General features: G+C 40.8%; 1 protein-coding gene across 3 annotated transcripts; it reads right to left on the bottom strand.

Annotated features, from left to right (window-relative positions):
* Window positions 1–9,937: 9,937 nt before the first annotated feature.
* Window positions 9,938–33,154, bottom strand: si:dkey-175m17.7 (uncharacterized). 3 transcript variants are annotated; one of them, XM_063485865.1, is made up of 6 exons: window positions 33,072–33,154; window positions 32,828–32,979; window positions 22,317–22,416; window positions 16,918–19,040; window positions 16,260–16,562; window positions 9,938–13,360 (listed from the first exon to the last, which is right to left on the bottom strand). In XM_063485865.1, the coding sequence occupies exons 4-6, from the start codon at window positions 19,022–19,024 to the stop codon at window positions 13,095–13,097; spliced, it is 2,676 nt and encodes an 891-aa protein (XP_063341935.1). In that variant the 5' UTR covers window positions 19,025–19,040; window positions 22,317–22,416; window positions 32,828–32,979; window positions 33,072–33,154; the 3' UTR covers window positions 9,938–13,094. The 3 variants fall into 3 exon arrangements, with proteins under 3 accessions (XP_063341935.1, XP_063341936.1, XP_063341937.1); XM_063485866.1 differs by lacking the exon at window positions 22,317–22,416 and having other exon boundaries at window positions 32,828–33,148; XM_063485867.1 differs by lacking the exons at window positions 22,317–22,416; window positions 32,828–32,979; window positions 33,072–33,154 and having other exon boundaries at window positions 16,918–21,533.
* Window positions 33,155–52,272: the final 19,118 nt, after the last annotated feature.

The raw sequence follows: 52,272 nt of genomic DNA, 5'->3' as shown, positions 1-52,272 counted from the left end.
TGTTAGAGGCTGGGATTTGATGAATTCATCATATATACAACCTTTGATCATCATTTATATCCAGTTGAGAATGAATCTGTGCACTCACATATTAAATGAACTGAAATCAGTAGTGTGATCTCCAGTCTTGATATAAGGAATGAGAGAACTGACAGCTGTTATTTTAATCAGCCTGTCTCAGTTGCTTTAACTCTAAGTATCACAAAGTAATGTGGTAACATCTGGACTGACGAGTTTACTGTCAGCATTGTAATCGCTAGTTTAAAGGCTGTAGGTTGCAGCCATTGCTCTAACACTGTATAAATGTAACAGGCCTCAGTGCTGGTTCTAACAGTCTGAGCTGCTTCCAGCTTTATTTGTGAAGAGCACAGCAGCTTACAAAACACGTAGCTAGCTCGTACAGCTGCGACGTAAAATTTTCATAAGCTAAGATGATCTTAAAATAACGGGGCTACGTGCGGTGATGCTAGCGTTAGCCACGTTAGCACGTTACCTTCAACAGGTGGTCAGACTGCATAAACAGGCACTCAGTCAGAGGTTGGCTCTCCGTTTCGCTGCAGGGTCCCTTCATTCTTCACATATCTGTGTCGAGCCGAGTGTAAATCCCGAGGCTGAACGGCCTTTGTACAAGCACACACGCTTCTTAGCAGGGCGAAGCTATGAGCTAGAAAAATCCAGGCTGGCAGACAGCCTGTGTCTGACCAACCAATCAGAGAGCTCCTTACATCCCACGGTGTGGCTAATTTGAATAGCCTCCAGCAAGTTGTTAATCGAAGAGCTAATCCAGCAGCTAATCCAGCACCTAATCGCGGAGCGAACAGGAAAGGGAAATGGATTTTGAACTGCAGTTTATTAAATTGGAAGTGGAAAAAGGAATTTGAACTGCAGTTTATTAAATTGGAAGTGGAAAAAGGAATTTGAACTGCAGTTTATTAAATTGGAAGTGGAAAAAGGATTTTGAACTGCAGTTTATTAAAGTGCAATTGGAAAAAGGATTTTGAAATGCAGTTTATTAAATTGCAATTGGAAAAAGGAATTTGAACTGCAGTTTATTAAAGTGCAAGTGGAAAAAGGATTTTGAACTGCAGTTTATTAAAGTTCAATTGGAAAAAGGATTTTGAGATGCAGTTTATTAAAGTGCAACTCAAAAAAGGATTTTGAAATGCAGTTTATTAAATTGCAATTCAAAAATGTTTTTTGAAATGCAATTGGAAAACGGATTTTGAAATGCAGTTTATTAAATTGGAATTCAAAAATGAATTTACAATTGCAGAATTTATTCTACAATTCATTATTTAAGCACAGAAATTTTTATTTCGATGCGCGTGGCTCTTGTGGTCCTCCATACTGAGGGGCGTATCGCGTTCCAGCTAGTTTGTCCGTTTTGCTTGCCATAAGTTGCTATGTTGATATGAAATAATAATAATAATAATAATAATAATAATAATACAGTAGAACAGAATTTTAACTTTGTGTTTGGTGTAAAGTTGCCCAAATCAAAGTGAAATTCATTAAAAATAATTTGTTCTTTTTAAAAATGAGAAGGAAAAAGACATCTGTGCATGTCAGTGAACATTATTTGTGCCATGGTAAGGTGTGAGTGGTTCCCGCATAACCTATAACCACCAGCAATAAATGAGCTCCAGTTACAGGCCATAGCTTATTTGTTTGTTTTCTTCTTAAATAATAATTTTCATGCCTTTTCCCTTTATTAGACAATGTAATGGTGGAGCGTGGATGGGAAAGCATGGAGAGAGAGAGAGAGTGGAGGAAGACAATCACAAATTTAATTTCAACTAACTATTGTACTGTATATGGTGCAGACATGACTTATTCTACTGTTGATTACTCTGCTGCAGCGCAAACAATGGTGGAAGGTGAAAAGATAAGCTGCTACTGCGGTTCAAGTACTCCATCTGCTGGATGGTGCCGGCAGAATTGAATCAAATCTCAGCAGCAAGAAGCAACATCAAAACCTCAAAGGAAAGCCACTAAAAATGTGTCGTCATTAGTGGCTTTCTAATTATAAAATTATAGCATGATAATGATGATAACTATTTAATGCCAACTGATAAAACATTAACAAAGAACACAGGAAACAGGAATACGATACATATAATGTTGGATTGAACACATATGCTGTGCACTATATATGTAATAAACCATACATCACACCATATTGTTTTGATATAATTTTAATGATATGACTTAAAGGAATAGTTCATGTTCTTATTCTTAACATGTATGGTATAGAATACAGTATATACCAATATAAGCTGTAGAAGTTCACTGCTTTTCAGGTCATTTTTCTGTCATGTATTTTTCTGCTGAGCAGACCGATTTCAGGCAGCACATCTGAGAAATGAACCCAGCAGGTATCTGGCAACATTACTTGTATTGTGAGAACCAGTTTCAACCCTATGATAGTTTTTTTGTGCTGGCACAAACTCTGAAAAAACAGCGACAGCAGGTACAAACCACTACATGACTGCAGGAGCCGTGTCTAAAGCACTCACCAGATGGTCTACCAGAGCTCCTCTTTCATCTCTCCAGGTTATTCTCTGTTATAATTAGTGTGGGTGCACATCCAACAGATAAGTCAGCTAATTATCTGATGCCGTACTAATGAAAAGAAAAAAAAATGGTGTCAAGCGTAAGTGGGAAAACAATGCAGGAGAAAATAGAGGTGTGGCTCGGTGAAATGTGCATAAATCCAGTTTAGCAAAATTTCAGGTGTTAACTCGGTTCTATGTGTGTGTTTCATTTTGCATCCTTTAAATGATGCCTTTAATGACCTTTTATTACACTCCTTTTTACATAATTAACAAAGCTTAATTAAGTTGAACATAATTACTGCCATGCCACACTGGGACCTATGAATCTGGAGACTCAAAGCTGAGAGACAACCAATCTTATGTCTTTACTGCAGCTTCACTCCATGCACCTGATAGGAAAATGATTTTTAGCAAATGCAAACACAAATTTAGGACCATTTTCAATAACAAGGCAGAAAATGGCAGTGAGGATAAGATCTTGTCTTGTTATCTCCCTGCATAAGTAAAGAGGGATAATCACTTTCCTCCCAAACACACTGCAATTTCAAGAGAAACTCTTGTGACCCAGTCACTGCCTTGTTTTTGTCTGAAAGCATGTAGCACGCAAGGCACTTCTCTGCCTCGAGGTTGATGTCAATAAATATTGAAACAATGTTGGTAAAAGACTTTCATTTTAAGCCATTTGGGGCCATTGATTCCGCCGTGGTGCTGAAACGCTGGGTGTGTGTCAGCTCAACAGTCGGTGAAATGCTCGTATCAATGAGCAAAATGCTTAATGCATTATCTGTGGGACCATTTATGTCTGATGATTTCAAGCTTGTAAAAAAGAGCTGGCGCTTTTAAATAAAATTTGTGTGGACATTTTCACATTAAAGCATCCGTTGCAATAGCCTCTGAGTCATCACTGGTTGATGAGCTATCTTGCAAAATGCCCACACTTTGATAGGAGGCTGGTTTCAGGAGACTGATGCAATTGTAGTGAGTAGATCGTTGCCATCATACCGCCACACACTGTACTAAAGGTGGCAACAGATGTGCGAGCACCTGAGATAAAGATGTGTCCGACAAAAGCTTCACTATGTAAACATTCAGGAAATTCTCCATTGAGTAATATTTGAATGCGCTACAGCCAGTTTCCTGAATATCACATAGTGGTTTTCTCTGATATGTTTTGGAGTAAACTGCAACGATGCTAACATTCTGACGCCTCAAAGACAGCAGTCACCATCTTCACCATAGTGGTTTAGATTCATCGGAGAGAGAGAAGAAGAGAGTAAAGGCAGGGTGGAGTGAGTGGAGATAAGCGCCAGGGCAGCAAGACTGGGAGGAAAGGTTTCCGTGATGATAGTGAGACCTGCTATGATGTCTGGTTTGGAGACAGTAACACTGAAAAAGAGACAGCAAGCTGAGCTGGAGGTGACAGAGTTAAAAGATGTTAAGACTTTCAAAGTTAGAGAGGCAAGGCTGGGATGGTTTGGCATGTGCAGAGGAGGGATAGTGGAGAAGATTCATGGATGCAGTGAAGGAAAACATGGAGAGTTGGTGTGACGTTAAAGGATGCTAGACGTAGGGTGAGTTCAAGGCAGATGATACACTGTGGCAGGCCCTAAAGGGAGCACGTGAAAGTATAAGGAGGAGGAGGAGGAGGAAACTGCTCTTCTGACTGCAATAAGTTTTCTGGAAATCCATGGAAAAACAGCTCTCGGTTCCTTTGGTCCATGACCTCAGTAAAAGCTTTCCTGATGACTTAATGGGCTCACACACTGGTTTCAGGTTGTAGTGAATAAAACATGAAGATCACTGTGTGAATCATGGTCATTATTAGAGCCACAGTCAGATCCACCCCTCGCTCGTCATATCTGGTTCGAAAACACACAGATGGTAACACCAAAAATATTCAGCTTAATGCTTCACAATAGGACATCATGGGAGCTTCTTTTATACTGTCTGTGTTTGCTAGGCGGTACAGCATCAGACTGCTAACATGCTCACAATGACAATGCTGGCAGGTGGCAGCAAAGACATTAGATAAGGCACTCAAAGAATCCTGAATAGAAATTTATGGTAGAATTCTGAACATGAAAGAGTTATCACACCTATGCACCCATGTAGTCCAATCAACAGCTGAAATGGGAAGGTTTACAACTGTTTTAAAAGCTGTAATGTGAAACAGTGTATGTGCACGTGTAGTACAAGTATAACTTAATGGGGAAAAAAACTTAATTTGGGGCCAAGTTTTGCCAAACCTTTTTTTTCTTCCTTTACTGGATATAACTCTCAGTTCTATACATGCATTTTTTATGTCCCACTGAACCACTGAAGTAAAATTTATGGCTCTCCCCATTCACTTAGATACAGACTGCAAAGTAAATACATGGATTCAATCCAAGATGGCTGCTAAGTTGATTAGATGGAGAATGAAAGGCTCAATGATAAAGTTTATGTCTACAGAGAAATATGAATGTATGCACCAAATATCAACATAACCAAGTGTTAGTTATGTTGTTAGAAAAAGTGTTAGAAGTGTTAGAAAAAAAAGAGCCAGGGAATTACCCCAGTCATCTTCCAGGAAACAAAAATTATTATACCGAGGCTTTGCATACACATCACCCCTAACCATGCAATGTTAACTTGTCCACCATTTGTTTGACAATTATAGTGGCAATGTAGGATCAAGTGAATAATGTATCACTCATGCAGGCCTAGGGACTGGTCTGCAACCATCTGGCAAGCAAATATGTGTATTTCCTGACTGGTTGCAAGTGGTTGCTGGGAAACTGGCTGCTAAAGCACCAGTCATGCAGGTCTACATCTTGTCAGTGACCTCCTGACAACCACCTGTTGCTATGGAAACATGCTTAATCCCTAACCGGTTGGCAAAAACCTCCTCGTGGCTCCTTTGGTCACTAGCACGTTGTATGGTCATAGTTTGAACAGAACCCCTCTGCTCTCTCCTTTTGCCCTCTCCCCGAACCAGTCGCAGCAGATGCATGCCCCTCCAGCAGATGCACGCCTGATTCTGATGGAGATTTCTTTGTGTCAAAAGGGAGTTTTTCCTTCTCACTTTTGCCTTGGGATGCTTGAGATTTTCTCTGTATTATTGTAGGGTACTTACCTAAAAAGATAAAACACTTTGAGTTTAGTGTTTTGATTTGGCGCTGTATAAATCAAATTGGAGTGAAGTGACAGACTTGTCTATGAACACTGTCCAGGACTCTCCAATCTGTCGTGAAACCATGAAAATTGCAACACAAGGTTCACCTTCAAAGCAGAAGTTGTGACTTTTGAAACATGTTAGCTGCAATGCTGAGTTGCAACTTTTACTTTGAAGGTGAACAGTCTCCATTTATGTTTTTCTACTGCCCAAATAGTAGTTAGTATAGTTAGTAGCAAGTATTTGCAGATAAACATGAAAAGTTACAGGCAACCATAGCAACTGGCTAGCAACCAAAACGATCACTGGTCCAGTCCCAAACCCCTGCCAACCAGCTGGGGAAGACATATTTTTCCCTAGGAAATGGTGGTTGTGTCACATCCAATATGGCTGACAACATTCTAGCAATGTGTGCGGGAAGTCAGGTGACTTCATGCGATTAGCCTCAATAAATGAATTCATGGATATTTGTGACTACAAAATTCACAACTTGATCTAGACATGTTAGGTGCCTACATTTTGCAAGGTACTGTATTTCAGTATGGACTGATGCACAAGGAAAAGGTTCATTGTGATGTGGTCCCCACAGTTACATATAGTTGATGCAGTATTGCTTTTATTTGAAGCGGTTATTACCAGGCAGATGCTGAGTTGGTTTTAACCTCTCTGTCTCTGATCGATCTGCCCCGGGGTGCTCCATCGCAGTGCTGTGAATCCCAAACCAGTTTTATATAATGATGAGCAAAGCAGATCTGGGTGGGGTGATCATAAGAATCATCAATTGCAATTGGTCATTTGTATTGATGGAAACCTAAGCGTTCAATACTTTCCAAACAGACACTACTGACTCCATTCAGAGAGTGCTGGTGATCGGTCAAGAGGGCGTACATCAGCCTATCACAGTGCACTGGATGTCTGTGTTCTCCGAGCGTTTACAGTTTTTTTTCTTTTTTAAAAATCTACAACACACACTCCCAGACATAATCATTTCTCAGAATTTCTTTATTAAAAGAGCCAGTTCCAGTGTGGTTACTAGAAATAAACATGGAGAACAACTTCACAATCCAGCCATCAGGTTTTGCACCACACACTTTAGGGATGTTAATATGGTAACATTATCATATTCAGCTATAACCAACAAAAGAGAGACAAGACAGCAGTTTAATCACTTGATGGGAAATCTTCAGTCATGTCACCAACACAGGAACCCGTGTAATCAGAGCTGCTGCTAATCAAACATGTAAGAAATGGAAGAGAAAGTACATGAATGAACGAGTTTGTTAGCAGCCACTGTCCAGACAGCATTTCCACAAAGAACCTTATTTGCAGCTAGTGTGCTTTTGTGTTGCACAAGACTCCTGCCTGGATAAGAATTTGAACCCACATCACTTTTTTCATCATTTACATTTCAAAACTTTAAGCTTCCAAACTTGCAAACAAAGCTGCCATTCCTCTCTGGCAGGTCCTGGAAGCCTCAATGAAGGCCGGTGTACATCAGAGATATATATCAGAAGGCTGACACTGGCTGATTTGCTAGTTACAGATTCTCTGAAGAATATTTAAGAATAACACCACTAGTTTTTTTGCATATTATTTTGTGCTACACTATAGTTTTTTGATGTATTGTTTTGGACTATTTCTGAGGTCTACTCAATATTCTCAGAGTTTATAAGACTCAAAGCATGTTTATGCTAAGAATATATTCTGTTTTACACAGATAGAAATGAAACCGGGTCTAAATATATTCAGGCAAAATGCCTGAATGCGAAAGTCAGGTAAAGAGTTTTTCTTCAGTTGAAGGAACTTTTTCCTTAGGCATTATTATAGCTCAGGCTTCAACTTGTCGACCAATAAACAAAATAAAACAACAACAAAAAACCCCCAACAAAAATCACTTTGGGCAACTTGTTCTTAATCTCATGGAGATAGAAAAAATCAGCAGAAACTCTAGCAGCTAAAACCATGAAGATTGGTCGCTCCTTATGCACAATACACTTCAGTTTTGAGGCATACCATATTTCTGTAATGCACTTAAAAACAAAACAAACCCCCCCCCCCAAAAAAAAGTTTGTATTACGTCTAGAACAACACTGCACCATGAGAACAGTGTTGCTTTGGGCTATCATTTACCACTGACGCTGTACTGAAGCCAGTGCTGGTGCAGAGATATTTCGCCTTTTTGAGAACAAGCCCACATTTCGGGAATAAAATGTTCCAAAGTCTTAGATAGATGACTTTTACTGATTTCCATTTGAAGAAAATCATGGGAGACAGTATCTGTGGGCTGCATCTGCAAACCATTGGTACATGTATTGTGTTTACTTCTCTCATAATTACTAACATCGGTAGTCCATCAGTAGCTGTCCAGTAGCTTTGGAGCCAGCATGTCTGGTGCCAACTTCTTAGCATTGATAGCGCATCTGGACTCACATGTGTGTATAAAAAATAGTTAAAGATCACTGTGCTAACCACTGTTACTGTGAGCATGCATGATGAAGTTTAGCTGGTGATGAACATAAAGCACAGCTGAAGCTCACAGGCAGCAATGTTTTAATAATTCGTCATCTACTGATAAAGACTTTTAAAATATAATTTCATGGCAATTCATTCAGTAGTTATTTTGACTCTATTTAATAAAAATGTGCTTGTTACAACAATGGCAACACAAAACTGGAACCACTGAATTTAGTGGCTGTAGGTGCAACTGCTGCAAAATTCCCCAATGGTTGTTAGATGCTGTCCCCAGTTTTTGTCTGCCAGGATTTTCTTCCATACCTTCTGCTAGTAATGCTACGTAACAACTGCCTCTCAAACATGTCAAAATGTGGGCTTATTTGCAAAGAACACTGAAGCAGAACTGGTTCCACATCTGCACCATCACCTGCCGAAAAAAAACCTCACGATGGTTCAAAATCGTTTAGGAATAATCAGCTAATTAGAATTCACCCACAATTTTTTTTCTGTGTTTGGAATAGATTTAATCTGCAGAAAAAGACATCACAGACTTTTTAACCACTGTCAGGAATGAAATGAGCTTTTAGAAACTGCTACATTTGACTCTTTCTTTCCATCCAGTCATGCTTGTAAAGGAAGACCAACAGGACAGCTACAGATCCTACGGTTGTGCACAAAGTCGCTTTGAGATTAATACACCGCACCGAGGCAGCACAAAGAAGCCTGGATTGAATTCAAACAATGGAAGCAGGGCCTCTGTATTCGAGCCCACTTTGTATCTGTCACCTTTAGCTTTTGGCATCGGCTAAATGTGACGTGCAGAATAATAGTCTTTGTGATATAGCAGCATTGTATTTGTCACAGTGCACCTCAAAGAATTATGAAGAGTATAGTCGGTACATGAAGGTAAAAATGTTTTCTAAATACGAGGACCAGTTATTACAATATGAAAATATTACATTTGCTTAAGATTAACAATCCATTATGAAAAGGGTGGGAAGGGGGCACAGAAGAGCATCACAGGTTCGATAACATGAGTTTTTTTAGGTCTCTGGAGGAAGAAGGCCAGCGAATCAGCACAGCATTACTCTGATAGGCAAACCTGAAGAGTTCTTACCCCCTTTAGGAACGGGGTGGTCTACTTTTTCTCTTGAGTTACCTCATCATCATCATCATCATCACACCAATGAATCAATATCCTTAAACTCAGTATTTGGTACAGGGAGTAACACAATATCTAAAAAGAAGCAGTAAAATACAAACCAGGTTAATCCAGTTCCCACAAATAAGCAATGCACTGGTTTACACACAGTAACAACTTTCCTCTTTTCAAGTGCAAAAAAAAGAACAAAAAAAAAAGAAGAAAAAACTGTACGCACATACGGACACTCACAGAGACACTGGCCCTTCAGTTCATGACAATTAAAGAGAAACTTCCTTTCGATTTGTCTCTCGAGTACAAACATCTGAGGTCAGCAACGACTCGACTGCACAGCAAGTCCATACAGTGTAGAATTCAAAGAAATTGCTTCGGCAGCCACTTTGCATATAAAGTCTGTATAAAAGGAGCAATAGTAAGAGGCCCTCTTCAAACGTTACCCCTTCTCCTAACTGCGAGCTGAGCTGGAGAGACAGGAGGAGCGAACTGCAAGTTTGGTTGATGTTTCTCCAGCTGAAATAAAGGCGAGAGGTAAAAACAGGAATACGGCGAGTTGACCCCCCCCCCCCCCCCCCCCCCCCTCCAAACACCCACCCACCCACCCACCCACTCCCAAGTTTACAGAGGTCTGATAACAGTGGATGCATTGCAACTCAAAGAAGATCCGATCCACATTATCACAGCAGAGTAGGAAGATGTCATTCCGTACAGACGGTCTTTCGTATACAAAACAAAGAGTCATGTAAAAAACAGAAAAACAACAACAACGGGCGTACGTGGGTACACTCCAACATGATGAAGACGGTAGAAAAATATAGACCTTTTCTTAAAGTCACTTAAATCCAAAAAAGTTTCAGGATAATTTCTTAAAGTCTTATTCAAACTGCTTAACCTGAAGGCATTTTGGTTTTAGAAAATTGTATCAGGGGAATTTTTTTAAATTACTAGTTAAAAAATATGGAAGAAGCAACAACTAGGATTTGGTTAACATACTGCAAAATTAATTTAAAAGCTTTGAATTTTGTGAATTTGTCTGCAAATCTGGATTTATTTGGGTGATAGCTTCCACCTGTAACCTGACATATTGTCACATTGTGGTTAGCTATGAGATTATTAAGAAACATGTTCCAAATCCTTGAACTTTAGAGTCATTGGCAAGTCTGCACTACCACTTCTTTCTTCTGTCTTTAAAGGACTAAGAGGCGAGAGCACGGCCTACGACCCCTGCGACTCAGGATAAACAGAATGGTTGGATTAATGGAAAACAAGCACAAATGTCCCCTATTTGTAGACCTTTCTTTGAGGGACTGAGTCTTTATTTCTGTGCCTGTTAAACTGAGGCTGGGAAGAGTACTGCACATATGTCACATATGATATCAGACTAGAAAATGTATAAACTAATTTTCTACCTTAGCAGATTTCAAAACAGCAGCTCTAATCAGTTCACAGATGAGTTATGCCTCATTTAAAGCTTCACATTTATGCTACAGACAGACCACCACTGCACGACCCAAATTACTGCAACCATGTGCAATGAATTTGCGATCTTGTTGTCTTTGAAATTGTTGCTCTGGAAACGACGACCAGATATGCAACCACTCGCAGTCAGCCGTCTTTAAAATGACTTTGGCCCAACGCGAAGAAGCAGTGAGACAGAGGTAGTCTGCTATCGGTCTGGTATCGGCATGCAGTCTGTTTGTGATAATACATGAGTAACTGTAAAAAATCAGTAAGAAGTCAAAGCCTGCTGCAGTCTCGACATAACCATAGACGACTTCCATTCAGAGTTCAGTCAGAACCTCTGAAATAGATCTATTTATTCTGAAATAGTGGCATAGCTGCTGCAGGAACAGCGATTTTACTGCAAAATGATACAGGAATTCAGCACTGTTGCTTTTCTATAGGAAAACGGCCAGAATCCAACCAGCTGACAACAAGTTGAGTCGAGTCCTATTGCAAAGAGATGCATCACAGACAGGTTTCTCTCATCGACGCAGACTGACTATAATTGAATGCAACATGATGGCAATCAATGTGACTGAGAGTGATTGCAGTCAGTTCAAATTGGACTGCAACTGTTTAGAGACAGGTTGCCTGGCGGGAGGCAACCTGTCTCTAAACAGTTGCAGTCAGTTGGGTGCAATCTCCTTGTGATTCAAAGTGGTTGCCTAGAGGTTATTTATTAGCAACTAGTTCGTAAGCAACTTAAGGGGAAGTCAGGTAACTATACTTTGCAATGAGAACGTTTTTAAACGCAAGTCTCATTGTTTTAGTATGTTACACCTTAAACCTGAATAGGATTTACATTTGGACTAATTCACAGTGAAACAAATGCCCTTTTCTAATCAAACCAAAGCCTTCATAATGAAAGAGAATGCATAGTCATGACGCGCACGAGGAAGAAATTCAGTATGGAAAGCAAGGCGAAAGAACAGGGGCTAACAACATTAGCATTAGCTAAAAACCTCCAACTTGTTCACAAAGGTATGAAAATATTAAAGTATATTTGTCTCGAGGACTTGTAAAGTAGTGAAATTCATGAAAAAAATAACTTCAGCCCCGTTCTGGCGATCCCATTTGAGAAACGACACCTAGGTCGCAATTAAAAAACGGTACAAAATAAAAGCATCTATGTTTCGCATTGCTGTTTAGAAAAACAAAAACAACACAAATTCCCCACAAACACAGAAATGAAACAATTTAGCTCACAGTTTCCAACCAGATAGGCTACGCTAACATTAAACAAATGTTAATGTTATATCAAACTATTATGTGCTCTTTAATTTGAAAAAATATTGGGACACGCCCCCTAACAGGACAAATTCATGCTTAACAAACGTCTCTCTTATAAAGTAACCACAAAAGAAACAACGCACACTGCACAGTGTCATCGTAGCAGAAAAACCTTTAAATATTTTTTGAAATCATAGAGTGTAAAAAAAGGTGTTGCGCTCTCATTCCCACTTTCATTACAAGCTTCTTTTAGTGTATTAACCTGCATAATAAGTGTAATGTTCAATACTGCACTGCTATTCTTTTCTACTACACAGGCTGCTTCACTCAAATAAAAACTGCCATTACCAGCGTCAATTGCTGTTTTTCACTTTTTGTGATACGTTTCCCTCCTGGCTCCATAACGCTCTATTGCACAGTGTTTAAATTAGTAAAAAACAACAACAAAAAAAATAAATAAAAATGTTAATATGAACCAAAAACACTGTGTGAGGTCTGCACGACAAATTCTTCTAATCTTTGTGACAATTCAGTTGGTGATACTAAAACAAACGCATGGGAAATAAAGTGCATCGAAATGACCTCTGTGTTGCTACATATGGTGGACGCATCCAAGCGGTTCAGTGGAAGCAGTATTAAAGTCCCTCCTTTCCATTTCTGCATGCATTTATGATTCATGGCAACAGAGTCAGTATCTTCCAATGTGTTACTGTGACTGTAAACAATGGGAATGGAAAGGAAGAGGTATTAGAAGAAAAAGAAAAATGTGTTGAGATATCTGAGTGATGTTAGATATATACAAAATATTGGCACATTATCTTAAAAACAAGACGCTGGATGGAGATCAAGTTGTCTAAGAACAACTACTTAAACAACTGAACCGTCCAGTCTTTTGTCTCACAGTATGAAAAGTGCACTAACTGCCAAACACAACAGCATTTTCCAGTCCTCCCTTCACGCCTCATCAATGTCACTTCAGTCCTGCTCTCTCTTTCACCTGCGCTAACTGCCTCCATACACTTGCGACCCCTGACCCTTCTCACACCTGCGTCTCCACGCCGTTAAGCTTAGGCATCAAAATGCGAGGAGTCACCCCAGAGTTGAGGTCCCTCTCGAACTCCAAAAGCTGGCCCATGAAGTTGAGATTCGGCGATACCACAGGACGGCGGCTCCGCACGTATTTGTAGGCATCTGTCATTGTCATGAGGGTGTGCTTCATAAGGTAGGCGATGACAATGGTTGCAGAACGGGACACGCCTGCCTGGCAGTGTACCAGCACTCCCTGTCCACTCTGATATGCCTCCTCTGTGGATGAGAGCAACAAAACGGATGAGCTCAGTTTTCTTTCAAGAAGTAAAAAAAATGACCTAACACTGCATCAGTTTTTTTCTAAACACAAGTAACACACATTTAGCAACATGTACATCATCAGCACTTGCCTTTAATAATTCATTTCATTTGTAACTTTAAAGAAAAAGTTCTATTAAATAAACTTGTAGGTGAATCACAGAGTGCATGGCACAGAGTCAGCAATTCACTTCATAGACACTATAGACACTAACACAATAGCTTTTAAAGGAAACAAAGGAACTAACGATCACATTGCAAGTCACTGCCTTTCCTCTCTCTTTCAGTACAAAAAGAAAAATCAGGTTACCAGGCAACAGTTATCGCAGACTACTGACTTCAGCTGAAGTCACAGCAAGGAGTAATAAAGCATCCCGCAAACACTCTGACACTGAGTAACCACTGTTTGAACATTAGCTCATGATTGAAAAATAAAAGTGACAGTAACAGCTATCTGCTCGACGTCTTAATAAACATATGCTCGATGTCATTCCTACATCTTCTGGTAAGGGGAAGCTTGTTAACCTTAATTTTGCTACACTATCCTTTTATCAACAAGACCAACTGCGGGTCCTACCTGCATACCATGCAATACTAATTGAGCTCACTAGCTGTCGCAGTAATGAGACAGAGGCTTGTTTTTGTATTTGAAGAGCAGTGGGACCGTGACAGTTGAGATGCTGGTACAAATGAGTTCACCAGTTCAGACCAGTGTCCTCCTAGAAGTATGCCACTTGGAAGTCATTCAGGCACTTATTTGGACAAACTGATGTATTACCTTAATTAGTTTTAATTTCATTGTTCACTACTACATAAAAACTACATTTATAGAATCAACAGTGAAATCTACTAAAACACTCTAAAAGGTTTGCTGACTTGGCCACAAAATTTTATTTTAAAAATAGAATTTTCCTTCTTCCAGACTTCTACGTCTTCTTTGACCTCTCTCTCTTTCTAATAAAGTTTCTTAATAAAACAGGATTAACACCGCCTTGCTAAATGCTTGTTAACACAATAATCACATGGCAGAAGACCACACCAGATGCCAACTGGAGCTACAATCCACACGGGCTCATCAAAATAAGCCAAAAGAAGATTGCTGAAGTGTTATGCTACATTTTATCGATAGTTCATGTTGCTGGTGGTGTTGTAATGGTGTGGGGGTAAATTCTTGGCACACTTGGCCCCCTTAGTACCAACTGAGCATTGTTTAAAGTTCTGGATTGTTCTAAGGCAAACAGGGGGTCCCAGCAAGGTTGACATAATAAGGTGAATGATCAGTGTATTTAAGATGCTATGTGGGTGCCTGCACACACATGTGCTTATTCAAAACAATATTAGAAGAGAGGGCATGACTCGGGGAAATATTGGTTATAGATGCCCACTCTGGTCATCTGTGTCATAATCATATCGTGGTTTTTAGATTGGCCCAGCTTGACATTTTTTGTCTAGAGTTGCTTCTCAATAATGTTTCTTGGTTAATGAAGTAATTTGATGCTGCTTCATGCCCAAATGCAATGCATTCTGTACATAACACATAAATTAGCACAGTTAAAAATTAGCATTGCTCTGATATTAGCATGCTAGCTCCCACTCACAACCAGTGTTGCCAACTTAGCGACTTTGTCGCTATATTTAGCGAGTTTCAGCCCCCTTAGCGACCTTTTTTTCTAAAAAGCGACTAGCGACAAATCTGGCGACTTTTTCTGGTGTTATTGGAGACTTATTTATGACGACTTTTTGACGTGAAAGCGCGTATCGCTCTTAGTCTCAACAAGCAGCGGGTGCTGGCGTGGGCACCTCGCCCGTGCCAAAGCGCTCACGGGCGGAGGATAGTCCTCCCCCAGCTGCTATCAGGGCAGGAGATGTTCACACCTATGTGTCCAAACTGCAAATGAATCGCGCATGAGCGAAGCCGCTGCTCCCGCACTGACTGTAACGCAGTCAGTTCTTCTTTTACTGTGATGCTGTTTTGTGGATCACAAGGTTTAAAACTACTTATAAACACACACACACACAAAGTAACTCCCCCAGAGTGCCAATTGCGGGTCACTGTTGCCGGTGTGGAGCAGGGTTGGAATTGTGACATTAAAAAACAATAATTACTAACAGAAATTTAATTTGTAGTTCTAAATAAATTCTAAATGCATTTAGGACGTTTTTTACTCACTTTATGTCTCTTCCACGATGTTATTTCTCTCTCCAACAACGTAGTATACAATTACATTAGCTTGACCAATTATCCAAATTAGGCGATGATGTCATTTAGCGACTTCTAGCAACTTTTAGGACAGCCAATAGCGAATTTCATTACTGAGGAGTTGGCAACACTGCTCACAACAGAATTGCTAATTCTTGGCAGTAGGTTTACCACTTCAGTGCTGACACAGCTACTAGTTAGCACCTAAGCTGACATTTTTGGTAAAGGCTAACCCCTTTTTACATCTGAAAGATAGCTAAGATAGCATGTACTACGTCTCTCTCTATGTAATGCAGAAACTGATTTCAAGCTTCTATATAAATGCTGGTAGGTCCACAAACAAGCTAAGCCTCCCATTACTTGGATTAGTATTAGTAAATGTAATTACTAGTGGTGTCAGCGTTAATCTCGTTAAAATGACGTTAAGGCCAAACCGCGCTAATGTGTTGGCGCCGTGTAGCCCTCGCACAGGGTGATTCACGTTAACTCGCTAAAGGAGATTTGAGGTTATGATGTTAACGTCATTTTAGCAAGGTTAACGCTGACAACACTAGTAATTACTAAAGTAGAACTTTTAACCCCTTATTACCTAATAAAGTAATCCCACCACAGTGCCCAACACTGCACACATCAATGTACAAGAGTTGGAGCACTCACCAATAAACTCAAAAACCTCCTCGAAGTACTGTCGAAGGTTTTGCTTGCTGTTGTCGGTGGCTGGGATCCTTTTGTAGCGCAGACCAGAGCTGACGTGGTAGAGAGGCAGGTGTGTGGTCACGTTGACCACGTAGCCGATGTTGAGGCGTAGGAGCAGGTCCAGGTCCTGAGCATCTCTCTCATTTCCCAGATACAGGAAGGGCAGGATGGGACTGACCACAGCGTTCTCCGCATCGGGAGTCATCACAGATTCATCGGAAAGAGAAGCCGGCAAGGAAGAGGAGAGCGGCAGAGAGAGGCGCACTGGGAAACGATAGTGTGGAGAGGTGGTGTTAACTGTGAGTTAACAAGTAGCTGCTACAACAAAGCACCAAATCAAGAGAATACTTAAAAAATGAATACAATGCAATGACAAAAACTAAAGTGAATCTGCAATTCTGTCCCTGATGCAAAAGTGGGTCATATTATTCTGTGTGTGTTATTGGTAGATTATAAAAGCAGGTTGCACTAGAACATTAACACTGTCATAAAATGAAGCTAACCAAAATATTTTGATCAATAGCTGTGATCAAAATGAGCTGACACCAGCTATTATGACCCAGGTTTACATCACTGACCACAATGGCCTCAACACAATTGGATTTTAAGCTGTTCTTACTTCTGTTGTTCTCCTCATCTTGCTCTCTGTTCAGGGAGTTCAAGGCCAGGTGAAGTGACTGAGCCGACGACAGAGTGTGTCCTCCCTCCCTGTCTCTCTGCCAAGGCTTGGGTTTGATTAGCGTAGTGGGGGCGGATGGTGGAGGGGAAAAGGACACAGGTGACGGTGGGGAGGCAGAGCGGGGAGAGGGGGAGGAGGGATATGCTGCGTCTTCGTCATGGTCAGGCCCATCGCTCATTCCCGCATCCTCGGCTTTATTCAAAAGCCTCTTCAGCGAGCTCCGACCGTCGTCATACTCTGGTCCTGACCTGCAGCCCATAAAATCGAGGGCTGCCATTTTGCCCTGCTGAAGCCGCCTCCGTCCAGCGTGGTCTGTGAGCTGCGTCTGTGCGTACTCCTTGAGGTTTTGACAGTCCAGGAGAACGAGCCCCGTTCCATTACTGCCATTCTGGGTCTGACTCGCACAGGTTTTCGCGACTCCTACACCTATCCCAGCACAGTGATTTTTTTGAGCTTTAGAGTGGGTCATCTTCTTGGCCAGTTCTTCGGGCCAGATGGTGCGCACGCTGTAGTCGTCATCATCGGCTTGATACACAGACATCGGATGAGCTGCTGGAATGCTTCTTCCTGGGGGTTTGCCTCTGCGAGGGTTGTATGTGACCACTATGGGGTCGCTGCTGCAGTAGCTGCAGGTGGAACTGCCCGTTTGGGAAGCTTTGGGGTTGCAGCCTGTGACGCAGCTCTGTATCGCCCGCAGAGGGGCAGAAGAGGACAGCGGAGTGCAGGGAAGACATCCTCCTACAAGTTTTTTGCGAAGAATAGCAGGACTCTCAAAATTTCCAGCCTCACCAGAGCAGGAGGCACAGCGGAGAGGTTTGAACAGGCCCGCGCGACACTCAGAAGCAGTGCTGTTAGAAGACGAGGTGTTAGAGGTGGAGGCGTTGGAGAGACACCCACCCAGATTTCTCAGGCCCATTTCTTTACCTCCTCTCTTTACTGCTCCAACATTGTGACCACAGGAAAATGAGGTGGAAGTGCTTCCACCACCTCCTTGAAAGCTAGCCGAGTGCCCTTTACACCCTCTGCATCTTACCAACCTCCAGCAGCCACAACTGAATGGGTGCGCGCAGTCGATGGTGCAGGTGTGGTCAGGGCTGGGGAACCCTCCAGCGTGGGAGGAGCAAGGAGAGAGGGGTAAACCATGAAGAAGGTGAGGGCGGTGATCCCTGGGTTGAGAGGCTGGGTGAGGCTGTCTACGTTGCTGAAGAGAGGCTGCGACATAGGTGGGTTGGGAGGAAGGAGATGGGGGGTAGGTGGAGTTTAGGATGGCAGCATGGGGCAAAGGGACAGAGTTGTGGTGGTGGGTCAGACTGTGACTATTTAGGCTTTGATGGACTGGTCCCAGTTTGGTGCTTGTCCTGTGACCTATAGAGGAAAACTCGTGGTCACCTCTGTTAAGAAAACCAGTGTTTTCCTTCTCCTTTTCACTCCTAAACTTATGCTGCTGCGCCTGGGCGGGGACAAACTGTAGGACCCCACCAGGGGCTGATGACAGCTGACGAATTCGCTGTGGCCTGTGTTCGACGCCACCTGGCCTCCCTGCAGTTCCGGTTTTTCTCTCACACTGTCCTTGTTCAAACCCTGAAGAGACACATTTCCCTCTGCCACTTTTTATACTCCCGCTACGCCCTAATGAGTTGCTGAATCCTCCTCCTCCTCCACCACCTCTTCCTCCTTTGTCCAATGTCACTCTGATATCAATAGTATGCGTGTGTGAGGGCAGACGCGGGCCGAGAGTTACCGTGCCATTGCTGTGGCAGTGGCTAGGGATGTGTCTGACGGCCGCCGGGAGGACAGGTTGGTCACCCTTGAATTTCTGCACACGAGAGGACCTGTGCTTGCATTCCAGAATCAGAGATTTACAGGTGGGTGAATAAAATTGGGACTGAGAAGGATGGAGATGAGCAGGTTGAGCGACTTGTCCATTGGAGGAGGCTGTGAGATGAGAGGAGTGCTGCGGGATAGTCTGTGGGGAAGCCTCGCAAAGGACTAAATTTTTGGGGCGCTGAATGACCACTATGCGTTCGTCAAGAGGGAGGGGAGGCATCTGGGTTTATGCAAAGCTGTCCAGTGAAAGGGGAAAAAGAGAGATAGAGAAAATAGTCAGGGATTTAGTCTTAGTTCACATATACACTGGAAATGAGGGGCACACTTTACATTCCTTCAGTTTAGATGCAAACAGCACATGCTCATAAAAGATTATGAACATTGCCTTGCAGCTCCTGAGTTGCATGATGTACACAGATGCAAATGAAAGATTTTTTGTAATTACAGCTTTCAGTGTTTTTTTTTGAAGAGCAAAATTATTTGTGAAATGTAAAGTAAAGCTCCAAATCCTCAACAATAATGACAACTATTTTCACAACATCAACAGCTTTTTAGGTTTTGTATATTTTTGTAAGTCACCTGTAAAGGTGTCTTCCTCGTGACAAACCATGCCAAGAGTAAATACAAAACAACCGACCAACAATCTCTGTTTTGACCTTTATTAACTTGGTGGTATTTCTCTTCATATTTGCTGCAAATGAAAGAGAAATTCTATGAAGTGAAGACCCATAGAGGTGCATGTTTAAGGTGAATGGATATCACAGGAGTAATGACTTTTAAGGAATCCATTTAAACATGCACTGCACAGTCTCAGTCTGCTTATACCAGGGCCAGTGGACAGACGCTTTAACCTTCATCTGTATTTATAGGAATCTGACATTCAGTTTGAAACTGCTCCCGGGTAATCCTGTTGGCATTCAACTGTGAGATTCTGAATCCAAAGGTTCAAGAGTGTGTACCTGTTTGCTGTTAGCAGCAAATAATCCTAGCTAATCCTGATAGCAGTGAGGCTTCTTAGCAGCTCTGTTGCAAAAGCTGCATCAAACAAGCTTCAGTAACCTTCATCCCTCTGAGAGGTCCCCAACAAGATGTGTGAACATGAAATAACAGACCATGTTAAAAGCAGCTGAATATACTGCTGAACATAGTATGTTCTGGATGTTAACATTATGTAGCCTTTATTTTGTTTGTATGCTGAAATATGTATGTGGATGCCAAGCTGATTTGGGCACTTAATGTTTTTCAATCTGTTGAATTTGGCACAAAATGTCTTTTTGTATTTCCGTCTCTGCAGTGCATTTTCACTGTGGAACATCCTAGTGACTCACAGTTAGCTAATGGCTCAGTGAGATTCTTCACTTTGTGATTATCTGAGATGAAAGACTTCCTGCCCACAGCCATTAGGCCATTCACCCTGTCTTTGGTAGCAACTAATTTAACCACATCCTTTGGGCCAATTAAAAACAAGCATTTGTCCAGGCCATGGTATAAACAGAAGGTCACCACGTAGAAAACAACACGGCTCAGCTGGAGAGAAAGTTTTCACATCATGACGCAGCAAAAAGAGATGAAGTCAGTGTAATAATAAAACACACATCGAAGTGTCTCTATAGCATTAAACTGTCTGAATGAGTAATGCTTCTAATAACAGGTCGCTGCAGTTACTTCACAATGTCAGAGTTGAAATTTTTACACTTTTTTTGGTACATTCATTATAAACTAGGTCTGCTTTGAAAGGTTAAAATGACATATTATTGTCGTTGAGGTAAAATCCACCCACTGCCACTTATACTCTGTCTGTGATGTTCACTGTGCCGTGAGTTGTTTGGTTGATGGACTGCTTTAATTTCCTTTTTGCCACACTAGCAGACATGGTTGCACTGGTGCCAGGGCTGGTCAGCTGGGAGGATATTAGGATGCTAATGTTCGCGTTAAGCTCTAAACACAGTTTTCTCTGACAAAGAAAATAAAAACTATTCGTTAACTCCTGCCTTTACTTCAGCCATAAAAGGTGTACAGCCTGGTTAACCTTATAGCCGGGGGAGGCTGTTTTAATGTCTGCTTGTTTAATGTTTAATGCTTTGGGATTGAAAATTTGGTATAAACTGGTAAAGTGTGAAAGGGGCAACTGATTTCAGTCACTGAAAATTGATTTCTGGAACTAAGCCTTTTCTGTATGCATCAGTCTCACAAGCCCAGAGCCCTGGCAACTGACGTTAGTTAAGAAAAATGTGTATTTTCTGTCCGGTTGGTGAATGGTTTGTTGACAGTTGCTAGATGAAATCTGCTACACCGAAAACCTCCTTGGTTGCTAAACATTTACATGGAAGATGTTGACTTGTCTGCAAACATTCACCAACTGGTTGCCCAGTGGCACTGAAACAATGCAAATCTTCTTCAAAGTTAAAGTTGTGCCTTGCTACTACAAACAGAACGTTTCAACTTTTACTTTGAAGGGAAACAGTAACCATTTCCATTATGTGCCACACTTTTCTGTTTCACTACCACACAGCCAGAAGTTAGTGACTGCAGATAAGTTGGTGCCCTCTATGGGTGTCCATGGCGATTGTGCAAATGAGAAATGATGCAATCTTAAGGAGGTTTCTAATGCAACCCTGAACACCTCGTTCTGACCATTTTCACCTACCAGCAACCATTTGCCAACCAGTTGGAGAAGTCGACCAGTGGTTGCCAGGCGGTTGCTGACCAGTCTCTAGGCCTGTGTCACTGGGGCTCTCATTGTTTTTAGCATTTTTTTTGATAAAAGACCTAAATAAATGTTTAATTTGTCATTCTACCCTTCCACAGCTTTTTATTAGCACTGTTCATGTGTAAAACACCTTTAGGCTAAGCTTTTAGATACTCATCTACTTTAATACTTTAATACTTCAAAAATTAATCACAAACTAAGATGGTTTAGAAACGAACCTTTTTGTAGTAAAATAAACCTCACAGCATTATATTAACTTCTAACCACCTTTTGAATGTTGTCATCTCAGACGCCTTCCTAGCTGTAATTTTAATTTTCGATATTTGATCACACTGACTGCTGCTAACCAGGCACTTGCAGTGGCTGGGTTTCACAGACTGACCCTCAGTGTTTACTTCTTTCAATTTAACCCTCAGCCTAAAAGCGTAAAGGCACTTCCTATACTGATCTTTTTATATTAGCAGATCTAGCAAACTAGAAGACCATCAATCAACCTGGTAAATTACACAGAGCTGTTTTTAGAGAGTGATTGTTGAGAGTGGATTTTCTTTTTTAAGCTCACAACCGTGAAGCAACATTCAAAAATCTCTCAGCACAATGGGAGACTAACAGGTTAAAGTGGGTGCTGGGAGGAACAGATAGCTCGGGACGACACCGGCTGACAGAAACAAAAGAGGGTAGAGATAAAATACAGGGAGGCAGATTATAACGTGACACTATAAACCACAGACTACGGGGAAGGAAGGGACACGTCAAAGTGATCTAGGGATGCCTTCGGTCCCACCACAACACAGTTACCAACCCATAGAGAAAGCAAACCGCGCTCCAGTGTCCCCATGCTTATATCCACGCACAGAGTCTGGTGATGACATCCTCATCTTTTTTTCCTCTTTCAGCCTTGCCTGTGGTGAAGGGGGTGGGTGTTACAATGACCCAGTTTTGTCATGGTGGAAGTCTCTATCACTCTGATTACTTTTCTGTCACATGCTGTAAAGTGCAGGCTGGTTAGTGGCATTTTCACTCAGCTACAGAGAGAAAAGGAAAACACTCAAAGCACAGCAGTGATGTTAGCATGTTGTTTCACAGCAAGAACAAAAGACACCACAGCTTTTAAAGTTTCAATTAGGAATTCTGCCTAATCTTCTAAATTAAGCCCATTCAGTGCTTCAAAGGCAACATTAAAGATTGATAAAAGATCCTATTTTCACATCTGCCAAGGAGATTGGATGTGATTGGTCTGGTTGGCAGGGTTAGATGGATTTCAGAGGTCAGGTTTGGCCAAAATGGACCAAACCAAAAGGATTTCTCCAGGATTTCTTAAAATTATTTATAACTGTGAGATAGAGCATTTAATTAAAATTGAAATAAGAAAAACTTGATGTTTTCAAGAAAATATCACAAAGTAAGAATGTCCAAGAATTAAAGAGCAGCGGCTCCAAACTTTTTTCAAGCAGTTAAATAAAAAAGTTTAAAGGCCCTACATTTGAGATGTTCTTGAGTTTTTATTTCTCTTATTCAAAAAACTCCTCAAATTACACAACATTGAACAAAATGTAAATGTGTGTATGCAATATGAAACAACAGAAAAAGAGCCATATTTGTGCAGTACAGGAAATCCTGAACTTGGAGGACGGTTAACAAACCCCAGCAGAACAAGTACTTTTTATGCTAATACTTTAAGCACATTGGGTTGTTAGTACGCGAGAATAAAACAAGGGTATGAGAGCTGTTGATAAAACGATTTATCAAATTTGTGTTTAATTAGCCGTGTTTATGTAAAATCACTGCAGTTGGTTGGTCCTAATTAACCTGCTCGCCTAATGGAATCTGATAAAAGTCTGGGAGCTACCTGCTCTGCCAACATGCTGTACATGCCGAGGGCTGATGCATTTCCAGTAATTGTATTTTTTTAAAAATAATAGTGAGGGTACAAAGTGTACAGGGTTTGTTTGAAGCTTTTTTAAAAGGGCAAACTCATTGTTTTGTGATCACAGAAACAGGCTTGTTATTTTCAGTTTAGGATTTGACAGTTTTTCATTGTTGGCGCCTTGTTAATAGCTGAAGTTGACAGATCCTAGGCTGTCTCTAATTGCATCCAAAACACGCACACAGATGCACAACAAAGAGCAGTCTGTTATTGCATATTGGCAGAGCATGGGCACAAAAGGGACTGGCTTATCGCTCACTGAGATATTAAAGAAAGTTAGAAAAGAAACCCTTTCATCATTTTAATGGGCCAAATTAATGTGTTACTAACTCTGACCCTTCACACAACATTTCAATAATGGTAAATAATGCTGTTGTATATAATACGTAAAGTGTATTAGTCTCATAATTCATATCAGTATGTGCACAAAGCTAACTGTATATTTTCAATATGTTTTGAGCACTTTTCTGAGGATTCTGTATGAAACATTTGACAGCAGGCTACATGAAACTGAATAAACAAGCACCGCAGGATGAATGACACACACACACACACACACACACACACACACACACACACACACACACACACACACACACACACACACACACACACACACGCACTCATGTGTGAATACTTCAGGAAAAATATCTATACTTTGCTAAGCTTTTAAATCACATTAGGTGCTTCTGAATTAGAGCGCATAAAAGTGAAATGATTTGAAATACAAACTTTTGCACTTTAAAAGCAATATTTTTGGGGGGAGGAAAAAAAAAAGAGTGCCACTCAGTTTCTGTTAGTAAGAGCTGCATGATCCTGCGGGGGAGATCATGACGCCCTCCCTCGGCTCATATTCCACCAGCAGAGCAGAGATAACGGCTTTACAGTCACAGGCGAGAACCAGAAAGAAAAGGTAGACTTCCTAATGTTTTTCCATACCACTGAACTCTCCCACAGCAAAGAAATATCTGCAATAAAATTATAATTTCCTTGAATGAAGTATTAAGAGTGATTTCCTGTGTCAACCAGGCAATTTTAAAGAAATCCAACAATTTTTGTTCGAGAACAAAAGAAGTGCATCCTGATATGCATTACACAATAAGGCCCTCATATGCATAACAGGAGGACAGTGTAAAGCTTACAGTGGGAGGGCCATCGCTGCATAACCCCACAGTGATCAGTCACAGTGCTGATTTAGGCAGTGTGGTCCATTTCCAGCTGCAGAGGCATTGCAGTGAGTGTTTTTGGGGACAAGCTGTTGAGGGGAGGGAGCTGGTGTTTTTTGGGAGCAGATGGTTGTCTGGCTTTGCAAGATTGATAGCGATATTTCTGCTCTCTCTCCCCCCACCCCCGTTTTAAGTAGCTACTTCATCACAATGCACCTTACAGCAAACGCAGAGGAGACAGCAGCAGAGCAAACACCACTGTGAGGATGCTCAATAACTCTAAATGGGTTGATTTAAAGAATCTCTTCCACTGCTATGTGTTTTTTTTTTGTCATGCTTTTTTTTATATATATAACAGTAAGGGTTCTTGAGCATGGCAGGAAAATTTGTCATCTTGAGTCACTTGTTTCCAGAGGCTGATGAGCAGGCTGCTTCTGTCAGAGGACGATCCACATTTCCGCATTTTTGCTTGTGTTGAGCTGACAGTGGGCACAAAATGACAAGAGGCGGCCTGCTGCTCTCTTTGCTCTTTCACACACATAAGCAAACGGACAGATGGAAAGAACGAGTTATGGGCACTGGACACAAGCTGGTGTGAAAGTTAGTTAACAGATTTCTGTAGTGTAAAGTGTCAAATGTAAAGGAAATGTGTTGATTCAAATTATTGATGGACGCTCACTAATAACATATAATAATAAAATGAATAAAGTAAGCTCTTTATGCCTATGTATTACCGTTTGGTGAAAATTATGTCCTCATGTAATGTTATAACGCTGGATGACTCCCATTTAAAATCATGAAGGAATGCAAGAGCAGGACTATATGTTCTGCACTTTGAAAAATGTGTTCTTTTCCTTTCTTGCTGGAAGTAACACAAGGAGATCAATACCACTCTCAGTTTAATGGAAGGTTCGCTGCAGGACTTCTTCCTGGAGTCTTGTTGTCCTCAAATTTAGAGTAACAATACTTCAGTGGTGACTGTTTCTGTTTTGGAAATAGCCCTACATGCAGTTCCCCTTAAAAGGTTCTCCCTCACTTTTGCACAGCTTGAACAAATTAATGTATTACATATTAAGCTTTAAAGGTAAGTGCATGAACATTCAGTAGCTGCTAACCAGCTGGCAGTCTTTTGCGGGAGAGAGGGAAAAAATCGATACAGCAGAGTATCACGATATTTTGATATTGTAGCAATACATTGAAACCAAGTATTTTAACAAGAGGGCTCATCTCATGCACCAGCATCCTGAGATAACATTGGCTGACCAATGAGTCTTTGTCAGTGAGCACAACTCGAGTTGACTCAACCTAACTGGCTGCCAGCTGGTTGTATTCTGGTTACACTGCTGTAGAACAGTAAGGTTGTTGAGGTCAAATGTAACAGTTAAATGTGAATTTCTGTCTTTGTTTACCGCAACACATCAAAAAATGTATCACTTTCAATTGCTATATTATAATAAACAGATTGTATATAACTCCAAAATTTACCCTATTCAGTTTGAGACTGATAGCAAACTGATTAATGGAATGTGCTTGTCAATCTCATCAATCTAAAAAAAAACAAACAACAACCCATAAGTAACTGATGGGATATAACTTTGGATAAAATACATATTGTCAAAGCTTAACTTTGAAGATTGTGATTTGTAGCTGAAAAAAGGTGATAAATCAAAATGCACATTACTGCAATACTAAACACATTGCAAAATCGCAATATTATCTTATTGTGAGTGAAGTATTGTGATAACATCATAGTGTCTGGTGACTCTCTGAACTCTAATGGTAGCTGGTGGAGTTGCAACCTGCTCAGTCAGCCTGCAAAATCTGCCTCCATAGTAATGATGGGGGCATTAGACCCATGAAGGCTGTGGCAATAACACTGTGACTTGTGGTCAATCAGCAGTTTGTTGTACATTTAGCATTTGAATGTTAATCTACACATTTTGAAATTTTGGGAAACGTAAAAAACCAAAGAAAATTGTGTACTTAAAATAACTTTTCTCATCACAAAACTCATTGCAAAAAAGTGCAGACTAATCCTTTAAAATTATAGCTTAAAATAAAATCACAAAAGCTAAATTTTTTCTACATATATGACTTAGTGATTTTAGTGGCTTAGTGAATTAGACCAATTACTCTATGTACCTCTATGTCTTCATTAAAGAGTAAACAGAGCAAGTTTCCTTGACTTGCACGGATGTTGATAGCAGAGAATAATGTACCAATCATCAGGGCCTGTCAGGACTTAAACACTCGAGCGTGACTTGGCATTAAACTTCAACAAGCCAAGCAGCAGAAAACTCCTCCTCTGTTGTACTGCTAAACACTGATAATACACTTGGCTGACCACCAAAGCGTTGTGGGAAACATTCAGTCCAGAAGCAGCCAAGTGCCAAGCACACAAAATTTGTTCTACATGTAAGCAAAACACATACTCTGCCCATCATCATTGGGTGCCTTGACAGTGGAGTCACGGCAGTATGTAGTCTCCCCTTCAACACGCCCCAGGGTAGAAATGTTAATTGTGACAGCAGTGGGTTGCAGATAGGAAAAGGGAGCAGGGAGCGAGGCTTCGCCTGCCCATCTTAAGTATGATATGAATGATAATGACTAATAAAGCACCCAGCACAGATAGCTGCTTGCCAAAGTGGGTCAGAATCACATCTGAATAACATTTTGACACAGAAACAAGTAGGTTAATGTGTCAGTGTCAGGTGTTATTGACCGACTGAGGTATGATTGTGTATTACATATTACATAGTAATTAATTACACTACTCATTAGGTTAGTCTATGTATTAGTAAATTAAGCTTTGGCTGTTCTAGGTGTACACTCAGCTTTAACATCATTCTTAAGACGTGTGAAACTCATTCACGCACTATAAATGTTTTTCGGACTCACCTATGCTTAATGTGAATGTGACCGTTCACAGTGACTGTGTAATTTCGTAGGACAAATTTGTGGCATTTATTTCTTTGGAGCAAACTTGATTTTCATATTTTTCACATGCAAATAAACAATATTGACCAATCAGAATCCTGCAATTGGCAACAAAACGTGCACCGTTACTGAATATACAATCTGACTATCTCTGAAATTATTTCTCTACCACCTCAGATGTGAGCTCAAACTGCCCCACTGAAATCCTGAAATATGTATGAAAGCCGGCGTGATACAGCTTCAACTCCTGAATCAAACCACGAAATTCTCCCTTCTGCTGCCTTATTGTGAGAACCCAGAATCTCTTTTTCTTCCTTTTCTTGTTTAGAAACATCAGGAACAGCTCACCATCACTTCTTGTCGACTCAGTTTTTTCATAGTAAACTTTACCGTCACGTTCTTGTCCTTTTGTGCAAGAAAATTAAATCTACAACACTGTTTTACATTAATGTGTGTCAGAAAAAAAGGGATTGGATTGCAGTAGTATATTATTTGTAACAAAGCTTTGGAAGCGCATTTAAAATAGCATAAATAATGCGTTATCAACGTCAGGCTTTTCTGTAATGACATCAAGTGACAACTACTGACACCTCAGACTAAGTGAAGTTAGACAAGATAAAGAAACTAGTTTTTAAAAAAGTTTGGTTATTGTGTGCGTAAGAACGGCACAGAGATGTGTGCAAGTCATTGTGAGTCACACTCTAATCAGACCTTAGTCGCACATCTAATGATGCATTCACTTGAGACAAAGGAAATGTCTGGCAACTCACTTGTAAGTGATGACTTCGTTGTGACTCAGATGCCCAAATCAGAGTATTTTGCCAACAAAGGCATGATAATGTTACAATAATGACACACGAGGCTGGATCGTTGGCGGCCATTCTTAAATATCCAACATCTCAAATAAAACGCCCTGCTGTTTGGCTGAGAAGGCATTTATGCTCTCTGCCGGTGTGCGTTAGTTCTTTGCATGCTTTAATTTTTAACAGCAATCGGTCTCAACACAGCTTCCACCACTACGGGCTAGGGAGGCAAAGTCAAAATAATTACATCACCTAATCGCCACAGTCAGCAGACAGAAAGTGATGGAAGCAACAGCACAAGCTGGCCAATCAGTGAGCATTAAGTCAACTCAGTTTATGTACATCGCACATTTAAACACAACAGACGTTGACCAAAGTGCTGCACCGCAAGAAGGATTATCAAAAAGCCATGCAAATAATTTAAGAACAATTAACACCGAGACAAAGAAGGATAGGACATGTGGTGTTATAACCCTCACACATCTGTGCAGTTCTTCTTCTCCTTTTTTTAATTTAACAAAAATGCCAAATACAACCTACCAACCGAGGAGAAAACCAGTGCTAATCACCGGCTCGTGCTTTTACCTGGGCAGGTTCATCAAAGCACTGGGTCAACTGTGCAAACTCTGAACAGCACAGCTGAATGATTAGCCTCAGCGGGGTGATCAATAAGCCCACAACTGACCGTGTCACATTTAAAGAGCCATATTAACAGGAAAAACGCAGCCCAGGGCACGTTTATGTTTGAAACTGGTTTGCCTCTATGTTATGACGCTGCAGATGTGCGTTGGTTGTAAAGTTAGGTTAGCGAATCTAGCGCTAGCACTCTGTTTTGCCTCTCACCGTCGTCTCATCAGCATCACCACAAGCACAAATAAACACTCACGGTCTTCCTCTGGACTCTTGTTCACATGGACATTTTAAAGGCCATTAATTGTCAGTGTATTTTAATTAGTTGCTGTTTATATGCTGTATTCTTAAACCTCGCAAAAAACAATGATGCTGTGGGGTGTAACAGCACAGTGTGCTGGTTAAACAATGAGGAAGGCGTTTAAGCTCTGTGCAGTTTTATCGGAATGCCAAAGAAATGACAATCCTAAAATAGAAATCTAAGAATAGACAGTGACAAAAGGAGCTCAGGAAGAGGTTTTGTGGTTGGTTGGGACTTGAGCCCTCTGTCAAGTAAAGATAAGAAGAGAAATATTCTTTGAATATATAATCTCTGTAAAAAGAACACCGTCTCAATTACCTTTAAAACTCTTTAAATGTGCTCGTTTCCATCCACCGGATTTCAGCTCACACTGTAACTTTCTGACACGGCCACTCTTGCAAACAAAGGTAAATAAAAAAGTCTTAAAGATTAACTGTCAAACAAGATGTAACAACGCGTAGCGAAGCCCTCTGAGTGACTGTGTGTGATCACTTGTTACAAGGCTTCCCCCCTTCACAAGCCTAAACCAGTGAAGGGGGAAGGTTTAACTGGCGGGCAGGAAGGGTTTAAATCTAGTTTAAAGACCTCACACACGAGAACCTTTGGAGGAGCAGAGCAGAAAAGCTCCACTGGGTCCCAAATCATTTTGTCTCTTGCGGGTAACACCGAAACCTTATGCTATTTGACAGAGAGTTGCTCAACTCGAACAGAAAAAGAAAAAAAAAAGTCAACAGCAGCATCTGTTAGTTGCAGCGTGGTAACAACACTCGGTTTCTATTTTCCCCTCATATACTCGAAAAGAAACCCCCTCCCCTAAGAAAGTATGAGTGTGCATGAAAACAATAATACAGAACACCCCGGGGCTGTCGCGGCATCTCTCAGCGCCAAGGCCGGCCGGCGGCGTCAACATTTAGGAGGAGGAACGCTTAATGATTTAATCATTACTAACGGTGGGAGTGATTCTGAGGTCACATTGGGAGGATTCATTTGAGGTCTGGAGCCCTATATGGAGCCGGATCACATGTTTCAGTGTATTATTTCATATTAATCAGACAGGCTGTCATTGGCTGTTTCTTAAAAAAAAAAATCATGGTAATCCTGTGGGTTATTACTCACTTGGCCATATTTAGTGTATGTTTGCCTTTAAATAAACTAGTAATGTTTCAGAACTTCACTTGCATAGTAACCACTTTAGTGTTCGTTTCGCATTTGTAAGACATCTTGTTATAAATGATTTAGGATCCATGTATGAAAAGCAGTGACTTCCTGTATTTGAGCATGCAGATGACAACACATATTAGTTTTCCTTTTTTTAAATACCAGCTCGTAATCCAAATTAAATCATCTACTTTTAACTGCTTGCCACCAATTCAGAGCTCCCGTTTCAGTCAGTCATACAGTCCAGCAGTCTCCAAACAAACCCTTCATTCATTACCATCATTACCAATGCTTCACTGTATATGTTATGTTGTTTTATATTATTTTATTTTTTATTTTTCTTCCTTGCACTTTTCTCTTTCACACTATAGAATGCTCTCTGCTCTCTCACTTGCCCCCATTAGGATAAATAAAGTTATCTGAATCTGAATCATTCACTTCTCCTCACAGCAGGGCTGCAAATGTGATCAGTTAATCTCCTGTGGTCTATAACACGTCAGAGAGCACGAAAAGTTTTAAACTCAAACATATTCAATTTTCCATGAAACAGAGAAGAACCAGCCAGCTCCACTCTGGAGAAGCTACTGAGTTTGCTGATTCATTTCAGGTAACCATTACAATCAAACCCTGTGATCACTTAACAGTCATCCTGACTAGTCTGCTGACTCTGACTTTGGGTGTGACAACAGAAGACCTGTTTCAGGCCTTTGTCCATTTACAGAGGATTATGCACATCCACATGGAGAAAAATGCCACTACGGTACTAAGTGTTTACTCTTTAGTCAACACTAGATTTATATTTAAGATGCCAAGTTATCATTGCCATTTTCTATCTTGGCCAGTGATTATTGTTGGATCTGTATGATGCAATGTACCTGCTGTACTTTTCCATGAGGAACTTTCTAAGGACACTGAAATACTGCAGACACACACATTATCATTATATATAGTGTGAAAGTAGTACATAGAGAGTGATTTTGGACACCCACGTGGCTGTAACATTGTTTCTATGGTTTCCTGATGTGTGTGCCTTCTGACATTAAACTCAAGCACATAAAGAATATGCATACTCATCACAGGGAAGATGAGGGTGTTAACCTTCATGTCCTTCAAGCTACTATATCACTCTGATGTGATCATAGATTTTTTTTTAAAGTAATCTCAAGTGATGCTCATGTTCCTGTGTTTTATATATAGGTTGAAAATATTTCAGAGTTAATCAGCTGCTGTTAATCAGTTTAACCACTTTTTAAATGCTACCTTGATGTTTCTTCCCTTGGTTTAATAGATGGAGGTTTTTAGCATTGTCTAACAGAAGTGTTGGACCATCAGCAGAACTGCTAGTGCTTTCACCTGGGCAGGTTGACCGAAGCACTGAGTCAACACTGAGCAGCAGAGCTGAACGATCATTCTCAGCGGGGTGATCACTAAACCCACAACTGACTGTGTCAGGTTAAAGAGCCATATTAATAGGAACAATGGAGCCTAGGGCAGGTTTACATCTGAAACTGTTTTGTGTCTATGCGATGCCACTGCAGTGATTCTCCTGCAGATGTGTGTCGTTGGTAAAGTTAGTGAAGCTGCTAAACAACCTGCTTGCTTCACTCTGACCACAGCCTAACTGTAATCCACCAGCCTCCTGTGTAAATGGTGGAGGTACAGGTCATCAGTCACTTACATAGGCTGGCATATTTATGTGTGTCTGCACCTTCATCTCTCTGTAAATGGCATCAAAATCTCTGGATCCTGCTATTTAAAACAACAAGCTCTCCTCGTCTCATCGGCACCACTACAAGCGCAAATAAACAGTCGCATTCTTCCTCTGCACTCATGTTTACTTGGCGATTCTAAAGGCCAGTAATTTCCAATCTTTTACTTGCTGTTTGTGCAGTCGGTAGATGGCGCACCGTCTAATTTCTCCGTATTTTAATCGCATCACCGTGGCACGGTCTTTTAACCTTTACTATGACGAGAAATGAAGCTAATGCGGGCCCGGACCAGCAGGCCTGTACCTTCACTTCCTGCCTCTGATGAAGCGTGGACGTGCATAATTAAGAGTTCACGTGTCGTTCTTTGCTTAGCCCCTCCACGGGGCTGCAGTTATTTATCACAATAAATGACACACGCCGCTTATCACTGCAAACACAGATGACTGATGGCATCCGGCAGCCAGCGCTGAAATGCACGATCATGCTTTGCCTTCTTCTTGTTTCTCTCTCTTGCATTCATATGACTGCACAATGACGGCGTTCAGGAGCAGATCTGTGCTGTGAGATAAACCGTTTGAAAGCAGATGCTGATGGGGGACTATCACCGGCTGCAGGCCGACCGGACCGTGCACTACGACGACTTACTTAATAATAAATTTAAATAAAAGATAACATCACTTACATCAAGAGTGGCAGTCCCGTAGTGTTTTCATCATTTATGCGCAGCGGAATGAGAGCTCCTCATGTCTGCAGTGGCCCGAATAGCACGACCCGATGTGTTGGTATGATCCAGATGTGTAACACCTTCCCCTGCCTGCTCGTTTGTACGTGAAGCTTATTTAAAAAAAAGGAAAATCACAAATAAGAATAATATCTTTTAAAAAACCCTGCTTTGACTAGACGATGCACAGCTCTGCCGGACTCACAGTAAACAGATAAATTAGGAAATGTCATCAGGGGTGCTTGGCTAACTCAGCTGTCGTCACGTCTGAGCGTGTGTCACTCTGAGCTGCGAAGCGTGTGTGAGGAGACAGTGACGGGGGAGGAGGGCTCTATTGTCTCTACTGCGGATGACATCATCCCAAACCAATGGCTACACGCACGAGAGGAAGGACTCAGGGGCGAGCACGCAGCACGTGCGGGCTGGAGGAGGAGGACGTGGAAGAGTGAGGGGATAATGTAAAACTGGTGGTGTGCAGTACTGCGAATTTTGGTATCGATCGGATACCAAGTAGTGCCGATACCAATACCGATACCGATACTTTTGGAGACCTGGAATGTAAATGTGCCTGTCTTTACGGCACTTTGGGTCCACTTCTGTCATTTAAGTTATAAGCTATAAATTAAACAGAAGGACAGTCAACACAAAAAGGCACAGAGATTTTCCATATTGCATTTTTGAGGTATATATTTCATTAAAAAAGTACAAAAAATGTAACACAATTCAGTGGGCTACATACTGAACTTAAGAGGATAGAAACAAAGTATCAATGCTATCTATAGTATGGTCTGATACAAGTACCAGCATTGATATGGATACTGTAGCTTTTTTGATTGATTTGCCCACTTCTACGTGGCACTCTCTCCAATCAAAACATTTCCCACAATAATTCATTAATTAAGTGATTAAAAATAAAATAAAATCAAAATAAAATAAATACGGAAAAGCTACATCTGTTTCTTTTGGCAGTGCCTATTACAGGTTTAAGATGAAGACTAAAAATGTTTTCTAGCTCCTGAATGTTGCATATTTTATTCAGAATTTATTCTTTAACAGATTTTGTTCTGAAATTGGCAGCACAGGCTCTGTACAGTATATATCCCAAGCTCAGGTTTGAGGGTTGTGCAGTACTGTATAGACTATTTGCTATTCCCAGGACTGCACCCTTCTGTTTCAAATTTCAAAGTTTGTTTATAAAACGTATAAATTGAACTAATGATAATTTAAAAACAATAAAGACAATTATAAAGAACTACACTAAGCACAATAAAAGAAATACAATAGAAATATATATGACAAAAAAAAAGCTTACAGAGACTGAGCCAATTCTCCAGTTTCAGGGTTACAGCTCCTAATGCTCCTGTTACCACTGGGCGCTCTCTTTGCAACCATTTGGCCACGCTCATCCAGACCGAATGACATCCTGATGTCCTCGCTGTATATCCTGGTGAGGTGGATCAGTGACTTGATGTCTTGCTCAATCCTGGCATACAGCTTGATATCATCCATTTACAGGAGGTGGCTGATGGCCACTCGATTCCTGAATCTATGCCTGTATCCGCTCTTAGCGATGAGCTGGCTGCAGCGGTTTCACTTTAACTTGCCATTTTGACCTCCATCATCCTGAATCACTAGAATGATATAGAGAAACAAACAATAAATCCAGATGTTTGTCTCAAGAGGTAGTTTGAACAGGTCATTGTGTCAATGGTCAGAACTTACACCGGCAGTTATGCATTATTTTCTAATATTCTAGTCTTTGGGCTTCAATAAGATGATTGTGGAGAAACAGCTATTTGGATTCCAACTATTGTTACTACCACAGTTATTATCAGAATGTTTAGCCTTCAGTGAAAGGTATGCTTTCAGAGAAAGTACAGTGAAAGCACTTCACATATCTGCAATAACGAGGCCCTTTTAAGTTCAGACAAAATGTAAATATTCACCTTTTCCTTTTTTTTTTTTTTTTTTTTTTTAAACCTGTCCCGTTTGGTTCTTTTGCCATCAGAATTATTGTCTAAAGGCGAAGAAAGATGCCCAACGGATTTACTTTACCAAATGGACCATCCCAGCCTTGCCGTAATGGTCCATTTGATTTACCTTTTATTGTTTATTTTATTTTATTTTATTTTATTTTTTTTACTTGCTAGATACGGGACAGGGGAAAAGAAAAGGGAGAAAGAAAGAGGGGGGAAAAAACAAAACAAAACAAAAAAAAACAGCGGAGAAGAGGGACGGGGATAAAGGGCAAAAAACAAAAACCAACAAAATAAGCAGACAAAAAATACATATATCAATCACCTGGATCACCTGTTGAGAAACAAAAAAGAAAACAAGGCAAGGCAAGGCAAGGCAAGTTTATTTATATAGCACAATTCAACAACAAGGTGATTCAAAGTGCTTTACAGAGACACAAGCAGAAGAAAACGAGAGTAATAGAATAAACAGCATCACAATGATATATGGGAATATAACACTAAATACTTAATATTAAACATTATTGTGCAGCACGTAAGATCGACAGCGCACAGTGTGCTTTGAGGTAGGAGCCAAAAAGGGTGTAGTTTGTGTGTGTGATCACCTGTGTGTACACCTGTGAGCATGAGCGCGCTTGTATTTAAAAGGTTCCTTAATGTAATGATCTGCTAGAGGGTGTGGGGGGCCACAGTCCTATCCTCCAGGGCATGAAGCAGGTATGGAGGAGATCAAAACTCCAGACATCCAGAGGCCCCCAGAACACAAGAGACCAAGGAAGACCAACAGAGGGGCAGCCGCGCCACTGTCCCAGAAAGAGCTGAGGAGAGTCCCAGATGAGGGATCACTCAGCAGCCGCGGAGCAGAAGCCGGGGGGGGGGGGGGGGGGGGGGGGGGGGGGGTTGCAGTGACGTGCCCGTGAGCTCCGCCGGCAGCCAGCTGTGCCTGAGTGACCGAGCCCCAGGCCGAGAGGCCGAGGGCACCCCACCCCCGAAGTGGCCCGAGCGAGCCCCAGGTTCCAGGCCCCGATAAGCAGCCACCAAGGAGTGAGCCGGTGTGTACCCGGACGCCCACCCCCGGACACAAAGAACCACCAACGCATCGATGTCTGAGGGCGTCTGCCACCGGCAGGGGAAGTGGTGGGGGGGAGATAGGCCTCCAAACCTTGGAGGGCCTGAGATGTCCCCAGAGAGGTGGCGTCTGATACCCAGCCTGACATATAGACACAGACATACAGGCACACTCAAATACAAACATCCATTCCCACCCTCATGCTCTCGTAGGCAATTACTCCACACTCAACCAACGTGGAGACAGACATAAAGAGACGCTGTACACACAATCACACTCCCCAAGCGTACTCTAAGAACCGGGTCTAGGTACCCTTGCCCCTGGAGGGGGAAACTGCACCCAGACCCAGGTGGTGTTACCCTTTTCCCTGCAGTGGGGAGAAGCAGACTGCCCCGACTCCGCAGCAGCAGGGAGGCCCCACACACCAGACCCCAGTCGGACGGCCAACTCCTCCTCCTAGCCCCCCCGCTCCAGCAGGCCGCAGAGACCGGGGGTGTGAGAAGACTCCAAACCTCCCTCTACCCGCTCATATGTAGTGTTGATGTATATGTGTTCTAAGGTGCAATTAAAACCCAGGAGGGCATGGAGCTACCTGCCAGAGAGCAGCAGGTAAGCGCATAGCCCCTCCTGATAGCCCTCAATGTCTACGTGTATTTAAAATTGAGAGGTGGGCAACGACGCCAGGGGTGAGGTGTACACCCTGATGGTAATTTGGAGTCCGTGTTGTGAGCCCACCCCCAAGATCCTATATGTATGTGTTATGAGAGTGTGAGTAATGTGAATGTCTAAGTTGTGAGATAAAATTGAGGCAGAGGCAGCCAGAAGGGGACAGAGGGGGGGGGATGCCTCCTCTGCACCCTGGTGACACACCCCTACCCCAAGGCCCTGCATGTGTGGGTGATTGTGGTGGAGCGGGAAGAGGGAGGCGGCTGGAGATGGGGAGGGAAGGAAGGGAGGGGCAAGTGACCCCTCCCTGGGGCCAGCTCCCCCGCTGACCCCAGTAGGCACCCCCATGCTCTGCAACCCGCCAGGGAAAGGGGGCCCAGGCCCATCCGGACCAGGGCCCAGTGCAGCAGCGCCGCCCGGCCCCACAGAGCCCGGGACAGCCCACCCGACCCCACTACAGAGAAAACTGCACCCACCCCATCATCCACTCATCTTCCAGACTACACAAGACAATAGACGCCCAGGCTGAGATCTTCCTCCACCTCTCCTATATCTCCCCCTCCTGCAGAGAGAATTCCTGAGGAGAGGAAAGCTCCTGCAAGATGTGACAACCTCCCCCACCAGTTGAAGAGTCCCCCAGGTGGCTCGATGCACTGGCGGCGCCCTGCGCCAGGACTGGGCCCCCATATACCCACCCGCCCACAACCCCAGCAACACACCAACCAGGACCCGAGCCCCCGAGGCCCGGCCAGGGCCCCAGCCCAGAGACGGAGCGCCCCCAGAACCTCACGCCCGTCCCGGACCCACCCAGGGGCAGCCAGGCTACCAGGTCAGTAACCCACGTCCGTCAGCACAGACCCTCCCCTAGCCCCGCTGCACGCAGCCACGAGGAAACCGTCACCTAAGAGCCAACAGAGCCCTTAATTGGCCATGACCGCTACCCCGGGTTGAGCCCCCCAAGGAAGATGCTCCTGGGGAACCCCCCGACGCCCTAAGCCTGTCCCTACCCCCACACCAATCACAACAGTGAAGGTGGGACCAAACTATGACCCCCCACCCCCACTAGGTGATGGAGCTGATCAAAGGAGCCCAGAGCAATTGATCTGATGTGGTGGCAGAGGCTGTATCAAGACTAATGTAATCTAATAGATAATTTCTATACTGGTTAGAATTAAGATTATTTTTATTTTTCCAGTTCATGAGGACTGTTTTCTTGGCTATGCATAGGGCAGTGAAAACCATATGGGCTATATTCTTTTCTGAAGTGACATTATCTAAGCTGCCCAACAAACACACTAAAGGGGAAGTTGGAATGTTACATTTCAGACACTTCAATAAGTCTTCACATATCTCGCGCCAAAACTTCTGAACTGGTGGACAGAACCAAAGAGCGTGGATATAATTGTCCGGTGAATTGGTTTGGCAGTGTGAGCAGTTGTTGGTAGACGTAAAGCCCATCTTGAACATCCGATGACCTGTATAGTGCACTCTATGTAGTATTTTGTATTGAATTAATTGAAGACTGGGATTTCTAATTAGATGAAAGGTTTTTAAGCAAATCTGAGACCAAAAGTTTTGGTCTAAGTTAACTGATAAATCCGCTTCCCATTTTGCAATAGGAAGTGATATTGATTCATCTATTTTAGAAAGCATTCTGTATATTTTGGATAGTAATTTGGGGGTTTTAAGAGTAAGAAATTGAACCACACTTGGTGGTGTTTGTAGTTCAACTTGACCCGGTTTAAATCTCTTTTTTACTATGGATTTAATTTGTTGATATTCTAAAAATCTTTTCTTGTTGATCCCATATTGTGTAACTAGTCTGTCAAATGAAATAAATTCTGTTCCTTCTAGTATATGTTCTAAATATTTGATTCCTTTACCACTCCAATCTGAAAAGTTTATCATATTATTGTTTTGTAATATGTCAGGGTTGTTCCAGATAGGTGTACGTTTGCATGGGATTAATGAAGACTCTGTCAACTTCAGAAACTCCCGCCATGCTGTCAGAGAGGAGCTAATGTTGACGCTTTTGAAGCATTCATGTCGTTGAATGTTTGAGCTGATAAATGGTAGATCTGAAATCTCTAGATTATTGCAAAGTGCTTGTTCTACATCTAGCCAAGGTTCATCTAAGAGGGTATGTTTTAGCCATCCTGAGATAAATTGGAGCCTGTTGGCTAAGAAGTAGTGCTGAAAGTTAGGTAGTTCTAATCCTCCTTTATCCTTGGTCTTTTGTAGTGTTTTTAAGCTTATACGTGGGGGCTTATTTTTCCAAAGGAATTTGGACATATATGAATCTAGAGATCTGAACCAATCTTGTGGCGGTTTAGTTGGGATCATTGAGAATAAATAATTTATTTTTGGTAAGACCATCATTTTTATAGCGGCAACCCTTCCCATGAGTGATATGGGTAGACATTTCCACCTAGCCAGATCGCCTTCTACTTTCTTTAAAAGTGGGATATAGTTTAATTTAGTTAGATCTGCAAGCTTGGGAGAAACATTAATACCTAAATATTTTATATTTCCCGATTGCAGTGGAGTAGAAGAGGAATTCCCAGCCAACATTTATATGTGGGGCCCATATGGTTTGGAAATGGGCTGAAAAATGGGCCCCATATAGGATTGTCCGCGGGTTCCGTAATGGCCCCATATTAAATGCCCATATAGGTGTTATATTGGTAAAATCTGGGATCTAAATGGGCCCCAACTGGGCAAAGTACACAGAAACCCACCCGGGCCCCATCTTTCAAGTTTTTGTGGGTACCATGTGGGTACCACAAAGGCTAAAAAGTGGGTTTTAAGTGGGATTGTCCGCGGGTTCCATAATGGCCCCATTTTATAAGCCCATCTCGGTGTTATATTGGTAAAATCTGGGAACTAAATGGGCCCCAACTGGGCAAAGTACACAGAAACCCACCCGGGCCCCATCTTTCAAGTTTTTGTGGGTACCATGTGGTTACCACATAGGCTAAAAAGTGGGTTTTAAGTGGGATTGTCCGCGGGTTCCATAATGGCCCCATTTTAAAAGCCCATCTCGGTGTTATATTGGTAAAATCTGGGACCTAAATGGGCCCCAACTGGGCAAAGTACACAGAAACCCACCTGGGCCCCATCTTTCAAGTTTTTGTGGGTACCATGTGGGTACCACAAAGGCTAAAAAGTGGGTTTTAAGTGGGATTGTCCGCGGGTTCCATAATGGCCCCATTTTAAAAGCCCATCTCGGTGTTATATTGGTAAAATCTGGGAACTAAATGGGCCCCAACTGGGCAAAGTACACAGAAACCCACCTGGGCCCCATCTTTCAAGTTTTTGTGGGTACCATGTGGGTACCACAAAGGCTAAAAAGTGGGTTTTAAGTGGGATTGTCCGCGGGTTCCATAATGGCCCCATTTTAAAAGCCCATCTCGGTGTTATATTGGTAAAATCTGGGAACTAAATGGGCCCCAACTGGGCAAAGTACACAGAAACCCACCCGGGCCCCACCTTTCAAGTTCTTAGTGGGTACAACATGAGGAAAACATGAGCTAAAAAGTTGGAATGGCATTATCAGTGGGTTCTGTAGTTGCATCTTACTTCTAGTTTGAATTGGCTAATTTCTGGCACTGAGTGGGCCCCATGTAGTAAAACACTCACAAAATCAATTTTTCAGACAGCTAATACGGGTTCTGTGACACAAAGACACCAAATGTATTAAAGCTGACCACAAACAAAAACTAGTTTGTAAATAAAACCATTTCAAAAATCACGAGGGTACACAAAACAACATTTTTCACATTTATTTTTTCCAACAACTGTGATTTTACGTAACTGTATTCCAAAGTGCGTAAACTTTTAAAAAACTAGAAATGTCAAACTACATCAAAATTCCTTAGATATTTGGAACTGTTGCAACAGTGAGAAAAAGTCAGATGGAAAACTCAAAAGCTTATCTTGAATCAGCAGGGTTTCTTTTTTTGTTTTTTTACAGAGCCGTAAGTCTATTTTGTACCCTTGCAGCCCTCGGTCCTCCTCTGTCTTTAGCTCCAGTGAACCACTTGGAGAGAGCCTTCTCTGCTTCTTGCAAGTTGACTTTTGATGTTAAATAATTCTTCAGTGCCTCTGCAAATGAAGAAGAAAAATGGGCAAGCCAAAGTAAAGTTAATCTTAGCTTACTTAATTTGGTGATGATTTGCAAAGAACAATGTTTATTTCACTTTATTGCCTCAAAATATATATACAAATTGCATGATAACCAATCTCAGTTACACTTTCAAACACTTTATTAAAAAAGTTTAGTTTATTTCAACTTTTAACTATTTAAATTTTCAGCTTTTTCCTTTTAAACAAATTTAAAGTGAAACAACTGCAAACCACAACACAAATATAAATTAAAATATGAAAACAAAAAGAAGATGCACATTCTCTGTCATATGGGCCTGCATGAATAAACTTTCTGAATCCTTTATCATCCGCAATTGAAAATAGTTGTGGATGATTACTATACCTTTCTAACGTGACATTGTTGTCCCTGGCTCTCTTTCTCTCTCTCTCCCTCCCGCTCTGTTCCTGTGCTACTGCTAGTGTAACTACCGCCCCTCCCCCCTCTTCCCAGCGCAAAGCACAAGGCTCGGGTGCGGAGTGAAGCGGAAAAAAGTGCGAGAGAGAGGGTGAGAGAAAGAAAAAAAAAAAAAACACGCTCGCGTTGTTCACTTCAAAGAGTCGGCTCTAAGAGCCGTTTCGTTTCGACCAACACATCACCAACAACTATGATGAAAAACGCTCATCTGCTTCCATCACGATCAGCTGATTAACATTGAGCTGCTGCAGTCAACACCATCAAACTAACTTAGTGTTTAATGTTATGTTATTTAATGCTTTTATTTTTAAATCTTTACCAGAGCTTAAAGACTGTAGATGTTCACACCTGGTGTTAGAAAACCGAGCTCACAGCAGTATTTTTTTTTTTATAACAGGAAATTTAAATTTTTATTGGTTACCGTGTTTATTACCACTTTTATCAGTAATGTACTTCCTATAAAATATAGATTTGATAAGTTACCGGTTTATTGAAATCAGCTAGTGAACACATCGATCACTTTATTGAACTACATGCCTTGCACTCTTGTGAGCTCTGGTTACTAGCAGCAGGTGTGAATATTTGTAGTCCAAAACGCAGATAAAGAGTAGAATAACAAGGCAATGCAAAATCAGTTTAATGCAGTTTGCAGTAGCAGCTCAGATGGAAATCAGCCAATTGTGAGGAGAGCAGAGAACCAAAAATGGTCAGAGTTGTGGGACAAGTGAAGAGAACACTGTTGGCATTATTGTTAGCATAAAAGATGGAAATTTAAATAAATGTTAAATTAAATTTTAAAATTGATCATTGCCTCCTGTGCATGCATATATATATATATATATATATATATATATATATATATATATATATATATATATATATATATATATAGTGAATACCAGTAAAAAAAAAAATGAAGTAATGCACCCCTTTCAAGGATGCACCAAAGACCATCACTTTTCAAAAATAATAATAATAAGTAATACAAGTAATATGAAAGTTACTTACATGTTAAAGATGGTGCTTGTGATCTTGAAGAATCTAAACGTGATAAGGAAATGAAAGAAAGTGCATGAGAAAAAAAAATACAAACATTTTCGTTTTTTCCCAGGATAATTCAATATAAAAGATTCTCTTACTAATACACAAAATGAACAGTGTAATTAAAAGTTTGAAAGGCACTGCATGTGGTTATATGGTAAACTGACTAATTCAAGCAGCAAACACTAGCAGTGCAAAAATGTATCTAACTAGCTGACAGACTTTAAAGTCACAGGAAGATATATCAAAATGGTGACTTATGCCAGAACAAATGTCTTGACAGACATAATTCCTAAATTCCTTTAAGTAAAAAACTGATGACATAGTAATAAGTGGTCCCTAGTGGTTTTCAAATTATTACATGGCTTGTTAATTTTTTATTAAATTATTAAGAAGCCAGATGACTTCAAAACATTTACAAATTACTATAAAGCACTATCCAAACTTCAAAACAAGTGGCAAAATCTCCAAATTAAAAGTACTCGCAAACTATAAAAATTTGATTATACTTAAAAATATCCAAAAACTAATTTAGTGGATTTTTTACCTGCTCAAGAATACATTAAACATGCACTATTTAATTGAAAAGAACAAAATTTTTGTACTTTTAGAAAGAATTATTAAATATTTGGGGATACTAGCCATAAAGAGGGTCTCGTACATTTACGGGCATCTAATTTCCTGGATTTAATGGTTTAAAAGTTTAATAGGTCTTTGAACTTGATAATAAAATTGAGTCCATTATTAACAAAAAGAATTAAAAAAGAGCAAAAAAAATGCTTAATATATAATAATTGTTTTAAACTTAAGCTTTGTAAGTGTAGCAGATTTCATTATGTCTGTAATTTTTTATTTAGCCCCACAGTAGTAAAAGCCATAAATGGGAGTTAGATTTATTACTAGTATTTTTACACAGCATTCAGCTATAGTAACATGTTCTGCATTTTCCTACTTCACCATCTGATCTGAACAGCTGCACTCTCTTAATTAATTAATAACCTAACATTTCTCAGTAACCAATAACTAGATGGAACAGCACAGTATCTAAGAGATCAGACAGTGTTTGAGCTAAAGAAGCTGTGTGTTTCTTTTGGGGGCTTTTTGCACACTGATCCACCACCGTTTTCCTATAGTACAATGCATATGTGGTAACATTACCGTAAACGTGACCAGTAGGTTCACGTTCAGATCAGAAAACTGTTTCAGCTGCAGGCATCTACTCCTGTAATTTAAACAATCACCTCATACACCTCATGTTTTACACCCCTATAAGGTGAGCTTGCTACACTGCACATGAATATTACGTGACATGGTATGACTAGCTCATGTTCAAACATTTAAGATACTGTTCAGCCATTTTGTTTACTGGGTAGTGCATAATGGCCAAGTTAGCTGAGCGGGAATCCACTAAAGCCAAAAAAATAATATATATATTTTTTAATTAATTACAAAGACCTTATAGGAAAGCCTAAGAAACAGTTGCAGAAGCACAGAAAAAAAAACTGCCGTGTATGTTATAATATGTAAATTCAAAAACTGTATAGAGAGAATGGCAATGAAAACAGAATAAGATAAGATGAATTTTTTCGAGTAGAATATAGGCAGTAAGAGTTTTGTAATTAACTTTAAATTATGTTTGCCAAAGACAATGCAGTAAATTAACCCAGTTCTACCTGCTAGCTAGGATGTTATGCTTCTCCCCCTTATACCGTTTAGGACGACTATAGAAAGTTACTAAAATAACCATTGATGAAAACGTAGAAAACTTTAAGTATTTACCTTTGTCATAGTTTTAGATTCTTTGGTATCCTTTCCTCCTCCACATTTTCAAACACCAGGCAGAGAAAACGCGCAACTGACGAAAGACCGCGGAGACTAGACGCTAGGCGGTGCAATCTGCTCCTCCCTCTTTTTAAACGAGCCAATAGGAGCTGCTCACATTAAAAACAACTTTATTTAAAAGGTCATTTTACACCTGATACAAAAATTTTCATTCAAGTCAAACAATGCACAAGTTTAAAAGAACACTTTTATTTATTTAAACATAGGGATGGTTAATATGTTTAAAAAATGAATACATAATATTTATCAAATAATTGTCACCCAAATCAACATCATAATAAAAATATAATTAATAAAATATATAATAATGATAAGAAGAATAATAACAGTTTACCTAAAAGCTCTTCTAACATTAGACTGCTTTTGAAAAGTTTCAATAGTGTCAATACACCATAAGGACAAAGGAGTTTCACAGTTGAAGTGTGACTGCTTTAAAGACCCCATTCCCTCTCCTTTCCACTAGTTCAAAGAAAATATAAATTATTTCTGGTTATATAATTTGAGATCACAAGTTTGAAGAGTAACATTTTAACAGATCGGTAATATACTTCAGGAGCTTTACTGGATCTGATTAACCAAAACTTCCAACTTCCATGTAGCTAACTGTCTTTTCTCTAATACAGTAGAGTGTCTCTGAGCTACTAAAAATCCTCAATTGCATGTTTGCTCAAGTAAATAGTCTTAATTGTTTGAACAACCAGTAGTCCTTAATATGCAAATGCCAAATCTGGATTTTGTCTGTGTAATTCACTTTTATCTTAGGTTTTTTAGTTGTATTTTTTGCTTTTCTTTTTTTCTACTCTTGTGTCCGTTTTAATCACTTATTATTGCTGCTGTGACAAGTGAATTTACCTAAGAAGAATCATGAAGTCCTTATTTTATCTTATCTGAGCCTCACCATGCAGAGCGCTAAAAGTTCAAATTAAGTACTTAAAATGAAATCTAAAATTAAAAAGTAACCAGTTTCAAACCAGTTATTTGGAATAGTGTGCAGAGTGTTTTGAGTAACATTGAATGTTCCAAAATATCAAAGTTCCTATAGTCTCACTTGACAGCTGGGTTGTAGTGTCTGATAACACATAACATCTTGAGGTCTCAACGTGGACTTTAAGTACATTCGTTAGCCAAGGCTAAATACTGAGAGGGTCAAAAATGAAGGGTAAAGAACATCTGACTGTACGTAAGGATAGCAAAAGTGATAGACTGAGGTTGTGCCAAATATGTTAAAATTAGGGTGATTCGTTAGAGAATGGTACCCCATGGGTGCCGTCTGCAGGTTATAAAAGAAAGTTATGTTCATACTTTCTTTTGAGATTCTTTTTACAATTTGACTTTCAGAACTCCCTGGGTTGTGTGCAATCTGTGATGGGCTTGTTTGGAATAAATCCTCCTTTATTCAAATAACACTTTCTCAGGCTCTTCACTGAAGAAGAATCCTCACATAAGCACGTGCTACCATTTTGAACCAATGTACACATTTACCATCACTGACCCAACTAGGACCTACATTGGATGCCCACCCATATGGATTTAATGTTAGAAACCCATGTGGGTCCCATATATACTAAACAATCTTGAGCCCATGTAAAATATATGCCCATATTAACTTAACATAACCCATTTGGGGCCCACATAGACATGTTTTCAGGGTCTGACTTGCATTTGCCCATGTGTGACACATATAGTTTGACCAGGTGGGCCCCACCTATGTCATCAGTACCAAAAAATATATACTGATTACCTAACTTTGCCCCACCTGGGGCACACAGCAAATGCTTTTCTTTAAATGACTGTGTTTGCCCATGTTTAACCCAGGTGAAAAACCCAAGTGGGTCCTACGTGTGTTTCCCATTTTGAACCAAGTGAAGTGTTTCCCATGTTTGACCCAGCCAGGACCTACTATATGTTTCCACTTGGTTTTGCCCATATGGCTTTCATGTGAGAAACCCAAGTGGGTCCCATATATACTAAACAATCTTGAGCCCACGTAAAATATATGCCCATATTAACTTAACATAACCCATATGGGGCCCACATAGACATGTTTTCAGGGTCTGACTTGCATTTGCCCATGTGTGACCCATATAGTTTGACCAGGTGGGCCCCACCTGTGTCATCAGTGCTAAAAAATATATTGACTACCTCACCTTTGCCCCACCTGGGGCCCACATAGACATGTTTTCAGGGTCTGACTTGCATTTGCCCATGTGTGACCCATATAGTTTGACCAGGTGGGCCCCACCTGTGTTTTCAGTGCTAAAAAATATATTGATTACCTCACTTTGCCCCACCTGGGGCCCACATAGACATGTTTTCAGGGTCTGACTTGCATTTGCCCATGTGTGACCCATATAGTTTGACCAGGTGGGCCCCACCTGTGTTTTCAGTGCTAAAAAATATATTGATTACCTCACTTTGCCCCACCTGGGGCCCACATAGACATGTTTTCAGGGTCTGACTTGCATTTGCCCATGTGTGACCCGTATAGTTTGACCAGGTGGGCCCCACCTGTGTCATCAATACTAAAACATATATTGATTACCTCACTTTGCCCCACCTGGGGCACACAACAAAAGCCTATCCTTAAATGACTGTGTTTGCCCATGTCTATCCCAGGTGGAAAACCCAAGTGGGACCTACATGTGTTTCCCATTTTGGACCAAGTTAAGTGTTTCCCATGTTTGACCCAGCTAGGACCTACTAAAAGTGCCCACTTGGGATTGCCCATATGGGTTTAATGTGAAGAACCCAAGTAGGCCCCATACAAAAAGCCCAGTTTGAGCCCATGCCCACATGGAACCCATCCAGCCCGAGCAAAAACCAGGTGGGGCCCATATATACATGTTGGCTGGGATTATGGAAGGAGCAATTAATCGGAAGGACTGTAGATTTTGACCAGTTAATTGAGTAATCAATTAACACACTACCACAGTTATTATCAGAATGTTTAGCCTTCAGTGAAAGGTATGCTTTCAGAGAAAGTACAGTGAAAGCACTTCACATATCTGCAATAACGAGGCCCTTTTAAGTTCAGACAAAATGTAAATATTCACCTTTTCCACAACCTTCTGTCCGTCCTTTGCTCTTTTTTTTTTGCACACTGTTTCCTATCTGTCATGGTGCAGGGTTTGGGTCATGGGAGTTGGGGTTTAAAGATTCTTCATCTCTGTTAATGTGTTCTGTGTGGTTTCACTTCTGTTCTTGTTAGCTTGGGTTTCTCTCTCGTTTCTGTTTGATCTCTAACATTTTGTGCTTTTTTAGTTCTGGTGAGTGTGATTATTTACCTGTTTAGCGGCCTTTAGTTTTGTGATATCTCTGAGTCTCTTTTTAGTTTTTTTTTTACTAGTGATGAGTTCAGTTTTTGTGATATCTTGTACTCTGGTTCACATCTCGTTTATCAGTGTTATTATTTGTAGCAGTCTCCCCATTGTTTCTATTTGTGCCTCCCTCTGTCTCCTCCTGTGCTTATGCATTGATCCCTTTGTATAATATTCTTGTTAGTGTTAGTATTCAGGTTGTTATTTCCAGATTTTCTTTTCTGTCCTGAATTAGTTTTACTTCCCCTCTGCCTTTTCCTGATTTACTGATTGCTCATATCCATGTCTCCTCACTCCCCCGTTTGTCATCCCCAAACAAATTACAATATTGTTAAAGTCTTGCTTTTTTCATCACCTTTGTTAATTTTGTACCTTTTTGTATCAACCAATAAAGGCTCACTTTGTTTTCTCATGCCTCAGCCTCATGCTGAGTACGTAATATAAATAATTTAGATTTGATAGTTACATTTGATCTGATCAGCAACAAACGAATAAATAAAAAGAATACATTAATCCAGTCCAATAGCTAACTGACAAATTACATTATCACCCATTATGCATTTCATTAAAAACTTATAAAGTCTGTCAAATATGCATGATTGGTTGTTTTTCTCTGTAGGTTTGATTTGAAGTATCGTAAAAAAAAAAAAAATCTGCACTCCCGCTCACACACCATTAGCTATGTCAGTATGATATTTTTGATCTCAGCTTGAACAGAGGGAAACCAGATTTCTTTCTTCGGGAGCAAGGGAGATGATTGACATGCGTGTCGTGCTGTTTAGGAAACGATCTTCTCTTTGTGTGAAATCATGAAGTAGAATGTAGCCATGAGCTCCAGACTAATTTTAACATTTTAAGCAGTTTAGGCTGCTGAGACACACTGAAAATGAAGACATTTAGATGTTGCGGAAGCGGCACTCACTCTTTAAAATGATCTGACTTTTACATGTTTCTCACTTTGCTGGGATCTGGGTCCACCGGCTCCTATTACTCTTGTTTTTAACATATCTGGGAGTAGAACAGCCTGTAGCTATGATGCACTTGACCTATGTTCTGTGTTTACACATAGCATCACATTTACTATAATTTTCAGCTATTAGTTTTGCCAAACATGTATTTGCCACAAACTGCATCCTAATCAACACACACTTGTCTTCCTGTGCTTCTTTGAAGCCTTGGAGTAAAAAATAAAAACCCTGAGGGTTGATTGGCCCACCTCAACCTAATCTCAGTATTGACACCTCTGCACCAGAGTTATCACTGGCGCAATACAAAAACATTACACTGTCTGTCTGATGTTATCTTCATTCGTGCTGTGCATTTCTGCAGTGATTCCCGAAACACAATCGGTCTGTGTTTCTCCAAAATAATACTACTTGCTGACACATTGATCTCACCCTGCCAGCACTAGAGTTGCTTCACATATCTGACTTAATTCAGGCCCATTCACGGCTATCACTGTAACAGCATGGGCCAGACAATAGTTTACATCCTACTGGATGAGTGAGGGTGATCTTTTTTTTCCCCCTTGCTGCATGTGGTTATATAATGATGAGTAAATCTTATAATGTGAATTATCAAGTTTCACAGGTGCAATGTAAATTAGATAATGTGTCTATTTCTAATGTGTCAACTAAACGCTGCAGGAAGCCCCGTAAGGTATGACAATGAAATAGCGCAGGAGGTTTCAGTTCCACCTGCAGTACCTGTTAGGAGGAAATGTTCCTGGCTGTGCTGAGTTTCTTTGTGAATTTGTTGATGATGAAACCATCAGGATCTTGTCTTAACCTTAAAGGAACAATTTGATCATGTTTATACGCTCTTGCTGAGAGTCTGATGTGAAGATTAATGGTATAATTAGTTCCCGCCGGCAGCTCGTTGGCTTAGTTCAGCACAGACACTGGAAATATGTGGGTTTCCCTCCATCCAGAGGAAACAAAATCTTCCTACCTGTTCTTGTTAAAGTCTTGGCCAGAAAGCAAAAATGGCAAACTGTTCATTTAATAAGGTGTGTCTCGGCCCAGTCCACCGTAAGGCTTATGCACCAAACCCTCCAAAGACTGCTATAAAATTTGTGTTTTTAGCAGCAGTGTTTAAGAATTTGGGTTTATACAGGTTCAAAATGGTGTGAATAGAAACGGGACAGTGCTTTGTGACGCTACCTTGACAGCATTAAAAAATGCGTCTAGCTGTCGTCAGTTCAGGACTATTTATTTTACATTTTTTACTTTCTGCACAGCCAAAGGAACTTGAGGGACCGAGAGTCTGATCTTCTCCCACGCTCTTTCCTTTAAAGACAGGAAATTTTCTCAATTTTTGTCAAAACACAGAAATGTAATAAAAAAGGATCATCAAAAAAAACCCTGCAGAGTAATAAAGCACACACTGCTTCCCGTTGCTTGCTGCAAAATATACTTGAAGTAGCTAAAATTTATATGAAAGGGTTAAAATAAGCCCCTAATGGGCCATGTATGTATTTTGACACACTTTGTGTGAGTTTTTGAGGCTTCTACATCATCAGAGGTTTCCCTCCTGTAAAATCTAAATAAATTGCACAATACATTTTTAAGCAATAAATTGCACAAAAAAGCGAGATGTAGCAAATATGATACAAATTAAACTCATATCTGCCAATTTATATTTTGTTGTCTTTTTGAAAAAAATGTCAGAAGATTCAATAAACATTCCATTTTCAAAAGATTTGAATTTTCTGGCAATTAATTCAGGGTTCTGGCTTTAAAGGGATAAAAGGGTCTGAGAGTCGTCGTTCACTTCATTTGTTGACAACGGGACAGCCTTAAGGTATGGAAAGTGCAGGAATAAAAGAGAGGGGGTGATATGAGGATTTTTTTTTTTTTCTGAACTATTGGGAATGTTTGAGGAGAGCAGTACAGTGGTGTGGTGGTTAGTTCTGTTGCCTCACAGGAAGAAAGTCCTGGGTTTGAATCCACCATCAAACCGGAGTTTTTCTGTGTGGAGTCTCCATGTTCTTCCCACAGTCCAAAGACATCCAGTTAGTGTGGTTAGGTTCACTGGCCATTTTAAATTCTGTGTAGGTGTGAATGACTGTCTGTTTCTCTGTGTTATCCCTGCAACAAAGCAACCTGTCCATGGTGTACCCTGCCTCTCGCCCAATGACAGCGGGGAACAAGAATTGGATAAGCAGAATGGATGATTGTTGGACACATAAGCTGAGAACCGCTGTCCAAGGAAATTAAAATGTGGACGCCTTAGTTTCCAAAACTTATTTTTGACCACAGGGTAGTTGTAACACAGACACTGTCTCCCATTGAATTTGTTTGAGGATAAACTTGTTAGCAAACAGCTTCCTACTCACACAACCAGAGGACAGAAAATTATTAGCATCATTACTTTCATGTTATTTGCCACCTGGTGTCCTGTTATTCCTGGGTTTAAGCTCCTCAAACTCCTGGGGGAAACGTCTGTCTCTTCAGCTACTGAATGCTTCGCTATGTTCATATATCTCCGTCTGTAATTCCGTGCTGCTGCTACTACTGCACACTTTTTAAAAACCTTTTCCTGTACCTGCTTATTTAGACAGCTAGCACATATCCAGCATGCTTTTAGCATCAAGCGTATGTATGTATGTATGCATATTAAGTCAGTCACTCATTTTCTATTCAATAATGCTAGACCCATCCAATATAAATCAAATGAATGCCATTCTGCAATGTTTCCCTTCTGACATTCCTGTTTTAGGTCTTCTTTCGAAATTGTTCTCAGCGCTATTGCAGGGCTGATCCTGGTGAACAACTTGGGGAGGGGGGGATCAAAAGAACGTGATGTTCTGCATGTCTCGTCAGCTCCAAAACATTCCCATTCAAAACTGTTTCAGACCGCAGCCCTTCAACAGATACGGCACCTTGGACCTTCAATGCAGAACGTGCCAGAGAGTTGACAGTGCGTGGAACTCCTTTTCTATAATTCAAAGGAATGAATTTTTCCAGAAAATTAAAAATTCATTCCTTTGAGTTATAAAGCAGAGCACTAGCACTCACATTTTACAGTCACAAAAGTGTGAAAAGTAGAATGTATGCGCCTACAAGAAATGATAATATTCTCCTTTTACCTCAGCAGGGGCTCATTTCCCAGTTAATGTGTTTGCAATTAGTACATTCTTCTGCCTGCAATAAAAAAGACAGTTATTAAGACACAGCATATGCTGCATCGAGGGAAAATGATGAAATTATTCTCCATTTTTCCTCTCTTTGAAATTATTTTCTGTTTTTGCTGCTGCTATTTATCAGGCAATTATCAACATGATGAAACCTAAATCACTTTTAAAATGCCCCTAACCTGTCAGACACGTCCCTCATTTCATGCAGTTTTGAAAGAAAACGGAAAATAGTAAAGCAATAAGGTGTGATATCTATCATGGTATGATAGATATCACTCAGGTAGTTCATCTAAGTAAGTTGCAGGAAGATTTTACCCTGATGCAGACTTCTACCGGGAACCTTTGGCCGATGTCGTTGCCCACATTTATGTTTGTGTGTGATGCATAACGTTTAAATTACAGCCTGTTTTTGTCCCAATTTCTCATATGCGGTGCCAGCCAATAGAAAAAAAATTAAATACTTGTATTCTTTTCCTCTCCTGAGTCTCATTGTTGTTGTTGGGTTTCTTTTGAAGAACAATCATATTTGTCCCTCTAGTTTTTCCAATTCTTTGTACATTCCCACATATCTATTTGCCTCCTTCCAGAAATCTGCCGACATTTGTGAGTCTTTATATTGATGCTTTGATTTTTACTGTTTATACTGAGGCTATAATTGTTATTCTCATTGATAAATCCAGGAATTGCTGTGAAAAAGTAGTTGGACATGCACAGTAGGATGTCAACAATGCCAAACAGGCCAGTCATGTACTCGCAGACTGCGTCCCGACATGTAGTTTAGCACATATGAAAAACA

This window comes from Pelmatolapia mariae, linkage group LG10_11, assembly GCF_036321145.2.
Source record: "Pelmatolapia mariae isolate MD_Pm_ZW linkage group LG10_11, Pm_UMD_F_2, whole genome shotgun sequence".
NCBI classification, from domain to species: Eukaryota; Metazoa; Chordata; class Actinopteri; order Cichliformes; family Cichlidae; genus Pelmatolapia; species Pelmatolapia mariae.
This window is presented reverse-complemented; position numbering and strand designations above follow the sequence as displayed.

Bases quoted from the DNA above. Each gene is read 5' to 3' on its own strand.
- si:dkey-175m17.7 (XM_063485865.1), bottom strand. From the start codon at position 19,024: ATGCCTCCCCTCCCTCTTGACGAACGCATAGTGGTCATTCAGCGCCCC. The intron at 16,563-16,917 runs GTAAGAACAGCT...ATCGTTTCCCAG, and splicing joins AGATGAGGAGAACAACAGAA to TGCGCCTCTCTCTGCCGCTC. The intron at 13,361-16,259 runs GTGAGTGCTCCA...TCTCATCCACAG, and splicing joins GGAGGTTTTTGAGTTTATTG to AGGAGGCATATCAGAGTGGA.